At 44.1% G+C, this 68,855-nt stretch overlaps 2 protein-coding genes across 2 annotated transcripts; one reads left to right on the forward strand and one right to left on the reverse strand.

Moving 5' to 3' along the window:
- Window positions 1-14,208: 14,208 nt before the first annotated feature.
- On the forward strand, window positions 14,209-48,865 carry LOC129838578 (hepatocyte growth factor-like). The gene is made up of 18 exons (XM_055905656.1): window positions 14,209-14,490; window positions 18,481-18,634; window positions 18,900-19,012; window positions 19,617-19,731; window positions 23,365-23,507; window positions 24,151-24,271; window positions 24,819-24,937; window positions 29,119-29,284; window positions 29,447-29,580; window positions 32,712-32,805; window positions 34,037-34,158; window positions 35,830-35,865; window positions 36,302-36,416; window positions 41,191-41,265; window positions 43,488-43,625; window positions 43,798-43,904; window positions 45,239-45,381; window positions 45,541-48,865. Exons 1-18 carry the CDS (start codon window positions 14,427-14,429, stop codon window positions 45,766-45,768), a joined length of 2,187 nt encoding a protein of 728 aa, XP_055761631.1. The 5' UTR covers window positions 14,209-14,426; the 3' UTR covers window positions 45,769-48,865.
- A 2,287-nt stretch (window positions 48,866-51,152) lies between these two features.
- Window positions 51,153-54,359, reverse strand: LOC129838758 (paired box protein Pax-4-like). Its single transcript, XM_055905917.1, has 7 exons — window positions 54,275-54,359; window positions 54,017-54,163; window positions 53,684-53,766; window positions 53,512-53,584; window positions 52,197-52,276; window positions 51,896-51,992; window positions 51,153-51,596 (listed from the first exon to the last, which is right to left on the reverse strand). Exons 1-7 carry the CDS (start codon window positions 54,315-54,317, stop codon window positions 51,256-51,258), a joined length of 864 nt encoding a protein of 287 aa, XP_055761892.1. The 5' UTR covers window positions 54,318-54,359; the 3' UTR covers window positions 51,153-51,255.
- Window positions 54,360-68,855: the final 14,496 nt, after the last annotated feature.

A 68,855-nucleotide genomic window follows, 5' to 3' on the forward strand; every position in this document is an offset into this window, starting at 1 on the left:
GCAGTTGTCATTTTCAACATGCCCCTGACTGACTCTGTAATACCAACATTTTTCAAGCAGACCACCATAGTCCCTGCGCCCAAGAACATTAAGGCAACCTGCCCAAATGACTATGACCCGTAGCACTCATGTCCGTAGTCATGAAGTGCTTTGAAAGGTTGGTAATAGCCCACATCAACACCATTATCCCAGAAACCCTAGACCCACTCCAATTTGCATACCGCCCAAACAGATCCAAGGATATGCAATCTCTATGGCTCCCCACACTGCCCTTTCCCACCTGGACTAAAGGAACACCTACGTGTGAATGCTATTCATTGACTACAGCTCAGCGTTCAACACCATAGTGTCCTCTTAGCTCATCACTAAGCTAAGGATCCTGGGACTAAATACCTCCCTCTGCAACTGGATCCTTGACTTCCTGATGGGCCACCCCCAGATGGTGAGGGTAGGTAGCAACACATCTGCCACGCTGATCCTCAACACTGGAACCCCTCAGGGGTGCATGCTCAGTCCCCTTCTGTACTTTCTGTTCACCCACGACTGCGTGGCCAGACACGACTCCAACACCATCATTAAGTTTGCAGATGACACAACAGTGGTAGGCCTGATCACCGACAACGACGAGACAGCCTATAGGGAGGAGGTCAGAGACCTGGCCTGGTGGTGTCAGAATAACAACCTCTCCCTCAACGTAACCAAGACTAGGGAGATGATTGTGGACTACAGGAAAAGGAGGACCGAGCACGTCCCCATTCTCATCAACGGGGCTGTATTTGAGCAGGTTGAGAGCTTCAAGTTCCTTGGTGTTCACATCACCAACAAACTAGAATGGTCCAAACACACCAAGACAGTCATGAAGAGGGCACAACAAAGCCTATTCCCCCTCGGGAAACTAAAAATATTTGGCATGGGTCCTCACATCCTCAAAAGGTTCTACAGCTGCAATATTGAGAGCATCCTGACTGGTTGCCTCACTGCCTGGTACGGCAACTGCTCGGCCTCCGACCGCAAGGCACTACAGAGGGTAGTGCGTACGGCCCAGTACATCACTGGGGCTAAGCTGCCTGCCATCCAGGACCTCTACACCAGGTGGTGTCAGAGGAAGGCCCTAAAAATGGTCAAAGACCCCAAGCCATAAGACTCCTGAACAGGCAATCAAATGGCTCTTTTACGCCAACCCCTCTTTTACACTACTGCTACTCTCTGTTTATCATATATGCATAGTCACTTTAACCATACCTACATGTACATACTACTTCAATCAGCCCGACTAACCGGTGCCTGTATATAGCCTCGCTACTGTTATTTTTCACTGTCTTTTTACTGTTGTTTTTTTATTTTTTACTTATCTGTTTTTCACCTAATACCTATTTTTTACTTAAAAATTGCACTGTTGGTTAAGTAAGCATTTCACTGTAAGATCTACACTTGCTGTATTCGGCACACATGACAAAAAAACTTGCAAGCTGGGCATCATTCACAAGTGATAATATATCATTCACTAGTGATAGGCTAATATTATCACCCATCAGACTATTCTTGATTTAATCTTGTCTTTCCATATACTAAATAATATGTGTGCAATTTTTTTTTATTTAGAATGGACCATTATCATGCACCTGTCTCAAAACAGGGGCAGGGCGAAAAACACTTAAATAGCGAATGGAGGATCCTTTTCCCGTGGTTCATTTTCATGCCAGCCAGGTAGGCTATACTCCTTTTGTAAAGAGAAGCAATGTGCTTAATATTAGGAAAGTTAATACATATAGTAGGTCTAGCCTATAGAAAGCTGATGGGATCCTCCTCTTTTTAATAGAGTCCCTCACACTGTTTTCTCACTAAAATGTATAGCCTATAGACATGTTGTGCAACGTGAGCTCATGGGCTCCCATGAAGTGTTTGATTAGATTTTCTATTAAATTTGCATTGATGTCAGCGTGATTAGAGGGACAATAGAGTGCTGGGTACCAGGCCGTTAGTAAGTTTGGTAGGCTACTAATGACCATCAGCGGCTATAGAACTGGGAGAAGCCTAATTACAGTGACGACGCGGTCACGTGGAATTTGACTGCCATCATGACTCGTGACCGCCGGTGTGGTGGTAATACGGTCACGTAACAGCCCTCGTACCTGCCACCACTGACAGGCAGAAATATTGACGACATCATATCCATGCCAGAATACTTTTGTTTGTGGAAGTGGGCCTCTTCGAGTTAGCCACAGAATACATTACCAGTTACATTTACCTATAATGATTACAAGTCATGTTTCAAGCTATAGGGCACAGATGCTTTGTAGCAGCCCCTTATTTTTGGGCCACCTGCCACAGTAGGTAACCTGCCAAGGGCCATGTGCTTTAGTTAGTATTTAGAAGTTCTGTTGCGTGCGGTGTGTGTTTGGTGGTAACCACAAGCCCCCCGTCCCCCTTGGTGCTGGGGGGACTGCCCCACCTTCCCTCCAATATGACTTCCATTCCAAACTCCCCTCCACCTGTGCAACCACTCCCCAATCTCTGCACTGAAGTAGCTCTACCTTCAGCTGTCACTAACTCTCGCTGGGTGACTCGTCTGCTGGTTGTTTCAGCACACTCTTGGCTGTAAATTGCTGCAGTCTGGTAGCGCTCCCTTTTCATGTTCCTTTCATGTTCTGGTCGTCGTGAAAGTGAATCGCCCTCCCTAATGTATCGTACCCCCAGGCAGATGTGGTCCAGCCTGGCCCAGTCCCGCCTCATTGAGCAGCATGACCAGCGCTGATAGTTTGATGTGGTTCTCATTACACTGACAAAAATCACCGGCGTGACCGGCGCTCGCACGTCAACTCTCTTAGCTGGAATAATGACTGGAGGCCAGCCGGTCATAGAGACGAGGAAAGAAGAAGTGGTTTGTGTACAGACGTAAAGAAAAAGGGAAATACCCATTGTGTTGTGAAAAAGTATGGTATGTGTGATAAACTGCTGAACCACTGATAAACAGCAAGACACAATCATATATCTTTACTATGTGGATGGGTAAACAGAGAGAGATGGGTGGGTGGCACAGGAGGTTGGTGGAACCTTAATTGGGGAGAACAGGCTGTTGGTAATGACTGGAGCGGGATCAATGGAATGGTATCAAATACATCAAACACATGATTTCCATTTGTTTGATGCCGTTCCATTTGCTCTGTTCCGGCCATTATTATGAGACGTTCTCCCCTCAACAGCTTCCACTGGTGGGTGGGTGAATTTAGGGATTGAAGGATGGATGGACAATCATACAGGCAGAAGACAAACAAGACCAATAACACCCGGCATTATACCTAAAGCGGACACGGCCATTGGCTGCACAGAGTCGCACTAAGAGAAATTACATGCAGCCTTGTTTACGAGTTCAACCACTGGAATGTGAGATGTAATTACAGCTCCATTAGGCTGATAGAAATCATTTTTTGTTTAATGATTTTCAATATGAGTGTCATTATTTCTATTGAGCCCACACTTTCTCGTTCTGAACTTCTAACGCGAGTGGGACAGGTGTGGCTTCTTGACAATAATCACAAGAGCAGCTTCTCACCGATGTGACCGTTCTAAAGCAGTTACAGCTGGTACACCGCCAAAACACCAGCTATGCGGGTGTCTGCTATCGCAGGTTAACGCTTGATCTGCATGAATCTAGGACTTAGACACTGACATGACACAGGCAGACAAAGAACAGACATCCAGACATCTTTGTGATCAAGCAGAGTGAGTTATTTCCTCAGCTGTGAGGGCCAGGTGTGTGTGACTGTGATTTGGGCTGAGAGGCAGCAGTTCTGGGGCGTAGAACGTAATAACGTGCCTGTGATTAAGAGGCAGAGACTGGGGCATACAGGGAGCTGCCTGCTCATTCAGATAAACATCTTCTGACACGATAGCCCTGTATACCATGTTTGTGTGTGTGACTCCCAGAGAGGGCCCACAGCTGCTTGTTTTGGAGAGAAGATGCTACACACACACACTGTCTCCCCTGCCTTAAGTCACTTAGTGCGCTGACTCATACACACAGTCCCAATGCCAGACCCCCCCCCCCCCCCCCCCCCGCCTGGACCACTCACACAACCATAAACCCCACAGACTCACACACACAGACTCACTCACAAAGACTTACAGACACAGACTCACACACACATGGGGGGGAAACAAACACACGCAAGTCTGCCTCCCTCACAGCAGCTCTCAAAAGGTTGGCTAGTTTTGAAACGTGACTGTTTGCACATCAGGTGTTAATGTGTTTGTTTTTTCAGCAGGAGGTGTACAGACGTGCGTGTGAAGAGAGTTGCATTTTTTTAGTGTATGTCTTTTGAGGGTGGGTGGCTGAGGGTGGGTGGCTGTGGGTGGGTGTGTGGGTGTGTGAGTCTGTGTCTAAGTCCTAGATTCATGCAGATCAAGCGTTAACCTGCGATAGCCGAGGGGTGTGTGTATTCACATCTGTCCGGGTGTGTGTGTCATTCCAGGAGTGTGTGTCTGGGCCAGGAGTGTTGCAGGGAGGTCAAACCCCGGTCCAGGTAATTTGCCACAGATGAAACCCTATGCCATTCCAGGGGACCCACACAAACAAACGTTTCAAAGCTGCAGGAAATCTATTAGCACCTGGTGGGACTCTCTCCTCCCTGTCCCCCTCCCCAATCTCACCTCTCCACGCCCCAACCCAGTTAATAAAGCCACACAAGACCACAGCAGTCCCGCTGTGCCAATAAAAGGGCCTTGCGCCAAGGGCAGGCGTGGGTGGGGGTCTATGGTGGCAGGGGTTGAAGGGGAGGCTAATTTATTTAGGCTTGTCCTCCAACACACGTGGAGCCCGTTAGCAGTGAATGAGGTGCCAGACAACCTTGCAGCTGCGGCCACACCAACTAAGAGCTTTTATAGTGATGGTCAGTGATGGTCTCCCAGCTTAGCCTTGCATTGTTGGTAGAAGTTGCCCATAACTACTGGTCCAGAGTCAGATGTTTGTGTTCAGTATAGGTGTTAGGGTTTGGGTGATCTGATCCTAGATCTGTGATTAGAGGTAAAGTATTGGATCTTCACCCAGACTTTCTGCTGCCCCCAGAGAAAAGGATGCTCACCCTCGTTTAGTCAGCCAGCATGTGTTCAACACCCTGGGTTTTACAACTCAGGTGACCACCAGCTATGTGTCTGTCTCATGCTTTGACAACTTCCAGATAAAACAGTGTGAATAACCACGGCAGTTTACTTTAGCTTACCTCAGCTTCAGCGTGCTAAATCAATTAGCCTTTAGCCTTGACGTAGGCACAACGCAGACTGTCTATATCTCTCCATCCTCTGTTGTTCGTCCTTCTAACTACATTACCTAAGTCAACTGGATTTGGAGCGGGCGGTCGCCTGCCTGCGTCCGGTTTTCAAGTTAATTGGATTTATGTACAGGAATGTTTTCCGAAGCAGCACTTGTGAAATACCTCCACATCTGCTCTCCATTAGCTAGTGGATGAAACACACCACCATATGGAGAGGAGAGCCCCTAACACCTTGATTCACTGGGTTAAGATTCTGTGATTGTGATTTTATTATGGGGACGTTAGGGGAAAGACTTGGTTTCTGCTCAGTGAGCAAAGCTTTATCGCTTTCTGTCTGTAAGCTCTCCTCCTGTCTGTCTAGTGCTCTCTTGCTGTGCCATATGAACAGTGGTCCCTCCTTCTAAAACTCTCCATCTCCCTGTCACTCTTCATCTGTGTGTCCCATTGGTTTCAACTCAGTGAGCACAAAGCTTTATCGCTCTCTTTTTCTCTCTCTCTCTTTCTATCTCTCTCTCTCTCTCTCTCCTTTTGTCTATCTCCTTCTCAATTCAATTCAATTCAAGGCATGGGAAACATATGTTAACGTCATAAACAAAAGTGAAATAAACAATAACAATTAACAGTAAACATTACACTCACAGAAGTTCCAAAAGAATAAAGACATTTCAAATGTCATATTATGTCTATTTACAGTGTGGTAACGATGTGCAAATAGTTCAAGTACAAAAGTGGAAATAAATAAACATAAATATGGGTTGCATTTACAATGGTGTTTGTTCTTCACTGGTTGCCACAACAGGTCACATATATTGCTGCTGTGGATGGCACACTGTGATATTTCACCCAGTAGATATGGGAGTTTATCAAAATTGGGTTTGTTTTCAAATTATTTGTGGATATGTGTAATCTGAGGGAAATAGGTGGCTCTAATATGATCATACATTTGGCAGGAGGTTAGGGAGTGCTGCTCAGTTTCCACCTCATTTTGTGGGCAGTGTGCACATAGCCTGTCTTCTCTTGAGAGCCAGGTCTGCCTTCTCAATAGCAAGGCTATGCTCACTGAGTCTGTACATAGTCAAGGTTTTCCTTAAATTTGGGTCAGTCACAGTGGTCAGGTATTTTTCCATTGTGTACTCTCTGTTTAGGGCCAAATATAATTATTTTTTGTAATTCTTTCCAATGTGTCTTTTTGTTTTCTCATGATTTGGTTGGGTCTATTTGTGTTGCTGTCCTAGGGCTCTGTTGGGTCTGTTTGTGTTTGTGAACGGTGCCCCAGGACCAGCTTGCTTAGGGGACTCTAATTCTGCTCTGCATGCATTATTTGGTGTTTTACGTTGTACAATGGGACATTTTTGCAGAATTATGCATGCAGAGTCTCAATTTGTTGTTTGTCCCATTTTGTGAATTAGTGGTTGGTGAACGGACCCCAGACCTCACAACCATAAAGGGCAATGGGTTCTTGTATGTCAAATTTTATGTTTCTTTTGATTGCATAGAAGGCCCTTCTTGCCTTGTCTCTCAGCTCGTTCACAACTTTGTATACTTTTTTGTGTGCTCTAGGGCAAAAGTGTCTAGATGGAATCTGTATTTGTGGTCCTGGCAACTGGACCTTTTATGGAACACCATTATTTATGTTTTACTGAGATTTACTGTCAAGGCCCAGGTCTGACAGAATCTGTGCAGAAGATCTAGGTGCTGCTGTAAGCCCTCCTTGGTTGGTGACAGAAGCACCAGATCATCAGCAAACAGTAGACATTTGACTTCAGATTCTTGTAGGGTGCTGAAGACTGTTCTAGTGCCCTCGCCAATTTGTTGATATATCTGTTAAAGAGGGTGGGGCATAAGCTGCATCCTCTCTCTCTCTCCCTCTTTTCCTCACTGTTCTCCCTTTTTTGCTCTCTAACACATTCTCATCATTCCTTTTGCCCATTTGGTGTTTCCCTACATTTCCGTACCTCTCTCTCTGGAATGTAATTCTTTCTCTCCTCCCCTTCCTGCTTCTCCACCTGTCACTATTTTCCTCAAAGTCAACACTACTTTCTATGTTAAGTCAACACTACTTTCTATGTTAAGTCAACACTACTTTCTATGTTAAGTCAACACTACTTTATATGTTAAGTCAATACTACTTTCTATGTTAAGTCAACACTACTTTCTATGTTAAGTCAACACTACTTTCTATGTTAAGTCAACACTACTTTCTATGTTAAGTCAACACTACTTTCTATGTTAAGTCAACACTACTTTCTATGTTAAGTCAACACTACTTTCTATGTTAAGTCAACACTACTTTCTATGTTAAGTCAACACTACTTTCTATGTTAAGTCAACACTACTTTCTATGTTAAGTCAACACTACTTTCTATGTTAAGTCAACACTACTTTCTATGTTAAGTCAAAGCCAACACTACTTTCTGTTTAACCTTTGATATCCTCACCGCTAAAGCTGTTTATGTTGTCCAGTTACTATCCATGCTTCACCGGACCCAGAGAGGGAAAACTAACATGTGGGTCCTCCAACCTCCGTGACCTCTCATCTGTAACTGGAGAGGGGAAACAGGACCCACCTAATTGGGGCGAAGCGTTGGGGGTGGATGGAGCTGTTAGGGGTGGAGGAGGATTGTTATTCTAGCATCAGGGGGTCAGAGGTGAAAAAAAGGAGATCACACAGACCAATTAGCCCCCCTCTGGGGTGTGAGTGGAGGAATGGGGTGAGGGTGGTGAGATGAGGTGAGGGAAGTGGGATTAGGTGAGGGGAGTGGGATAGGGTGAGTGTAAATAAGGTGTAAAGGGGTGGGACGGGTATCGCTATATTACCCAGGTGGCCTAGAGGCGGGGTGTGTGTGTGTGTGTGTGTGTGTGTGTGTGTGTGTGTGTGTGTGTGTGTGTGTGTGTGTGTGTGTGTGTGTGTGTGTGTGTGTGTGTGTGTGTGTGTGTGTATACTGTACATGCTGGTACTGTACATGCTTAAATGCATAAGCATGTACAGTACCAGTCAAAAGTTTGGGCACACCTACTCATTCCAGGGTTTTTATTTATTTTTACTATTTTATACATTGTAGAAAAGTAGTGAAGACATCAAAACCGTGAAATAACACATCTGGAATCAGGTAGTAACCAAAAAGTGTTAAACAAATCAAAATATATTTTATATTTGAGATTCTTCAAATAGCCACCCATTGCCTTGATGACAGCTTTGCACACTTGGCATTCTCTCAACCAGCTTCATGAGGTAGTCACCTGGAAAACATTTCAATTATCAGGTGTGCCTTCTTAAAAGTTAATTTGTGGAATTTCTTCCCTTCTTAATGCATTTGAGCCAATCAGTTGTGTTGTGACAAGGTAGGGGTGGTATACAGAAGATAGCCCTATTTGGTAAAAGACCAAGTCCATATTATGGCAAGAACAGCTCAAATAAGCAAAGAGAAATGACAGTCCTTCATTACTCAAACTATCAAGCTCTATGATGGAACTGGGTCTCATGAGGACCGCCACAGGACCGGAAGACCCAGAGTTACTTCTACTGCAGAGGATAAGTTCATTCGAGTTAACTGCACCTCAGATTGCAGCCCAAATAAATGCTTCACAGAGTTCAAGTAACAGACACATCTCAACATCAACTGTTCAGAGGAGACTGCGTGGATCAGGCCTTCATAGTCGAATTGCTACAAAGAAACCACTACTAAAGGACACCAATAAGAAGAATAGACTTGATTGGGCCAATAAACATGAGCAATGGACATTAGACCGGTGGAAATCTGTCCTTTGGTCTAATGAGTCCAAATATGAGATGTTTGGTTACAACCGCCGTGTCTTTGTGAGACGCAGAGTAGGTGAACGGATGATCTCTGCATGTGCTGATCGCACCGTGAAGCATGGAGGGTATTTGATGGTGTGGGGTTGCTTTGCTGGTGACACTCAGTGATTTATTTAGAATTCAAGGCACACTTAACCATCATGGAGATACGCCATCCCATCTGGTTTGCGCTTAGTGGGACAATCATTTGTTTTTCAAGAGGACAATGACCTAAAACACACCTCCAGGCTGTGTAAGGGCTATTTGACCAAGAAGGAGAATGATGGTACTGCATCAGATAACCTGGCCTCCACAATCACCTGACCTCAACCCAATTGAGATGGTTTGGGATGAGTTGGACTGCAGGGTGAAGGAAAAAAAGCCAACAAGAGCTCAGCATATGGGGAAACTCCTTCAAGACTGTTGTAAAAGTATTCCTCATGAAGCTGGTTGAGAGAATGCCAAGCTGTCATAAAGACAAAGGGTGGCTACTTTGAAGAATCTAAAATCTAAAATATATTTGTATTTGTTTAACATGTTTTTGGTTACTACATGATTCCAGAAGTGTTATTTCATAGTTTTTATGTCTTCACTATTATTCTACAATGTATAAAATAGTAAAAATAAAGAAAAACCCTGGAATGAGTAGGTGTGTCCAAACTTTTGACTGTATATGTTCATTTCAGGGGAGAATGACTGCTCCCTCGTATTGAAGCCACAGATGTTCAAGACAGAAAACAGGATCCCCATTATAATGACTGGGAAAATGGCAATCTTTTTACCAATAATTTATTCTACTACACCAGATATATGTCCTTGAAGCGACTATTAAAAAATCAGACAAACACTTGCTAATGGCAGCCTGCATTACCCCGGCCGGCATTACCCCGGCCGGCCTTCAACTTGAGTTACATAATGAGAAGGGGCAGCACTGAGCTAGCATGCAACATCACTTCCTGGAGTTGCTCAAATTGATCATGTTGTCTCTATGAGACGCCCTCTTAACCAACTCCATTTGGCTTCAATGCTCTATTGAGTCCTCACATGGGAATGAATGGGGTCACGTGATCGAAGGCTTTGTCTGGCTGGTGCTGACAAGGTCTGTCCTTGTGGAGTCCAAGGTCCACCCTCCTTTTATCCTCCTGGTGAGGAACACCACCCATCCCTCTGGCTCTCTCCCTTCCTCCTCTCCTCACCTCTCCTGTCCACACCTCTCTGCTTAGCTCAGCACTCCTGTCCACTGGGCACTGTGGGTGTTGGTGAAAGGGAGTGAAAGAGAGAGCAGTAGGAAGGATATAGACAGTGTCGCCAGAAAGAGAAAGGAAGGTGGAAAGGGAAGATGGAGGGCGAGAAAAAGAGAGAGAGAGAGAAAGGGGAAAGATGTGGAGAGAATCGGAGCAAGAGGTGAGCAGATGTGGGTAGAATGAGAGAAATATTGACGGAAGTTGTTTTCCGGCCAGACAACCCACTGGGCACAGACGTCAGTTCAACGTCTAGGTGAAAACATTGTTAGAATTATTTTCGGAACTCAGTCATGGTCTCAACTTAGTATTGAGAGTAAGAATAGTAGAGTAGACTAGATGCAACTTGCATCCACAGCGTTTCTCCTATGTCAGTCACCGACAGTCACTCAATTAGCCATGTCAGCTAACCATTTTTGGATTGGTAGTTAGCTGGCTAGACTATCTATACTTGTAGTAATCATGGCTGAATACCAATTGGGCATGCAGGGCATGTGCCCAGGGGCCCTGACCTCCAGGGGGCCCCGTTGATTTTGTTAGTCTTTCTCACTCAGATATCATCATTTCATGGCATACATTACTACAAAATGTGTAGAAGGGCATGAAATTATCTGTAAAACTGCAACAACAAAAAATATCTCTGCCCCATAAAAATGCAGTTTTCTCTCCGCCCTATGGCAAAATGTGTAGAATTGCAGAAAACTTGCTTTAAAGGTTCAATTTTTTATTTTTTTATTTTACCGTTATTTTACCAGGTAAGTTGACTGAGAACACGTTCTCATTTGCAGCAACGACCTGGGGAATAGTTACAGGGGAGAGGAGGGGGGATGAATGAGCCAATTGGAAGCTGGGGATTATTAAGTGACCATGATGGTTTGAGGGCCAGATTGGGAATTTAGCCAGGACACTGGGGTTAACACTCCTACTCTTACAATAAGTGCCATGGGATCTTTAATGACCTCAGAGAGTCAGGACACCCGCTTAACGTCCCATCCGAAAGACGGCACCCTACACAGGGCAGTGTCCCCAATCACTGCTCTGGGGCATTGGGATATTTTTTAGACCAGAGGAAAGAGTGCCTCCTACTGGCCCTCCAACACCACTTCCAGCAGCATCTGGTCTCCCATCCAGGGACTGACCAGGACCAACCCTGCTTCGCTTCAGAAGCAAGCCAGCAGTGGTATGCAGGGTGGTATGCTGCTGGCGAATGAAGCTGTTTTTTTCTTATTATCTTAATATCAAATAATTTCTGGGTAACAGAATGTTTTCAATTCAAATGGTCAAAAATAAACAAAAATTGCCCCATGGCAAAATTTGTAGAATTGCAGAAAATTCACTTTAAAATGTACATTTTTCTCTCCACCATCAAGAGGGGGCAACTAAAATGTTTTTCTGCGAGGTGGGGGGGGGCTCAAACAATCTCTCTTAGGGCCCCCAAAAGGCTACAGTCTGCCCTGTCTCCATTTCTCATTTGACAGGTCCACTCATTATGTTGTATTGCATTATAATGTTTTGAGCTTTTAGCCTCCCTCTCCGGGCCTAGAACACACAGAGACTGTCACTGACTATGTCCTGACAAGGAGAGAGTGAGGCTAGGCAGTGGTAGGTGGGCCTATAGCAGGGAGAGCTTTGGCTCTGGAGCTGAGAGAATTAGCTATGGGAGGGGAGTGAAGGACTGACTGATGGGGTTTTAATGGGGTGGTATATAACAGAACCCGATCTCGCGAGCTGGAAGGAGATCACACACATGGTCCCGGTCCAGCTCTTCCCGCCAAATGAACCGTAGTGTATCATAGCCAGGAGGCCGCTTCTAACCGTGAGGTCATCCCAATTTAGGGAAATGGAGTGGGGAATGATGCTTTGTTTTCAGTTGTTGATGTGATTCCAAAACCCGGCCCTATTCCAATTTCTCTGGAGTAGATAGCCTACAGAAGTGGATACTGGACATACTACTTTTTTACACCTTTATTTAACTAGGCAAGTCAGTTAAGAACACATTCTTATTTTCGATGACGGCCTAGGAACGGTGGGTTAACTGCCTTGTTCAGGGACAGAACGACAGATTTTTACCTTGTCAGCTCGGGGATTCGTTTTTGCAACCTTCCGGTTACTAGTCCAACGCTGTCACGTTCTGACCTTTATTTCCTTTGTTTTTGTCTTTAGTTAGTTGGTCAGGGCGTGAGTTGGGGTGGGCAGCCTATGTTCTGTGTTTCTATGTTTAGGTTTGTCATTTGGCCTGATATGGTTCTCAATCAGAGGCAGGTGTTTTTCATTGTCTCTGATTGGGAACCATATTTAGGTAGCCTTTTTCACTACCTTAGTTTGTGGGATCTTGTTTTTGTACAATTACTGTGTAGCCTGCAGACCGTTACGTTCGTTTATCTTTATTATTTTTTGTGGTGTTCATCAAAATAAAGAAAGACGTACGCTTACCACGCTGCACCTTGGTCTCATTCCAACAACGGATGTAACAATTCAGCTGGTACCTAAAAATGGGAAGGTTTCCAGCTGTGTTTGTCCCCCTCCCACTCGCTCGCCACACCAAGCGCAAAACGCCATACTGTAGGACTGTAGATCCTGTCACTGTCACCCAAAAGTGCCCCCGATGGGATGCCGCCATGAAACCCGAAAGGCAGCCTGAAGCTACTGTCTATCAGCTCTTTATACGTCGTTATGATGTGGGTCTGGGACTGAAATAACTGGCATGGCATTTTATTACTGACCCAGAAATCTGATGGCAAGCCATTGCTTTGGGGCAGCGTTCCAAGATAAAGGCGGCCTGCCTCCAACATTCCTGCGTTCTCAACTTCTCAGTCCTTACTATGTTCAGTTTTTTCGTATTTTGGGGAATTTCTGATGATTATCTTAGTACATGCTGCGATTTAGAATGTAAGCAAATAACTCAATGATTATTTTCCCCCACTCATATTTTGTCTAAAATATTGCTTTCGCTTGGACATATATATATAAAATATATATTAAAAAAAAAATGTGATGGGGAAAAATAATAATTTAGTTAATTTGCTTACATTCTAAATGTAGAATACTAGAGAATATTGCAGCAAATGCCACAGATGCCACGAGACAAATACATATGTGGCATTTGCTGCAATATTCTCCAGTAGGCCTATATTTTGTTTCTCTCGTTTTGGAATTATCACTCATCTATACCATTCATGAGCCTACCCTATGAGCACAGACTTTTAAAAAAGTTTGGAAATAGGTTACGTCGTTAAAAATACTTTGAAAATACATATTTCAACTAATTTTGCTCACGGGGTACATTCATTTCACATAAACTATAGATAGCCAACTACTTTATGGAACTTGCATTCCACAAATTCTAAATTTCATTTTAGGGAAGATAATTTGTGTTCAGGATTTTTTTTTAAAGCACCGTCTTTGTTATGGATCACAGGAGTTACCTAGACTAACCCCCATGCGTTTAGGTGCAAGGCGTTTTTTTGCGCATTTTGCCAGCACTTAGGTCATTGGGGGCATTAGTCAATGCGCTGATTAAAGTTTCTACATGCATGTGCAAATCGTCCCAGTTTATTCTGCAACTTCAGCCAAAAATTGGAAAAGTGTGTAGGGGGGGGGGGTCAAGCCTACTTCTCAAACATGGTTTCATATCTTATCATCAACCCAGTCCCGCTGAAGCATTGGACCCGTACGCGTTCTGTCCAACTGTATTCAAATGTGCCACATGAAACCAAAATGCATAAAATTCTACGTATTAGCTCTCAGTTACAAGGGAAAATACATGTATCCGGTTTGCCCCCCCCCCCCCCCCCCCCCCAGCTGCTTAAAATAAACATATTGACAAACGCACTTTGCGTGAGGCTGTTAGAAACTCTCCTGAAGAAGGGACGAGAGTGCGGTTAAAGTGCTGGTTAATTGCCGTGCAGCTGGGGGAGGGGAACCGGTTTGATAAAGCGGACTGGGGGGTTGAACCAAGGACGGCTTCTTTCCAGTAAAGGGGGGCATCGCTGGCTGCACTGTGGGCTCTTCCTGTTAATCCCAGATCGGACCATATAAACAGGTATAACGCGGAGAGGACGTTTAATCAATCCACGCCGCAAACCTTGGATTAGGATAATACACTCTACTCCATCAAAAATGAAGGCAGATATCATCTGGATTTACAAACTTTTCTTGTGTGTTGTGCTCGCTGTGAATTCAGGTAAATCTTACTAGGCAATATGACCTAACGGTAAACTATGTATAGCCTACATAGCCCGTCATTGATATTCGGTTTAGTCGCTGTGCGTATAGGCTATATCATTTTCATAGGCATGAAAGGGAACGAGTTCTCTAAATATATCACACAGATCAGAAGACTTGTAAGTGAAATGGATTGAAGTGTAGCACTTCCATAGACCATTCATTTATAACCTACGTTTAACTGGCCTGCAGACTTACTTTTGCGCAGAAATATTGCATATGTCATGAAGACTAAAAGGTTTATTTGTATTGGTAGCCTAAACGTAAAACATTATTACATTAGTGGTTGATACATTGATACGCTGCAACATCTATCAAAATCCACAGTGGTGATCAATGGTCTGAATTATTTCGAGGAATTTGATACTGGTTGATATTGTAATTGGAATGTGGCGAGGTGGCCATGTCTTTAGTTTGTCCCTATGTGTGCATTAGCAGGCTGGTGCGGCAGGGAATGCGCCTTGCGCTTTACATTTACATTTACATTTAAGTCATTTAGCAGACGCTCTTATCCAGAGCGACTTACAAATTGGTGCATTCACCTTATGACATCCTTTGGCATGTAGGCTAAGGTAACACGATGATGCTGCTTAGTAGAGAGGATAATTTGTGCAACACTGATTTTTGGTCAAAACTTAACAGATATTCTCAGTTTCAGAGATGTTCTTTAAAAAAGAGGCATATGTTGAATTGAACAGATATTCTCGATTTCAAATATTTTCTTTAAAAAAGAGGCCTATATTGATCGTTGCCCATATCAGTGTTAGGCTATATTTATTAAATGGGCCGAGTGGTTCAATTGACTCGTAATAAAATGTGCACGTCAGTGAGAAATTACTTTATGTTTTCACTGTCATAAATACCTAATGTATGTCGGCCTGATGCATGCGTTATGCGCGGCCATCTGCGTAAAGGTAACTATAGTACACGTCAAAGAGTTAGACCCTCTGCGCTGCAGTCATGTTTTTGAAGTGCGTCTGCTGGCGATATAACTGCTTTGTCATTAACATTTTCTATAGGTCATGGTCATTTATGTAATAGGCCCTTTACTGTCCCTGGAACGATAAATGCAGCTACTGAAATAATTTCGTGCAGCTATCCACGCAGCTGATATGTTGATCTAATCAAGCTAGACTGAAAACACCTAAATAGACTTATAACTAACTGCTCAGGGAAAATTACTAATTAACTTTATTTTAATTCCTGAGCTCAGTCAAGGTAAATTGAATTGCTCTGGTTAAACCCAGTGGATGTTGTGCGCATGCCCGAATGGTCAGATTGGGAATCCCACGTGTGCGCGCAGAGGTGAGCTGCGCTATAGCCACATCTGGACGCAGAGCCGAGTTCCATTAACACCCTCGCAAATTTTCACTTACACAGATTTAATGCGTATGCAAATTCGATACCGAGACGCACCTTTAACCGGTTCCGTTGCTGTTTAAAGAGGATATGCGTTTTATTGGATACAGGTCCTCTCCACGTTGGAAAAAGGAACGGAACCCCTCATCCCACATTGACATGTTTAACGTTATTGCCAAGATAGTGGATTAAAACCTAATCCGCTAATACCAAACCGAAGTTTGTCTTTTGGCACCACTCCCAAAAAAAACTCGGACTATATCTGACCAAGGTTGGTCAATTTAAAAAATGAATACGCCTAAATCTAATATTGCGTTAGTGAGAAACGGAATGTTTCTTTCTCTCTATCTGAGGAAGCGGAAGAGTCTAAGTGAAGTGTAATTGCGCGGCGTGAGGAGGGATGCATGTTAGAACAACAGCGTGATGAGTCCCAGATCTAGTATTAATGCCGCCCAGGCATTGTGTTCTCCCAGAAACCATTCCGACCACGGCGAGTCCCACAGACAACACAGTGAGCTGCAGAGTACAGACACAACGAATTGTCTCTGATGTGGGCGCATTAACATGTTTCTTAAATTCAAAACTCCTAAGCACTTTTCAATTGAGAATTTTTCACTCTGGCCACAAATGATGAACGAAAGACTGCACCACTAAAGTATATGCTCTTTAACTACTTTATTTATGGTTTTCAATAATGAGAACTCTGAGAGACCATGTGATAACAAGTTTATTATCTTCAGTCCTATAAACCCCTTCACACCAAAAGTATGTCTACTTGTAACTTCTCATATGTTCAAATGAGGTCCCTGTAGCTTTCTTATATGTAACTTAATATCTGCCAGGAGACATTAACAACCCTTAAAAGTCTAAGCCGTTGGGGAGGTCTACTAAGCTAACATATGGAATTGTTTTAAGATGGTCATACCATGGATCATTTAGCTATTTGATTTACAATTTTAGGACCCCTGTAGGTATCAACAACATATATTCAAATATTTAATTTGGCCTCTACTACTATAGCCCATAGAAACACATTGAATAACACATTCATAAATGGCAAAACCAACAGTCCAAAAATAAATCATAAGGAATAAGGTTTTGAAGTGTTATATCTAAGAGATATAAGAAAGCTCAGGGTGTGTGTGTGTGTGTGTGTGTGTGTGTGTGTGTGTGTGTGTGTGTGTGTGTGTGTGTGTGTGTGTGTGTGTGTGTGTGTGTGTGTGTGTGTGTGTGTGTGTGTGTGTGTGTGTGTGTGTGTGTGTGTGTGTGTGTGTGTGTGTGTGTGTGTGTGTGTGTGTGTGTGTGAGAGAAATTGAGGAGATATTGAGAAGGTCAATGATCCCAAAAAACCTAGTGGACTCAGCAGTGCAGTCAAATACATTTGAGGGATGATGATTCATTGGTTCTTGCCTATAAACTGCTGACTTCACTTTTTTAATGATGGGGCAGCTCTGGGCTTCATACAAATTGATTGAGGGAAGCTGAGTTAGTGTGAGTGTGTGTGATTGATAGCCAAGATTCTGTGTGTGCATGTCTGTCTACTCTCTTTCATGGTCTGTTCACCGTCTCTGTCCTGTCTCAGAGTGCAGGAAGCAGTCGTTACAGAAGTACCATCTCTGTCCTGTCTCAGAGTGCAGGAAGCAGTCGTTACAGAAGTACCGTCTCTGTCCTGTCTCAGAGTGCAGGAAGCAGTCGTTACAGAAGTACCATCTCTGTCCTGTCTCAGAGTGCAGGAAGCAGTCGTTACAGAAGTACCATCTCTGTCCTGTCTCAGAGTGCAGGAAGCAGTCGTTGCAGAAGTACCATCTCTGTCCTGTCTCAGAGTGCAGGAAGCAGTCATTACAGAAGTACCATCTCTGTCCTGTCTCAGAGTGCAGGAAGCAGTCGTTACAGAAGTACCGTCTCTGTCCTGTCTCAGAGTGCAGGAAGCAGTCATTACAGAAGTACCATCTCTGTCCTGTCTCAGAGTGCAGGAAGCAGTCGTTACAGAAGTACCATCTCTGTCCTGTCTCAGAGTGCAGGAAGCAGTCGTTACAGAAGTACCGTCTCTGTCCTGTCTCAGAGTGCAGGAAGCAGTCATTACAGAAGTACCATCTCTGTCCTGTCTCAGAGTGCAGGAAGCAGTCGTTACAGAAGTACCATCTCTGTCCTGTCTCAGAGTGCAGGAAGCAGTCGTTACAGAAGTACCGTCTCTGTCCTGTCTCAGAGTGCAGGAAGCAGTCGTTACAGAAGTACCGTCTCTGTCCTGTCTCAGAGTGCAGGAAGCAGTTGTTACAGAAGTACCGTCTCTGTCCTGTCTCAGAGTGCAGGAAGCAGTCGTTACAGAAGTACCGTCTCTGTCCTGTCTCAGAGTGCAGGAAGCAGTCGTTACAGAAGTACCGTCTCTGTCCTGTCTCAGAGTGCAGGAAGCAGTCGTAACAGAAGTACCATCTCTGTCCTGTCTCAGAGTGCAGGAAGCAGTCATTACAGAAGTACCATCTCTGTCCTGTCTCAGAGTGCAGGAGGCAGTCGTTACAGCAGTACCGTCTCTGTCCTGTCTCAGAGTGCAGGAAGCAGTCGTTACAGAAGTACCGTCTCTGTCCTGTCTCAGAGTGCAGGAAGCAGTCGTTACAGCAGTACCAGAAGAGTGAGGACACCAGGCTGCTGTGTCCAGACTGCCCCCAGCCCTCCATGGTCAAGAACAGCCGCTCGCTGGAGCACTGTGCTCGCAAGTGCAGCAAGAACAAGAAAACCTTCACCTGCAGGTGCATCTCACACAAACAAAGAAAATGGTCATAGAGACAGATGCATGCAAAACAAAATGCACAACTGTTTCACACACGTCTCACTCACTCACTCACTCACTCACTCACTCACTCACTCACTCACTCACTTACTCACTGTTTCTCCATCTTTCTCTCTCTCCAGTGATCTACATTTTCCCTCTGTCCCCCTCCTTCCTTCATACAGCCTTCATATTTCTTATCACCCAGTGCTCATCTCTCAACTACTTCCTGTCTGTTCTTACAGGGCATTCTACTTCGACCATCAAAACAGGAAATGCCACTTGCTTCCCTTTGACCGCTTCATGGACGGTGCTCACAGGGAACACAGGGTGAACTTTGACCTTTATGAGAAAAAAGGTAAATATAACTGTTGACTTTAGCTCAAACATTACATTTTAGCCTTACGTTGTCGCTTTTCCCCCTCCAAAGCTTCATAAAATGTTGTCTTGGGAAAAACGCTGTATAACCGTTAATGTTGACTTAGCGAGATCTGCCTCAAACGTGGCATTATACACTCTCTATTTTCTCCGAAACGTTCTGAAATGTCAGTGGAAAGTTTATAGAAGTTTATAGCAATGCAGATATGTTTGTTTAGAGTGATAGTTCTTGTGGTGTGACGGATCCTCCGAGCTTGACTTTCTAAGGTTTAAGAGCTCTCGATGTCTGTTGACACAACAACTGCCTTCCCGCTCTAGTTATGTAACTCCAGTGGCCAGAGATGTCCACACAAACATGCGGTGAACCAACCAGAGCATAAACAACATGGCCGCTGTTTACAGTTTGGACCCAAGGGATTGTTTAAGCTGTGGAGTCTCGCGCTTGAGAATTGACAAAACGCCCCAAAGTGACATTTAATTAACTTTAGGGAGCTATATCTTCCATGTGAATAATGACAGTGTTTTGCTAACTTTGACGTGAATGTTTGTGTCTCTCTCTTTCTCTCTCGTCTTGGCATTTTTAGATTATGTGAGGGAGTGTATCATCGGTTCCGGGGTGAACTACAAAGGCAGGAGGGCGGTAACCAAGGACAAGATTCCCTGTCAGTCATGGACTGAATCCTTCCCTCACGAACACACGTAATTTTCTCTATGTTACTTAATTTTTAAATGTTATTTTTCTGTGGGGTATGCACATTTGTCAGTCTGTGGTTTTTCTATGGCTTTGTTAGAGCGTTGGGCATTGTAGGCTAAAGTGGGATTATTGGGTGATATACTCTGATGGTTAATGAGTTAAGCTACTTCAGTGTAAAACTCTTTGAGACAGAATGTCTCCCCCTCGTCTCACATCAGTGAATGGATGAGCCAAACACTTATACATCACTTAAACACTGTATCGTTATGACACACACACATACACACCTAACACACACCCACCCACCCACATCCTACCCCCCTGGACCTATCCTGTCTTACATCGCTCTAGTTAAACAATGACCAAATTGTCAGAGAGGGAGGGAGAGCTGGCAGAGAGGAAAGGTCATCAAGTACAGTAGGTACAGCAGGAAAAGCTCTCAGGTTAAGCTAAGCGAGACCAGTGAATATCTAATGATGGTTTGGAGCCAGGTTCTTGTTAGCAATGCTCGTTAGCCACAAGACATTTTACCAGCAATGTTTGGGGTCGGAGAGGAAGGAGAGAGAGAGGGGGGAGAGAGGAGATAACGGAGATGAAATTAAAGAAGAGTGGAGAGAGAAAGAGGGAGTGAACGAAAGAGAGAAAGCAGGCAGGAAAAGAGGGGGAGAGAAACAGATGGAGAGAGATGGAGAGAGAAAAAGAAAGAAACTTAAGGAAGGAGAGAGAGAGTGTAGAGAGAGTGTAGAGAGAGTGAAGAGAGTGTAGAGAGAGTGTAGAGAGAGTGTAGAGAGAGTGAAGAGAGAGTGAAGAGAGAGTGTAGAGAGAGTGTAGAGAGAGTGAAGAGAGAGTGTAGAGAGAGTGAAGAGAGAGTGTAGAGAGAGTGAAGAGAGAGTGAAGAGAGAGTGAAGAGAGAGTGTAGAGAGAGTGTAGAGAGAGTGAAGAGAGAGTGAAGAGAGAGTGAAAAGAGAGTGAAGAGAGAGTGTAGAGAGAGTGTAGAGAGAGTGTAGAGAGAGTGTAGAGAGAGTGTAAAGAGAGAGGGAGTAGAGTAGAGAGAGAGAGTAGAGAGAGTAGAGAGAGTAGAGAGAGTAGAGAGAGTGAAGAGAGAGTGTGTAGAGTAGAGAGAGAGAAAGAGAGTAGAGATGTATAGACTGAGGTCATGTTCTATGTGCTCTCCAGCTGAGCTCACTAAGCCACAGACATGAGAAAAATGCAAGCCTCCAACCCAGATGAAAATACAGGGCCCACTCTCACCTCCCCCAGGACACCTTGACTCTCCCCCTCCATATGTGAATGTATCACATATACACAGACAGACAGATATGCACACAGACCCCAGCACAAATGGACAGATGTACAGACACATCTCTCTCTCTCTCTCACACACACACACACACACACACACACACACACACACACACACACACACACACACACACACACACACACACACACACACACACACACACACACACACACACACACACACACACACACACACACACACACACACACACACACACACAGGGATGGAGTGAGAGACACAGAGAGCGACAAAGAGAGAGAGACACAGCGAGACACAGGCTGAGAGACGTAGCGGGACAGTGATGGATGTGGAGAGAAATAGGGAGAGGTCCAAAGAGAGAGCCAGACCTATGTGCATAGTGTCTGCCTGCAACACCATAGGGACCCCTCCTTGACAAGGAGATGAATAGTTGGCTAACATCTGTTAGCCCAACATCATTACTTTCTTTCCTCCTCTATACTGTACAGGCAGACAGGCAGACAGGCAGACAGGCAGACAGGCAGTAAATATTATTACTGGCTCCTCTCTCTCCTCATGTGGAGCTGGGGGTGCAGCTCACCAGATAAAGCCTTTAAAAAGCCTTAAAGTGAAATCCTGTCTCTTTTTAAATGACATTCTGATAGACTTTTATGACATTAAAGGAACGTGTCGATATGTTAATGAGTAGGACTCAACTCATGGTGTATTTGGCTGTTGGCAGGCAGTCGGTCAGGTCCAAGTTGAAGTCTGGCCCTGTCCAAAATAAGCTCCTAGCTCCTTGGTACTACATGTGGATGCAACTTAATGGTATAGGTGCAAGTAATATGGTCATATCTACAATAGTGTCTAGGGGGCTTCTGGTCTTGTGGTTGTCTCTGGACTGGGCATTGGACTACCACGTGGATGGAAGGGTTTTGGTTCATAGCAGACTGGACTCCCACTATTTCGCTGAAGACTCTCTCGGTCTAAGTTAGATCTCTGCGTTTCCTCTGGCAATGAGATGAGTGATGTTGTGCATTAGTGGAGTTCTATGGAGGCCGGAGGGCACAGGGGGGAGTTCCGAGCCGGCTCTCCCCCAAGAAAGGGCCCTGCCGTTGGGGTTGAGGGCTAAGCCGAGCTGCTGATAGAAAGGCCCCTCTGGTTTTCATTCTCTTCCTTTTTCTCTCTTTCCTTGTCTCCAGCATCTCTTCTGTTGCTCTCCTTCCATGTCTCAGCATCTCTTCTGTTGCTTTCTTTCCATGTCTCAGCATCTCTTCTGTTGCTCACTTTCCATGTCTCAGCATCTCTTCTGTTGCTCACTTTCCATGTCTCAGCATCTCTTCTGTTGCTCACTTTCCATGTCTCAGCATCTCTTCTCTTGCTCACTTTCCATGTCTCAGCATCTCTTCTCTTGCTCACTTTCCATGTCTCCAGCATCTCTTCTGTTGCTCACTTTCCATGTCTCAGCATCTCTTCTGTTGCTCACTTTCCATGTCTCAGCATCTCTTCTGTTGCTCACTTTCCATGTCTCAGCATCTCTTCTGTTGCTCACTTTCCATGTCTCAGCATCTCTTCTGTTGCTCACTTTCCTTGTCTCAGCATCTCTTTTTTTGTAATTTTATTTCTCCATCTGTTTCACTCTCTTTCTCTCCCTCCATTATCCCTCTGTTTCGCTCTCGCTCTCTCTCTGGGAAGACAGTGGCTGTGGTAGGGCTGAATACGGAGGTGTTTAAAGCCAGCTTTTCATCCTCCACGCTTTTCAGAATATATATATTACAGTGTCCATTTATCTGGCATGGCCCCATTGTTACAGGCTATATACTTCACATGGTGCTTTTACTCCCAAAATGTATGTGTGTCTCCCCTGACCCTTCTGCTGAACTGATGTACAAAGCAGAAGAAATAGATTACATTTCAATTTGTGAAGTTGGCAAAAACAAGAAATGCTTGAGCTGCTGTTTCTGATTCGTAGTTGTGTGGTGAAATACCTGTTGTGAGACTCTGTGTAGCAGTAACTGGCTGACTTACAGGTCAGACTGGAAGCATTTACTGGTAGATTGGCCTGAGGTCATGGTATGAATGTGAAGGGATGATGTACTAGGAGATAATATTTTCCTTACATTTTATTACACTTTGTCTATATTACCATGGTCCAAGATAATGTAGCTAAGTTAGCATGTTGCGGCTCTACCAACTGTCTTTGTTTTTGGCTCAGTTTTTAGCGTGCTAGCCTTCGGAGCTAAGGGCCCCCAATTCACGTCAATATCGTTCGACAACTTTATGAGTCCTAAAACAGCAACTCCTTTCGTGCCTGTCACGCACATTTAGTCATTCCCACTTTATGCTTAGTAGTGTTTTTCTCCCCACTTTCCCTCAGCTTCCAGCCAGCGAGACTGGGCAAGAAGGACCTGAATGGGAACTTCTGCCGTAACCCCAAGAACGAGAGCAGTGGGCCCTGGTGTTTCACTACAGACCCAGAGGTCAGGCACCAAGAGTGTGGCCTGCCTCAGTGCTCCCAAGGTAACACCTCAACCAGCAGAGTCCAATTACACGTTGGGGCCAGTTTCCCAGACACAGATTAAGCCTAGTGCTGGATTTAAGAGCACTTTCAATGGAGATTATTTTTAGTCTAGGACTAGAATTAATCTGTGCTCGGAAAGCTGTCCCTTTGGTTTGCCCAACATAGACATCTTTGGAATGTATGAGGTGGCCCACGGTGATATGTCATTTACCGGAGTGAAGCTGGTTTGTTGGTGAAAAGTAGCCCTGTTTTTGGAAGTTTTTTTCAACTGTACTCTGCTTGCTAATAGTGTACCACTACAGTCTGATAACAACCCTCTGTTATCCTGATAACAACCTAGAAAAACATATCTTGTGCTCTTGTAGCCGAACAACAATGTTGTTTTTGACGCCCCAGGGAATCCCAATTCACTACCGTATCAAGAAATGTTTAGTATGCTAGTATCTTAGTTCTCATTGAATATTGTACAAAGATTGAGAGATAAGCATGTTGCTAACATTATTAAAGTGATCAACTTTACAATAAGATAAAAGTCAGACTGTTTAGTCATCTTTAATCGTGCTTCCCTCTTTAATATAGTGTCGAAAACATGTTCTATGCCATTGTGGGAAGGTTGTGCTAACGTTGTTTTTGCGTTTGCAGTGGAGTGTATGAGGTGTAACGGGGAAGACTACAAAGGGCCGATGGATCACACAGATAGCGGGAAGGAGTGTCAGAGATGGGATTCATCCAAGCCCCACAGACACCCCTACCAACCTAAAAAGTGAGTAAGAAAACCCATAGCCTTATGTATTTATAGCACAGTAAGTTATGGCTAACGTTACTTACTTTTAAATTAAGTATTCCTTTTCATTACTTCAATGTCAATTGTTTGTGATCTTTGGATTAGCCCACTGCTGTTAGTTAGTCAACCTTATTGTATGCAGTGAATGTGGTGAAGGTCTGTGGATGAAAGCCTGAGTGACTCTCCCCCATTGACGTGTATATGTATAGTCAGACCAACCGCACTGCAGTCCCTCATCAAGTTCTACACACACACACACACACACACACACACACACACACACACACACACACACACACACACACACACACACACACACACACACACACACACACACACACACACACACACACACACACACACACACACACACACACACACACACACACACACACACACACACACACACACACAACCTACACAGCTGCACAAGCACTCCCTCTATCCTAATACACAGGAGATGAACCCATGTAGCATAACTCTCTCTCTCTGTCTTTTTCCTATTTTTCCCTGTCTTTCTTCACAGGTACCCTGATAAAGGGCTGAATGACAACTACTGTCGGAATCCGGACAACCGTCTGCGTCCGTGGTGTTACACCCTGGACCCACAAACACCCTGGGAGTACTGCAACATCAGTGTGTGTGGTGAGTGTGTACACTTTCCTACGGTCTTCCTCTTTATCCCAAACAGTGAAAACTGTCTAATGCTACTGGGATGGCATACCAACGCTGAGAGTGTGGAAGGACAGACATGTTAGATCATCAGTCTGCTTTTGTGTTCTCAGTGTTCTGTTGGGTTGTGCTGTGTTGTGTTGGGTCGAGGTGGAGAAGGAAGCACTCACATAGTAAAGAAGAATAATGGATGGTACACATTTTCCTACACACACCTCATCCGGATCCTCATTAATGCGATGTCACAGCTCCCTCTATGAGAGAGGGGCCCCCTGTCCCTCCCAATACTTTACCATTCTCTCACATACATTCCCTATTCCCTTTCAATAAACGATATATTCCCACACAACTTCACTAAACAAACCATCATCTCCCCATTAGTCCTTCATAGCAGCGGAATACAATACTAGACTCCCACAGAATTCAATAGAACTCTTCAAAATTTTGATGTATGTATCTGTATGGGGATTCTACTGTGATCAGAGGGGAAGAGAGTGGACCACACTGAGTCTGTAGCAGGGCTTTCTAATTTTATTTAACCAGGAAAGAGCCTGGAGGTTAGAAACCTCTTTTGCGAGGGCAACCACTGTGATTGATGTGGTGCTTTTAGGGAGGACCGAGTTGTGGTTCTGGGAGTGCCAAAGTTTTTTTTGGTAGAGGGGCCACAATGGTGGTTTTGGGGGATAACGAGATAAGTATAGGAGCCTTCCAAAGGAGACAGGGAGAGGCTTTGTTTGGGATATTTAGTGTTTCATGTTGCTCTAAGCTGAAAGCTTTTTACCTCAGAGTGAGGACAAGTAGGCTGTGTTTGTCAACTGTAGGGGAGGGAGAGTTTGACGGTTTAAAACGCTTAATTCAGACCACTCAAACACAACAAAGCACTATGAAACTTTTATTATTGGTCAAATCCTAACTTCCACTTCAAATTTGTACTAAGGCTGGGTTTACACAGGCAGCTTAATTCTAATTGGGCAAAAGATCACAATTGGGTTGCTTGTGTAAACTCATCTGTAGTCATGCATTGATGTCAATGGAAGACTAACTAGAAATGTCCCTTTTAAGTGGACATTAGGATTCAGCCTTATGACATATATTAACTGTAGGGGAGTAGCCAAAATGGCTCAATAGCTACTGACACAGATAGTTCCAATAGATTGGGAGGCATTGGGAGTAAGGTTCATCATCGTTATCAACAGAACACACAGGCGCCATAGTTGTAACACCATGGATGTTGAAACCATAACAGATTGTCAGAAGTGTTGTAGAAAGCAAGACCCACTGAAACCCTGGCACAACAACTGAGGACTTGACAAGATGGGAGGATGAGAGGGCGTGCTAGTGTGTTGGGGGGTTCGCTGTGTGTGTGTGTGTGTGTGTGTGTGTGTGTGTGTGTGTGTGTGTGTGTGTGTGTGTGTGTGTGTGTGTGTGTGTGTGTGTGTGTGTGTGTGTGATGAAAAAGAGGATAGAAACCACTTTTAGACAGTTTGATATTCTTCATCCAAAGGGATGTTCAACACTGACCTTGAGCCCACGGCCCAGCCCGGCTGAGGACCGTGATTTACAACCGGGGAGTAAAAAATAATTTGTCCAGATGGATTCTGCACTGCCTAACCTGTAGATAACAAAGGTGACCCGACGTTAGATGCCGGCATGCATTACATCAAGCCAAAAGAACATCCTCCTTCTGTCCTCCTCTCCAAACATTCCCTTCCTTTTTTTTCTGACCGCGGCTCATTTATCAAACAGTATAGAAACACAAATCCCTCAAATCCGGAGGGCTTGCAGAAATTCCAACAAATCCGTCCCTGTACACTGTAACATAAAAAAGCGGAGTTCTGAGATTTTTCGGGATCGTTTTTTGGAGACCAGAGGGCCAGGAAGCCTTGTTAAGCAGGCTGAATGCAGGGTTGTTTTTGGAGACCAGAGGGCCATGAAGCCTTGTTAAGTGGGCTGAATGCAGGGTTGTTTTTGGAGACCAGAGGGCCAGGAAGCCTTGTTAAGCGGGCTGAATGCAGGGTTGTTTTTTGGAGACCAGAGGGCCAGGAAGCCTTGTTAAGCGGGCTGAATGCAGGGTTGTTTTTTGGAGACCAGAGGGCCAGGAAGCCTTGTTAAGCAGGCTGAATGCAGGGTTGTTTTTGGAGACCAGAGGGCCAGGAAGCCTTGTTAAGCGGGCTGAATGCAGGGTTGTTTTTTGGAGACCAGAGGGCCAGGAAGCCTTGTTAAGCGGGCTGAATGCAGGGTTGTTTTTTGGAGACCAGAGGGCCAGGAAGCCTTGTTAAGCAGGCTGAATGCAGGGTTGTTTTTTGGAGACCAGAGGGCCAGGAAGCCTTGTTAAGCAGGCTGAATGCAGGGTTGTTTGGCTTGGCGGTGAGTACCACATCCATCAGGCCTTCGTTATAGTAACCCACCCTTACAGTCACACATGTAAGAGGCCAAGCTACCCAAGCAATAGGGATCTAGCTAGGCTCAACCCACACATGCACGTTCTTCCTGCCAAAACCTGGTATGGTACACTGTACACCATGAATGAGGCCAGTACAGTATAGGATAGAGGGGATTCGCAGATGCTAGATAGTAGAGATTCTCTTTTTGTAGCCCTTTGTAGAGCTTTGAGAGCTATGTTTGAAAAGTACTTAAGTATTTTAGTACTTAACGGATAAAGATATTAGATACCCAAACTAAACCTGTCTAAACTCCCCCAAAAATCTGTTGGATATCAGAAACTCAGATTTTCAGATACTCTTCATCTGTTTTTATACCCACTTTGTCCTGACACTCAGATATGTGATACCCAATACCCTATAACCTACCCTGGCTGTCCAGTCTGTTTGTGCAATTAGCCTACTACTCTCTGTGTTCGTTTATTGAATGGCATGACAGATATAGAAGGGTTGGCTACAGCCCATTCCCATTAGTCTGATAATGCAAGTCTGTGGTCTGTTGTAGTGTTGGTTTCGGTATGTCTCATGGTGGGGCACCACTGTTTTGGATAAATAGACAGATTATAGACCATACAGTACTACAGATATAGGATGTTAATTTTATCACTCTTATTTTGCTGAGAATTTTCCTGCACCGTGGAAAATGCATAGGTTTGTGATTTACATAAGTTCAATGAAAACTCGCACACACTGTATATTAACAGTATTGCACTTTTCATTTAGCTAATAGCCTAACCACCGATCAAGCAACATTATGGACTGAACAGGATGATTTTGCTTCGATAATGCTGGTCAAATTAAGATCCTACATCTGGACTGACTGTTTAGGATCATTTGTCTCTAGGCTAAACATTCTCTGTGAGATTCATCTTTCTTTTCCCTCTCTCCCTCTTTTCTTTCTCCCTTCTTCCTGCCTCTCTCTCTCCCTCCTGTCTTCTCTGTCCGGTTTCTCTCTATCTCTCCCTCCTGTCTTCTCTGTCCGGTTTCTCTCTATCTCTCCCTCCTGTCTTCTCTGTCTGGTTTCTCTCTCCCTCCTGTCTTCTCTGTCTGGTTTCTCTCCCCCTCCTGTCTTCTCTGTCTGGATTCTCTCCCCCTCCTGTCTTCTCTGTCTGGTTCCGCCTTCTCTGTCTGGTTTCTCCCTCTCTCTCCCTCCTGTATTCTCTGTCTGGTTTCTCTCTCCCTCCTGTATTCTCTGTCTGGTTTCTCTCTCCCTCCTGTCTTCTCTGTCTGGTTTCTCTCTCCCTCCTGTCTTCTCTGCCTGGTTTCTCTCTCCCTCCTGTCTTCTCTGTCTGGTTTCTCTCTCCCTCCTGTCTTCTCTGTCTGGTTTCTCTCTCCCTCCTGTCTTCTCTGTCTGGTTTCTCTCTCCCTCCTGTCTTCTCTGTCTGGTTTCTCTCTCCCTCCTGTCTTCTCTGTCTGGTTTCTCCCTCTCTCTCCCTCCTGTCTTCTCTGTCTGGTTTCTCCCTCTCTCTCCCTCCTGTCTTCTCTGTCTGGTTTCTCCCTCTCTCTCCCTCCTGCCTTCTCTGTCTGGTTTCTCTCTCCCTCCTGCCTTCTCTGTCTGGTTTCTCCCCTGTCGACGTCTTTACATTCTTCTTTCTGTCTATCATCTCCCCTCATCTTATCTATTGCTCATCTCTCATCCTAAATCCTCTTTCTCTCTCTCTCTGTTTTCATACCTCTCTCTCAACTTCCTTCTTCTCCCCCTCTCTGTCTCAGACCCAGGTAATGACTCTGATGTGGATGCTACATCGTCGTGTTTCAGGGAGCAGGGACAGAGTTACCACGGTACTGTGAGCGTCACCCCGTCGGGCGTCACATGTCAACGCTGGGACTCCCAGTTCCCCCATAACCACACCTACAGCCCGCAGAATTACAAGTGCAAGTGAGTGATGATGTCATTCAATACCCACATGGGTTTTCTTTTGTTTCTGTCACTGGTACGAGAAATATAGGGAAACGGACACATACAGTCATATTATTACGTATGTCCACGTGGGAAGCAGCTATTTAACCAGTGTGTACGTATCTCTCTCTTACATCACAGAGACCTGAGAGAGAACTACTGTCGGAACCCAGATGGTGCAGAGATCCCATGGTGCTTCACTACAGATCCTAACCAGAGACTAGCCTTCTGCACCAATATACCCCGGTGTGAGACAGAGAACATCGACACAGAAGGTGAGACACAGTTGACATGATCCTCCAACCCGGCACCCAAAGACTTTGATGGAAGGACTATTGTGTTGCGCATGCCAATTATTGATTCTACTGAGACACAACACCACACAGCACACTGGCCCCATACAATACATCAGAATCACCACCACCTTTATTCACTTAGTACACCCAGAATTACATGTTGCATTCTGGTTCTCCCACAGTAAACAGACTGAATAGGCAGCTTCATTTACATGAATAATAATATTGAATTTACAAAAATCCACATGCTGTATGTACACATTAATCAGCAAAAAATGTATATACATTTGAGGTCGGAAAGTTTACATGTACCTTAGCAAAATACATTTAAACTCAGTATTTCCCAATTCCTGACAATTAATCCCTGTTTTAGGTCAGTTAGGATCACCACTTTATTTTAAGAATGTGAAACGTCAGAATAATAGTAAATAATTATTTATTTCAGCTTTTATTTCTTTCATCACATTCCCAGTGGGTCAGAAGTTTACATACTGAATTAGTTTTTGGTAGCATTGCCTTTAAATTGTTTAACTTGGGTCAAACTTTTTAGGTAGCCTTCCACAACCTTCCCACAAAAAGTTGGGTGAATTTTGGCCCATTTCTCCTGACAGAGCTGGTGTAACTGAGTCAGGTTTGTAGGCCTCCTTGCTCGCACATGCTTTTTCAGTTATGCCCACAAATGTTTTATGGGATTGAGGTCAGGGCTTTGTGATGGCCACTCCAATACCTTGACTTTGTTGTCCTGTAGCCAATTTGCCACAACTTTGGAAGTGTGCTTGGGGTCATTGTTCATTTGGAAGAGCCATTTGCAACCAAGCTTTAACTTCCTGACTGATGTCTTGAGATGTTGCTTCAATATATCCACATACTTTTCCTACCTTATGATGCCCTCTATTTTGTGAAGTGCACCAGTCCCTCCTGCAGCAAAGCACACCCACAGCAATGATGCTGCCACCCCCGTGCTTCATGGTTGGGATGGTGTTCTTCGGCTTGCAAGCATCCCCCTTTTTCCTCCAAACATAACTGTGGTCATTATGTCAAACAGTTGTATTTTTGTTTCGTCAGACCAGAGGACTTTTCTCCAAAAAGTACGATGTTTGTCCCCATGTGCAGTTGCAAACCGTAATCTGGCTTTTTCATGGTGGTTTTGGAGCAGTGGCTTCTTCCTTGCTGAGCGGCCTTTCAGGTTATGTCGATAGGTACAAAAGTATCTATATCCACAGTAAAACGAGTCCTATGTTTCCTCCAGCATCTTCACAAGGTCCTTTGCTGTTGTTCTGGGATTGATTTGCACTTTTCGCACCAAAGAACGTTCATCTCTGGGAGACTGAACGCGTCTCCTTCCTGAGCGGTATGACGGCTGCTTGGTCCCATGGTGTTTATACTTGCGTACTGTTGTTTGTACAGATGAACATGGTACCTTCAGGCGTTTGTAAATTGCTCCCAAGGATGAACCAGACTTGTGGAGGTCTGAAAAAAAAAATCTGAGGTCTTGGCTGATTTCTTTTGATTTTCCATGATGTCAAGCAAAGAGGCACTGAGTTTGAAGGTAGGCCTTGAAATACATCTACAGGTACACCTCCAATTGACTCAAATGATGTAAATTAGCCTATCAGAAGCTTCTAAAGCCATGACATAATTTTCTGGAATTTTTCAAGCTGTTTAAAGAAACAGTCAACTTAGTGTATGTAAACTTCTGACCCACTAGAATTGTGATAGAGGGAAATAATCTGTATGTAAACAATTTTTGGAAAAATGACAAAGTAGATGTCCTAACCGACTTGCCAAAACTCTAGTTTGTTAACAAGAAATGTGTGGAGTGGTTGAAAAACGAGTTGTAATGATTCCAACCTAAGTGTATGTAAACTTCCGACTTCAACTGTATGTGCAGGTTACGGATGTTTAAACAATATACTGTATGCTATTTGAATGACTACATATGTGGTGTAATCGGGTGTATGGCTTGCTATGTACTGTATTTGCAATTGACCTCTAAACTTCAGCTGCAATATATTGAGAATGAGCTGTGGTCGCTTACTGAAACAGACTACTAGCAGTCTTTTGGGCATGGTTGGTTTTGGTTTGGTTGCCCTACAAATTCATTTTCCTCAAATTACAAAAAGAAACAACAAATGGTCAGACAGCAATTCAACGTTTGCTGGAATTTTCTCTCTCATACATGTCTATGCTTTGCATTTCAAAAGAGCTTTCTGGGGGAAGAGAGAGTGCTTTGGTCACTACAGGTACCTCTGGTTCTGCTTAGCAACAGTCGATATGGGGGAGAAATCTTCCTGTCTCTTTTATTCCATTTGGGAACCACCAATTCTAGATTGGCCCAACATGTTCAATTGATCCAAACCACAAATCGAGCCCAGTTTCAACGTGCCTTTTTTACGACGGCATCAATATCAGAATGTTATCTCTCAGTGGACCTACACACACAAAAACATGTTGATTCAATGTACAATTGTAAGGCAACCAGCTGCAATGGGATTGTGAGTTTTGCTCAACAACATTTCTGTTGAACAAACTAACAATCCTATTGCAGCCGGTAGCCTAACAATTTTACGTTGAATCAACATCTTTTGTTCTACACTGTGGGTATAGTTGTGTTCTACACTGTGGCTATAGCTGTGTTCTACACTGTGGGTATAGCTGTGTTCTACACTGTGGGTATAGCTGGGTTCTACACTGTGGGTATAGCTGTGTTCTACACTGTGGGTATAGCTGTGTTCTACACTGTGGGTATAGCTGTGTTCTACAGTGTGGCTATAGCTGTGTTCTACACTGTGGGTATAGTTGTGTTCTACACTGTGGGTATAGCTGTGTTCTACACTGTGGGTATAGCTGTGTTCTACAGTGTGGCTATAGCTGTGTTCTACACTGTGGGTATAGCTTGTGTTCTACACTGTGGGTATAGCTGTGTTCTACACTTTAGGTATAACTGTGTTCTACACTGTGGGTATAGCTGTGTGTGTGTGCGTGCGTTCGTGTCTGTGAGAGAGAGCGAGAGAGACTGTAGATGGTAATCTCAATAAGACACATATAGGGTCGGTTTAAGACTACTCTGTGTTTTATTTTCTCCTTCTCTCTATCTCTGTCTGTCCCAGATTGTTATGAGGACAATGGAGGGAATTACACAGGCAATTTATCCAAGACCAGATCAGGAATTCCCTGTGGACTGTGGGAAAATCATAGCAACAGGTAAGGTAAACCTCTTACATTACACACACTTACCAGCCATACACAACTGGAACTTACCTCTCAATCCATATTCACATGACAAAAAGTAGAACTATGGGTTCAAGAAATGTATGTGAAGGTTTCTTTGACATTTACAAATTCTCTGTCTTTTTTGAATAACTGTTTATTGACGAGGTATTTCCCGTCGCTTAGAGAAAATCCCCTTGTAAATGAATAAAGCCACGCCGTGAAAACAAACAACGACAGGAAATCAGGGGGCCCACCCGGGTCAGTCCTGGGCCTGCTATTATTTGTCTAGCTGACAGAGAGGAAGCCTTACGGTGCTTTCAGAACTTCCAGAACAAGCCACCGTGGAGGGGCGCATAGTCTGCCCCTCTCTCCACATCCGTGTGCCCCCATGCTAAAGTACCGTAGCTAACGTTGGCCCCGGCTGTTAGAATTACTTCATTTAAAGGAATTTAAAAGCCAAAATGGCAGCGACAGATGGACATGTGCCAGAGCTGACCCGTGACCCCAGGAAGTGCTTTCTCGGCCCGGCAGATCAAAGCCAATCAGCTTCCCTCATGTGGCCCGCAGCCAGTGAGTCTGCCCCTCGCACAAGGTCAAGGGGTCGGCGCAGAAAAACGGCGGAAAGGTTACGGCTTGTTTAACATTGGCGGGGGAAGTGAAATGATCTTCACACTGGCTGACAAATCGGTTTCCCCCTCTCCTCACATTGTGTTTTTCTGAATCCTGATCCAAGCCCTCCAACAAATTGATCATATCTAAAGATATTCCAATTATTTTGAATGTATGAAGGATTGGAATTGCTGTTTAAACAAGACTTCCGAAGGCATCTGTTTAGGCTCGGTTTAGTCTATGTGCAGTGAAGTATACGACCAGATCTTGAGTCCACGTTTACAGTGTTTGGACTGTATCTTTGAGTTGAGTCTGTAGCTTCTTCCTTGTCTGAACCGTGGTGATTGCTGGGATTGCATATTTTCATATTCCCCAGAGCACTCTTCACAAAACTCCTTGTAAGGCCTCTGCATAGCTGGAACTCTGAGGATTCACTGCCCCGATAATAACAGCTGAGTCAAAGTTTCCAACCTCAATGCAGTTATGGTGTCAGACTTTTCCATGTGTATGTATGCATGTGTGTGTGCCTACGTACAGTATATGTGTATCTACAGTATGTGTCTCTGTGTGTATGTGCTTATGCATGTGTCCTCATATATGTTGTGTTTTCCAGTGGAGAATCCAGCGTGGGTTTGGAGAGGAACCTGTGCAGGAATCCAGACCAGGATAAGCACGGTCCCTGGTGTCACACTACGGACCCCTCTATCCCATGGGACTACTGCAAGCTCAAACGCTGTAAGAATACAAAACACTGTCTTCATCCAATCTCTGTCTCATCCCCTATACACTCCTACATCTACCCTTCACATACCCTTCATCGAGCCTACATCTACTCTTCATCTACCCGTCATCCACCCTACATCTTCCTACATCCACCCATCATCCACCCGTCATCTACCCTTCATCTACCCTTCATCTACCTTACATCTACCCGTCATCTACCCGTCATCTACCCGTCATCTACCTTACATCGACCCTACATCGACCCTACATCTTCCTACATCTACCTACATCCACCCGTCATCCACCCGTCATCCACCCGTCATCTACCCGTCATCCACCCTACATTTTCCTACATCTACCCTATACCTACCCTACATCTACCCTACATCTACCCTACATCTACCCTACATCTACCCTTCATCTACCCTTCATCGACCCTACATCTACCCTATACCTACCCTACATCTTCCTACATCTACCCTTCATCGACCCTACATCTACCCTATACCTACCCTACATCTTCCTACATCTACCCTTCATCGACCCTACATCTACCCTATACCTACCCTACATCTTCCTACATCGACCCTACATCAACCCTACATCTACCCTATACCTACCTTACATCTACATCTACACTTCATCGACCCTACATCTTCCTACATCTACCCTTCATCGACCCTACATCTACCCTATACCTACCCTACATCTACCCTACATGCTATGTAATCAATAATGGAGATGGTTGAGTCAGCCATGCTCGTGTGGTGAGTAACCTCGTCTTGTGTTAGCTCCCTGAGCTAGTGCCTAGGCTTTAGCTCAGACGGTTAACATAGTATTGTCGTGCACAGGAGACCTGAGTTCCGACCCAGTAGGTCTCATCAGCGGCCCAATCATCAGATGATGCTTCGTCTTCAATTACATTTCATTTGCTGAATGTCATTGAAGAAAAGTCCAGTGAAAAGTCCAGCTACACTCATAACTTTCATAGTGTTGTTCCATCGATCTTATGTGACATCAACAACACAGCAATGATCTTATTTCCATGAGTAATATAGCTATCGCTTTGTTTGTGACGTTTCCGTTGGCGTGATTATTGCACATTTGTAATACTACAATGAATTACGTAGTCTAACGACTGAAATTTGCCGCAAAGCTTCACTTACATCACTTGTTACAGTTATGTTATGGCTGAGTGCAGTGGTTTCGCTGAGCTAACTGGCACAGAACGGACACACTCTAACTCCAAACAGATGTCCAATCTCATCCAGACCGCGTTTATTATTTGCAAAGCCATTCACTGATTCAGAGTTTAGTGATTTGTTTTTGTTGTACCCTATATCATCTTTGGCGGACTGTAATCGGTTCACATTGATGGGGAGCTTTTTCAAGTGGCCTCGCGGTTATATCTCCGTAATGTAAAACATGTCGATCTGTGAAGTTTTTGGGTGCTTGGCTGGAGGAAACGTATTTGCTGTGGGTTCAATTCAATATAGCCGCCCAACTGCAATGCAGATAGATGCAGAGATCATTTGAGCTAGGACTAAATGGTAGGAATAGTTTTGAAGAGGGGAGTTGAGGTTGCGTGCTTTGTATGTTAATGTTGAGTGGGTTCATGTGAAATATGTCATATCCTGTCTTTGTGAGGTCCGTGTGTTGAATTGTTGAATTGTTTTGTTTCAGGTGATAAGTCTCCGAACATCTCTGCCCACCCAAGAAGTGAGTGTCATATTAATGTGTCTCTTACTTACTATTCACCTTCTCTCTCTCTCTCTCTTTCTGTTTCTCTTTCTGTTTCTCTTTCTGTTTCTCTTTCTGTTTCTCTCTTTCTCTCTCTCGCTCTCTCGCTCTCTCGCGCTCTCTCTTCCTCACGCTCTCTCGCTCTCTCGCGCTCTCTCTTCCTCGCGCTTTCTCTTCCTCTCTCTCTCTTCCCCTCTCTCTCTTTGTATATCTCCCTCTATTCCTAACTTTCTCTTATAGCTGTACAGTTTATTTATTGCCTGAGTTCATGCTTGGCTGGACAACTCATTACTCCCGCTGCCATTCAATGAAGTTGAACCTGGACCAAGCATACTCTCTTCTTTAGTAATAATAGAAAGTAAACATATTTCCCCAGAGTCTAACCCAGATGAGTTGTCTTCTCTCTTACCCCAAGGCATCTCTCTCGTGTCTAAGACATCCTGTTTCATCCACAAGACCACCCGGATTGTTGGAGGAGCCCAGGTCCACAAAGCTAAGGATGGTAGTTGGGTTGTCAGCATCCAGAAAGGGTAAGAGCCCTCCTCACAGGAACACCACTGCTGACGGCACAGGGACACCCCTACTAAATGCACAGGAACACCCCTACTAAATGCACAGGGACACCCCTACTAAATGCACAGGAACACCCCTACTGAATGCACAGGAACACCCCTACTGAATGCACAGGAACACCCCTACTGAATGCACAGGAACACCCCTACTGAATGCACAGGAACACCCCTACTGAATGCACAGGAACACCACTACTGAATGCACAGGAACACCACCACTGAATGCACAGGAACACCACTACTGAATGCACAGGAACACCACCACTGAATGCACAGGAACACCACTACTGAATGCACAGGAACACCACCACTGAATGCACAGGAACACCACTACTGAATGCACAGGAACACCACTACTGAATGCACAGGAACACCACTACTGAATGCACAGGAACACCACTACTGGATGCGTGACTGACCTGGGTTTGAACCCACATCTCTTGCGCAGGACAGTGTTAGCCAATAGAGCTAAAATGCATTAGGTATGGGAGCTAACATAAGTCTTAGGTTAGCCAGCTGAGCTGAAGTCTAGGCATTGAGGTCTCAGGCCAAGTGACTCATCACATAAGCATGGTACACCTAGTTTGATTCTTCTGTTGGTTTGCAAGGCAAACAAGTGCTCCTGCTATATCATTTTACGCTAAACACTTTTCAGCAAAGTGCCATTTTGTTATTGCTCTGAAGAGGAAGTCCTTAAAGGGTATTCGTTTTGGCAGCTCTATGTTTGTGCTAAAACACAGCTGTACATTCTTAGAAAAAATGGTTCCAAAAAGGTTATTCGGCTGTCCCCGTAGGAGCACCCTTTTTGGTCCCAGGTACAACCCCTTTGGGTTCCATGTAGAGCCCTCTGTGGAAAGGGTTCTACCTGGAACCAAAAGGGTTCTACCTGGAACCAAAAAGGGTTCTGCTTCTGAAGAACCCTTTTAGGTTTTGGATTGCACCTTTTTTTTCTAAGAGTGTACTGAACTTTGTTGTATGAAAGACTTGACATGCCCATGTGTTTTATGTGCTGTATCTGCAGCCTTCTGTTCAAAGACAAATAGAGGGAAGACATTAATATAAAAACATTGATGGAAGTTGAAGACTCACGTAACATAGGCAGGTTAAACTTGGACTCACTTGAAAAAAATGAAATAATAACAAAAAATAAACCACAGAGACAAAATGATTGGCTGCTGAGCAAATGCATGTTTCCACGTTCAAACTACCCATTTTACCGGATACTTCAACATCAATCAAAATACTTCTGCTGCTGTTTCATTAGCTTTTTGCTCTGGAACCCTTTTATACCTCTCATTACTTAGAGTCATACTCTATGTCAGTGTTGACCAAACTTTATTGAGCCGAGATCACTTTCTGAGTCAAAATGCAGGCGTAGATCTACCGCTCAGATTCAGTTTTAAACATGACTTTAAAAAAACGAAACCCTATTCAACATGAACCTATTAAAAACAGTCCAAGGAATGCCTTGGAGATCGACCAGTCCAGGAGCGAATTGGCCATCTGGCAATTCTGGCAAATGCCAAATGGCCTTAACCAGTTTTTGGTCGAAATGGACACATTATCAAAAACAAAAACTGAAAAAGTGACATGGCCTGTTAAGATTTTTTTTTAAAGATTTTTGTGCAATTTCTTTTTTATACAGTGGCCACTTTACCAAGATGGGCCGGCCCGGTTTTCTGATAGGCTGTGCTACGGTCACAAAAACTCACATTGAAAGTCAAACGCGGCATCAACAAAGAGACCTGCTCCTCCCCGGGTGAACATTTCGTTTTTTCCCTAGCACTACCAACTCATCATAACGCTGTGATTATTTAAACCAGCTGTGCAAAAACCAAAATGTTCCACAGGACCGAGTTTGGGAAACCATGAGGTAGACAGCCAAGATCATGGATCATAAAAAACAAAAAGGGTGCTTAAAAATGTAGAAAGAACATATTCTACATTGTCACCTCACTCAAAATGTCCTATTTTTTGGGGCGTCTAAAACCATGATTTGGTCAAACAGTAAAGTGCTTTACATTATCCTCATGATTCCTGTAGTGAAAGTATCTGCCATGTGTCTGTTTTGCTGTGATGAGCGAGCCATCAGAGGAACAGTTATAGTGGTGAGTTGTATCTCCAGACAGAGGAACAGTTATAGTGGTGAGTTGTATCTCCAGAGGAACAGTTATAGTGGTGAGTTGTATCTCCAGACAGAGGAACAGTTATAGTGGTGAGTTGTATCTCCAGACAGAGGAACAGTTATAGTGGTGAGTTGTATCTCCAGACAGAGGAACAGTTATAGTGGTGAGTTTTATCTCCAGACAGAGGAACAGTTATAGTGGTGAGTTTTATCTCCAGACAGAGGAACAGTTATAGTGGTTAGTTGTATCTCCAGTGGTATTTTTTACATACAGTTGAAGTCGGAAGTTTACATACACTTATGTTGGAGTCATTAAAACTCGTTTTTCAACCACTCCACACATTTCTTGTTAACAAACTATAGTTTTGGCAAATCTACTTTGTGCATGACACAAGTCATTTTTCCAACAATTGTTTACAGACAGATTATTTCACTTATAATTCACTGTATCACAATTCCAGTGGGTCAGAAGTTTACATACACTAAGTTGACTGTGCCTTTAAACAGCTTGGAAAATTCCAGAAAATTATGTCATGGCTTTAGAAGCTTCTGATAGGCTAATTGACATAATTTGAGTCAGTTGGAGATGTACCTGTGGATATATTTCAAAGCCTACCTTCAAACTCAGTGCCTCTTTGCTTGACATCATGGGAAAATCAAAAGAAATCACCCAAGACCTCAGATAAAATATTGTAGACCTCCACAAGTCTGGTTCATCCTTGGGAGCAGTTTCCAAACGCCTGAAGGTACCACGTTCCTCTGTACAAACAATAGTACGCAGGTATAAACAACATGGGACCATGCAGCCGTCATACCGCTCAGGAAGAGATGCATTCTGTCTCTTAGAGATGAACGTTCTTTGGTGTGAAAAGTGCAAATCAATCCCAGAACAACAGCAAAGGACCTTGTGAAGATGCTGGAGGAAACGGGTACAGAAGTATCTATATCCACATTAAAATTAGTCTTTTATCGACATAACCTGAAAGGCCGCTCAGCAAGGAACAAGCCACTGCTCCAAAACAGGCATAAAAAAGCCAGACTACGGTTTGCAACTGCACATGGGGACAAAGATCGTACTTTTGGGAGAAATGTCCTCTATTAAACAAAAATAGAACTGTTTGGCCATAATGACCATCGCTATGTTTGGAGGAGAAAGGGGGAGGCTTGCAAGCCGAATAACACCATCCCAACTGTGAAGCATGGGGATGGCAGCATCATGTTGTTGGGGTGCTTTACTGCAGGTGAGACTGGTGCACTTCACAAAATAGAAAATTCTGTGGATATATTGAAGCAACATCTCAAGACATCAGTCAGGAAGTTAAAGCTTGGTTGCAAATGGCTCTTCCAAATAGACAATGACCCCAAGCATACTTCCAAAGTTGTGGCAAAATGGCTTAAGGACAACAAAGTCAAGGTATTGGAGTGGCCATCACAAAGCCCTGACCTCAATCCCATAAAACATTTGTGGGCATAACTGAAAAAACATGTGCGAGCAAGGAGGCCTACAAACCTGACTCAGTTACACCTGCTCTGTCAGGAGGAATGGGCCAAAATTCACCCAAATGATTAAGGTAAGCTTGTGGAAGGCTATCTGAAACTTTTGACCGAAGTTAAACAATTTAAAGACATTGCTACCAAATACTAATTGAGTGTATGTAAACTTCTGACCCAGTGGGAATGTGATAAAAGAAATAAAAGCTGAAAAAAGATCATTCTCTCTACTATTATTCTGACGTTTCACATTCTTAAAATAAAGTGACATTTCACATTCAAAGTGGTGATCCTAACTGACCTAAGAGTGCATTTTTACTAGGATTAAATGTCAGGAATTGTGACAAACTGAGTTTAAATGTATTTGGCTAAGGTGTGTGTAAACTTCCGACTTCAACTGTACGTGTCAGTGCTACTGCCTGTGTCTAAGTAGGGTGTGTTGGGTCAGGGTGTAGGGGGTATGGTGTGTTTGTGCATAGCTGGTGGCCCACCGGGGAGGGGCTGAGTCGGTGGCATGCGCTGTGATGTGGGCTGCTGTAGATAAAATACCAGAGACAAATTCTTGTTCCTGTCCGGCCCTGGACCTGTCGATTACGATCAACCTTTTGGTGACCTGTGCTCTGTGTGTATGCCAACTTTTCTATTGGTGCCATGCAGGATAACGATCCATCTACTCCTCACAAGTTTAGTTCCAAACGGCAGCCTATTTGCGCTACTTTTGACCAGAGTCCTATTGGCCCTAATCAAAGGTAGTGCATTAAATAGGGAATGGGGTGCTGTTTGAGACAGATCCATACGCATTATGAAAGAATGTCCAGACGTTGAGGAGGACCGCAAGATTTGACTGTATGACTTGACATGGATGGAAGAGGGTGGCAGGTAGCCTAACCGAAACATCAAGGTGGACAATCTGTTGACGTGTCGTTAAGCAAGGCATCTAACCCTAATTTCTCTAGGTTGCTTTACTACTTTGGCTGACCCTGTAAAACAACACATTTCACTGCACCTGTGTGACCGTAAAACATATGTATTTTTTTCTTAAGAGTTGGATACAGTACAGACTGTCTATAGAGCATGGGACTAAGCTCATCATGATGTCCTGTGTTCCCTACCCAGGAACACTCACTGGTGCGGGGGCTCGCTGATCCGAGAGGAATGGGTGCTGACGGATCAACAGTGCTTCTCCTCCTGGTAATCTCTCCATCCATCTTTTTCTCACTTTCTTTTTTCCCTCATTCAAAGCCGAGGTGAAAGACAGCAGGAGGCATAGGGAGAAGAAGAGAGAGAGGAGAGAGGAGAGCAAGTGTTGAATGGAAGTTGAAACAAAGACTTGGAGTCTGTATAATACGTTCTCTCTGCTTCTCTATCAGTTGCTTATTCTTTCTCTTCCTCCTACTCTGTCTCCATCTTTCCCTCTCCCTACTACTCTCTCCATCCCTCTGTTGGTCTCTCTCTCCCTCTATCTGTCTATCTCTAACTCCATCCCTCCCACCCTCTTCCCATATTTCTCCTTCCCTCTATCCCTCTTCCCTTCCTCTCTTTTCCCCCAATCTAATTGTAAGTGAAGATGCAGCCTGCCCGTATCCTATTTATGATAGAGCTAGTGACAGACCCTCTGCCCCAGCAGAGCTGAGATATGGCCCAGGATGCTCCAGCCTCTACAGATCTGTTTAGCGTCTGGACCCGGACAGTGTCACTGTGTCCAGATCTGCAATAGCAGTTTGAATGAAAAGCTCCTTGATCCATGTAGTGTATTAATGGATGTATGGGCTTTACATTATGTTTTTGCTTTTCACCCATTTTTTCAATAGGTTTTTGTTACTTTTTGCTGTTATTTCAATCATAGTACACCAGAAATATGAGGTTGGGCCAGGAGTTTTTTTTTATACAGGCAGTCAGAATGTTTTTGAACCCGAGTTCTAGGCCATAACAAAGAATTGGCAAGTAATAATACTACTTTTTAAAAACATGTGATTTGTATAGTGCTTTTCAAGAACCTAAAGACACTTTACAAAGGAACAGGGTCTGTGGTTAATAATATTATGGTCAGGAAAACTCCTGTGCCTTATGATGACACACTGTAATACGAGGGTCATTTAGAAGGAGCTTTAATTCAGTGAACTTACAATCACTTCATAGTCGTTTGAGAGACATTTTGGCAACAAATCAAGCCAGGCCTCATCCACAGAAAATGAAAAGGCTTAGTTGCAGGAATCCAACTTTAAGATGAGTCTGTCAATCGGATAAGACCTGGACTGTTTCCTCCCCATCTAGACTGTGTTAAACTCCTAATGCATTCTAATCGTTCATGTTTGGTATTCTAGTAGTGAGTGGTTTAGTTGTACTCCTAGTGAGTGGTTTAGTTGTACTCCTAGTGAGGGGTTTAGTTGTACTCCTAGTGAGTGGTTTAGTTGTACTCCTAGTGAGTGATTTAGTTGTACTCCTAGTGAGTGGTTTAGTTGTACTCCTAGTGAGTGATTTAGTTGTACTCCTAGTGAGTGGTTTAGTTGTACTCTAGTGAGGGGTTTAGTTGTACTCTAGTGAGGGGTTTAGTTGTACTCCTAGTGAGGGGTTTAGTTGTACTCCTAGTGAGTGGTTTAGTAGTACTCCTAGTGAGTCGTTTAGTTGTACTCCTAGTGAGGGGTTTAGTTGTACTCCTAGTGAGTGGTTTAGTTGTACTCCTAGTGAGTGATTTAGTTGTACTCCTAGTGAGTGGTTTAGTTGTACTCCTAGTGAGTGGTTTAGTTGTACTCCTAGTGAGTGGTTTAGTTGTACTCTTAGTGAGTGGTTTAGTTGTACTCTTAGTGAGTGGTTTAGTTGTACTCCTAGTGAGTGGTTTAGTTGTACTCCTAGTAAGTGGTTTAGTTGTACTCTAGTGAGTGGTTTAGTTGTACTCCTAGTGAGTGGTTTAGTTGTACTCTAGTGAGTGGTTTAGTTGTACTCCTAGTGAGTGGTTTAGTTGTACTCCTAGTAAGTCGTTTAGTTGTACTCCTCATGCCGACATTACAGAACCTTGCTTCCATCAAGACTGTGGCCATTGGCATCAGCATTAGTTCAGTAGCTTGTTGCTGACTATGCAATGTACTGTATATAGGTCATTGAACACAGTTAGTTGAGGAGCCAGATTGAGTGAGTTTGTAGAGTGCATGCTGAGGCGTTTTAAAGTCTATTGTCAGTTTAGTTATGCTGGTAGCTGTGGTTAGTATGTGGCCAATGATAAGTGTTCATACAGAGAATAGAGTAGAATACTGCAGTACTGTATTTTACTGTATTGTATTATAGTGTTTATACAAGCTGTGGCCAATCTTTTCTTCAGCTTATACCTCTTATACTATGTTCAGTTTATACTGACTGGTCAATGTGTGGTCAACCCTATTTGGAGTGTGTCTGACAGTAGTCTCTGTGGTCCTCAGTGTTCCAGACCTGAGTGAGTACAGTGTACAGGTGGGCCTCCTTCACCTCAACTCGTCCTTGGACCACCCCAGGCTCCGCATCGCACACGTGGTCTGTGGCCCGGAGGGATCCAACCTGGCCCTGCTCAAACTGGCCAAGTAAGAATAGCATTCATTCATTCAGTGAGACAGTCAGTCAGACATTTTACTTACCTGGTAAAATACATTTAAAAAATATAATCAATCCATCCATTAATTCATTCTCAATCATGCATTGTAGGCACAGCAACCATTTATTTATTCATTCATGTGTTTATGTGTCTACGCCTAGGCCTGCCCCTCTCTCTGAGCATGCCTTCACCATCCAGCTCCCAGTAGCAGGCTGTGGGGTCACAGACGGAACCAACTGTCTCATGTACGGCTGGGGAGAGACCAAAGGTACTGCCCTACATGACTGTTCCTGTGTTGTGTCTTATCCCTGGGTTGTGTCTTATCCCTGTGTTATGTCTTATCCCTGGGTTGTGTCTTATCCCTGGGTTGTGTCTTATCCCTGGGTTGTGTCTTATCCCTGGGTTGTGTCTTATCCCTGTATGGTGTCTTATCCCTGTGTGGTGTCTTATCCCTGTGTGGTGTCTTATCCCTGTGTGGTGTCTTATCCCTGTGTGGTGTCTTATGTATTATTTATATACACTCAGTGGCCAGTTTATTAGGTACACCACCCCATTCACAAAAATGGTTTGCTCCTACAGACAGTGAGTCACGTGGCCGTGGCTTGCTATATAAAGTTATTATTCGACTGAACGTTAGAATGGGCAAAACGAGTGACCAAAGCGACTTTGAGTATAGTATGATTGTTGGTGCCAGGCGTGCCAATTCCAGTATGTCAGAAACGGCTGGCCTCCTGGGCTTTTAACCCACAACAGTGTTTACTGAGAACGGTGCAACAAACAAAAAACATCCAGTCAGCGGCAGTCCTGTGGGCGAAAACAGGTCGTTGATGAGAGATCGAAGGACAATGGCAAGAATTGTGCAATCTAACAGGCGGGCCACAAACAGGCAAATAACGGCACAATGGCGGTGTGCATAACAGCATCTCGGAAGGCACAACTCGTAGGTCCTTGTCACGGAGGGGCTATTTGCAGCAGACGACCACACCAGGTTCCACTCCTATCAGCTAAAACCAAGAAGAAACGGCTCCAGTGAGCACGCGATCACCAACACTGGTGAATAAGGAGTGGAAAAACATCATCTGGTCAGCTGAATCCTGGTTCCTGTTGCGTCATGCTAATGGCAGAGTCAGGTTTTGGCGTAAGCAGCATGAGTCCATGGCCCCATCCTGCCTGGTGTCAACGGTACAGGCTGGTGGTGGTGGTGTAATGGTGTGGAGACCGTTTTCCTGGCACACTTTAGGTCCCTTGATACCAATTGAGCAATGTTTCCAATTCCCCGAAGAATTGATGCAGTTCTGGAGGCAAAGGGGTTCTGACTCGGTACTAGATGGGTGTACCTAGTAAACTGGCCACTGAGTGTATTCTGTATGACCTCTGTTTCATGCTATGGTGTGGTGAAGATCTGGGGGGATATTGGATCGAGAGATCCTTGATATTGTAAGAAAAGAGACCTTAGGATATCATGTATCGAATGTGTGAATAAAGTCCCCCACAATGACACCATATAGACAAACATGTTGTCCAGGATTATAGGTTTGGAATATGGTGTTTGGACAGTAGACTGACTGTTTCCTGCTTTATTTCCGGCTACTTCCTGTCCAGGGACAGGATATGAGGGGGCACTGAAAGCTGTGAGTCTGCCCATGGTCAGTAACGACTGGTGTTCTGAGCTCCACGACAAAACCCTGCCTGTCACCGACAGCAAAGTGTGCGCCGGGGGCAAGACAGACCAGGGAGTGTGTGAGGTGAGCTTCATAAACATTACTCTACATTATCTGAAACATGCATTGACTCGACATTGCGTGACTCAGTTATTACTTCAAACTATTCGTATAACTACCATAATACCTTTTGATTGGCTGCATGAGCACCACGCTAACCTGCTATTGGTTCGTCCCTCACAGAGAGACTACGGTGGCCCGTTGGTGTGCCAGGAACGAGAGAGCAAAGTCATCGTGGGCGTGAGCATCCACGGCCGGGGCTGTGCCCTGGCCCGGCGGCCCGCCATCTTCGTCAATGTGGCCTACTACTCGGGGTGGATCCATAAAGTCTTCATACACTACTCCAGGTTGGAGGAAAAACTACTGGAAGAAGCACAGACTAAACCACTCCATTCAGGACTGTACCACTAGCATGCAAGAGGAGGGATGGAGCATTCAGGACTGTACCACTAGCCTGCAAGAGGAGGGGTGGAGCATTCAGGACTGTACCACTAGCCTGCAAGAGGAGGGGTGGAGCATTCAGGACTGTACTACAGCACTGTAAGAGGAGGGGTGGAATATTTAGGACTGTACCACAAGCCGGTAGGATGGAGAATGTCCAACAGAGGATGCCTTACTAACAAGACGGTTGGGAGATGTAAGAATGAGGAAACTGACTTTATGGGAAGCAGCCATTTTGGGGCTTCGTGGCTGGACGTCGCTTCAGTTTTTGGAGGGAAAAAACACAATGAATGGAAGAGATATTTTGGGATGTTCAGAGGCTGGGAATACAATGACATGTTCAGAGAGGCTGAAAATGATAAGAAGGATTCTTATAATATGCAAATTGATTAATGCAGGACCAGGTTATTACGCCTTGATCACACTGATAGCGTCATTGCGCAAAGTAGTACCTAGCATCATTTGGATTGTGTGCAACAAAAGTTCAACATTCACCTTCTGCTACCATTTCTGTCAAGCTGTCTACGCATACAATGTGATGCATACCTTGATAAATCCAAGGTATGCACCACAAAGAACACACTGCAACTGCCTCTGCAACGCAATACTGCAAGGCAAATGCAGCATTCCATTGGAAATGAATGTATTTCTGCTGTACCAAAATGTATTGACGCTGTCTTTGTGATTGAGGCATTAGCTTTAATAACATTTCTAAACAATAGTTTCTGGCACATGGACAGCTTTTTTTTTGGTGAAATATATGAATACTCTTAAGCCATAAAGAGGGGTGAATTGATTTGTTCTCTCACTCCGCCCACAAGACAATAGGAATGGTATGGATGACTCAGTATTGTCTCCTGGAAAATACTTGAATTTGATCAGAACCAAAACCAGAGCCATGCGAGGAGGGATCCAGACAGGACTTGGTACGATCCGTGGCTACTGGGTCACGTTGAGGGCACGTGATGTAATGGCTAAAAGTTTAGTCATTCAGAAGTTACCACTTGGTGAGTGGTGGGAATTAAAACCTGCCTAGAAACAACCTCTAGCTCATAGCCGTAAGCTCATAGCCCTACTCCCCAGGTACTGGTGTAGAGCACTGTATACCAACTCGAGTCCTCCAGTACCCCCAACAGCACACACTTCTGTTGTAGTCCCGCAAAAGCACACCTGATTCAATTTGTCAGCTAATCATCAAGCCCACCTCGAGTTGAATCAGGTTTGTCCAGAGTTACAACACAAATGTATGCTGTTGTGGATACTGGAGGACTGGAGTTGGTATACACTGCTCTACACCAGTACCTGGGGAGTAGGGCTATGAGCTTGAGGCAATGAGCTAGAGGTTGTTTCTAGACAGGTCCTAACTCTCACCATTCACCAAGTGGTTGTTTTTGGAAAGACTATTCAGTAACTGTTCCCTAACTAATGCTAATGCTAACAGTTACTTAGCCAAACGTTAACAGTTAGCCTACATTGCTAACATGTCTCCAGTTTTGGAGGGAACTCTACACTAGCCCCTGGTGGGCTGCGTGTGCGTTATGTGGTCAGAGTACACATTTAGAAGTTTCTTATTGAGTGTATTTCTGTCACTCTGTGTTATTTAATAGGTCTTATAGATCTGGGCCTTTCCTTGGCTCACTCACACCAGACGTCAGTGGAGTTGCTTCCTCTCTACTCTCTGTGTTTTATATTTAAACGGATTAGAACGTAGTGCAGTCTTATTTATTTTTATACTTCTGGCCCTCGAGAGGGCGCCAGCGATTGATGTCGACAAAGCGACACGTCTTGCTAATAGAAGAGGTGAAGATTATGACGTCTTTTTATTTGATACATGTTCTAAACTCAGTGTGTCAATCATTATTATTGGAGGTACACTGAATGGCAGTACGGATTACATGAAAAGTGTGGGTTGTGTTCCAAAACATACCACTTTGTCAGTCATTTGTCTTTGAACAATACTGACATGCAGTAAGTGTAATGACATAGGAGAATGTAATAATAGTTTTCTTTCAGTGCTGAAAACCAGTCATGACATCAGTTTTATCATCACAGAAAGCAGATGTGTATGTATGACTAATGATCTCTTCAAACTGGGCCCCTAAGAAGACTTATAATTTCACCCAATTTCTATATCCTAAAATATTGCGTGTGATAGTTTAACACTATGTCACAGTATTTGACCTGTTCAGTGCCTTTTTGTTAGGTGGACAGGAATCAATAGTGTACAATAGAATTGGCGCAGAGAGCGGTGAGTGTATTTTACTGTTATGTAAATAAGTGTGTGTAAAACTATTTTCCACTTCCAATGTCTTATTTACATAGTTTTTTTTACTTTATATGGTCAATCTGTTTATAAACTTGTATACTGTAAACTCTATATCAGCTGCTATTTTTAAAGGGTCGGGTTGGGTCTTAATATTATATACTATATGATTTTGTTATATTCACGTTTTAATATTACATTTACAGTGTACATTACAGCTTGTTTCACTCTTTTCATACGTCTGTCTGTCTGGCACTCTCTCCTTAAGTTAACCTTCAGACAAAGATTCTTGCAGCAATACAGTTTTCTGCAACACATACTCTCTCAACACAATTCAAGATACTCTGGGTCAAGTTCTTACTCTGGGTATTATTTTCCCACTTCCCATGTCAATTATATCAATAAGACCTCAGTCTATGGGTTTTGCATGGCCATTGTCCACCATGACCCAGTTCCTGACCAGAGGATGAGCGGAAACGTTCAGTTAACGTTTGGGCAGCGCTAGAGATGTTCAGATGACGCTTAGACAGCAATTGGGCAACACTAGACACCGTGGCATGCTTCCTCCGTCATGTGGGGTTCTCATTTGATACATGACTCCTCAGTGCTGAGGAGAAAATGGCCGACCTGTCAGCGCTGACCTCAGCCTCATCCACGGGGGCTTGTCACGAACCAACCCCAATGCTTTGTGCCTCATCGTAAACGGGGCATGAAATAGCTTTCTTCCCCGCTTTTGCCGGAATAACAGCCCAACAGTCAATAGTTCACGTCTGGTGCTTCTGGGAAATAAATCCATTTAAAAGATTTGTCTGTTGGGAAATTCACAGTGGAGTAAAGTATTTAAATTACTACTTAAGTATATTTTTGACTACTTTTACTTTTACTTCACTACATTCCGAAAGAAAATAATGTACTTTTTACGCCATAGATTTTCAGATTACGGTATGAATGACACCCAAAAGTACTTGTTACATTTTGAATGCTTAGCAGGACAGGAAAATTGTCTAATTCATGTCCTTTTCTAGAGAACATCCCTGGTCATCCCTGCTGCCTCTGATCTGGAGGACTCACTAAACACACATGCTTCATTCGTAAATGATGTCTGAGTGTTGGAGTGTGCCCCTGGCTATCCGTAAATAAATAAAAATACAAGAAAATGGTTTGCTTAATATAAACAATTTAGACTTTTAATTTTACTTCTTATACTTAAGTATATTTGAGCAATTACGTTTACTTTTGATACTTAAGCATATTTAAAACCAAATACTTTTACTCAAGTAGCATTTTACTGGGTGTCTTTCACTTTTACTTGGGTCATTTTCTATTAAGGTATCTTTACTTTGACAATTGGGTACTTTTTCCACTACTGGGAAAAAAAACTACGGAAAAATCTTAATGAGAAATTATTCGGAAAAGGAATTTGTGAACCTTGCGCTGGACTATTCCCAAAGGCAAGAGCAACATTGTAGACACAATGGGATCCTCTTGCAAAAACCTTAATCAAACAATCAATCATGATGATTTATGTCATTTAAAAGCTTGTTGCAGTGACCTCAGAAATATGTAAGTGGTGCTATGGAGTTTATGCTCAGACCCTGTGTTGTGTTTATGTGTTGATCCTGCTCAGTCACCGTGCTGAAGTATGCATGCTCCCTTCCAAAGCCTACAAGAGAAGGCCATCTTAAAAACTGAACTTGGATCGCTCTCTGAGCTAATGGTTCTATCTCAACTCGTCTTTCTGCCAATCCTCAGGTATCTCCTCGCCTGCTCAACCTCAATACATTTTCGGAGAGGGTGTGGGTAATCGAGGAAAGATTCATTCTTAAAGAGACACTGGAAAACCTCACAGAACTACAACAGTCTCTTGGCTTTGAGTGTTTTTGGGCAACTCTTTTGATTCACGGTTCCAGTGGAGGGGATGCAGTACAGCAGAGGTGCCCAATCTTCCTCCTGTAGAACTACCCTCCTTCAGACTCTCGCTCCAACGATCATTTAACCCACCTGACTCTACCAATTAGCTGCTCACTAGGACCTTGATTAGCAGAATCACTGTTGTAACATCTTAGTCGGAGCAACAGACATTCATACCGTAATCTGGGCCCCCAGGGATACCGTAGTCTAGGCCCCCAGGGATATCGTAGTCTGGGCCCCCAGGGATTCCTTAGTCTGGGCCCCCAGGGATACCGTAGTCTAGGCCCACAGAGATATCGTAGTCTGGGCCCCCAGGGATACCGTAGTCTGGGCCCCCAGGGATACCATAGTCTGGGCCCCCAGGGATACCGTAGTCTGGGCCCCCAGGGATACCATAGTCTAGGCCCCCAGGGATATCGTAGTCTGGGCCCCCAGGGATTCCTTAGTCTGGGCCCCCAGGGATACCGTAGTCTAGGCCCACAGAGATATCGTAGTCTGGGCCCCCAGGGATACCGTAGTCTGGGCCCCCAGGGATACCATAGTCTGGGCCGCCAGGGATACCTTAGTCTGGGCCCCCAGGGATACCGTAGTCTGGGCCCCCAGGGATACCGTAGTCTGGGCCCCCAGGGATACCGTAGTCTGGGCCCCCAGGGATACCTTAGTCTGGGTCTCAGGGTATGACTATTTCTGGTGGAGATACTGAGCACTGACAGAAAATAGATACCCCACTGCACTGTCAGCATTCTTCTTTCTGTCAGAGAGATTGTGTGTTTGAGATGGATTGCATTGCAGAATCACTGATCTACCAAGCACCTTGCATCCAATAACTTTGCATTATGTGATCAAGATTAGCAATTCTGTGTCCGCTCAAACTGATCCCCCTCAAACAAGCTGATTAATTTATCTGGCAGCGAGAGAAAGAATGTATCCATAGGACTCTGTCGCCCTCTCCTGCCTAAAGATGGTAGTCTCAACTCTTCAGAGATGATGATATGGTACAATTCAGTGGGTATATCAAGAAAGAACTAATAACAACTAATACAAACTCGCTTTTTATTACTGAAAATACTTTTCAAAACAGAACAACTCATCAATTTCACCGAGATATGTTGCAATAGCCTGTAGAAATGTCATTTTAAACACAGGTCATGATTGGAATGTCTCTGTACTGACTCTGTTGCATTCCCTGCCCAGTAGTAATCAGCAGAGCCATAGAGGTGTGTGTGTGTATGAATGTTTGGCTCTGACATTCACTGATGCGAGAAAAGGGGAGACACATTCTGTCAAATAAGCGATGGACCACCAGTCCTCTCCCTGTGATGAGCCAATAGAAACCTTTCATCTGTTTGGTGATGAGCCAATGGGAAATCTGACCCATCATCCCAATGATAGTTCAGTGAATGTCCCATCCTCTCAGTCTGATGAGCCAATGGGAAGACTGTCCTCACGTCTGTGTAATGATGAGCCAATGGGAAAATGAACCTCTCTGCATGGTGAGTCGATGGAGTCCTCTCGTCCTGGAGATGGACCAATGGGAACGTGGTGCTGCCTGAGTATTGAGATGCTGAGGATGGAAGTGGAATGGAGATGCCTCTATAGCCCAACACTTCTGTTCCTCCTATACCTGTAGGTGAGGTAGTACATTCATTCACTCTTCACATTGTGTTTTATAGGTACATCTCTGAAATGATTACTGCAGGGTTGGCCAATTATCCTAGGGCTCTGGTGAATGTGCAGGATTTTGCTTCGGCCCTCCCCTAACACACCAGATTTTGCTAGGTTCTCTTTGAGAAACGGAGCAGTTGATTTGTGGAGTTGGCTGAGTTAGGGCAGGGCTGGAGCATAAACCTGCATGGTAAGTGGCTCTCCAGAAGAAGGGCTTTGCCCCCCTCTTATAAAAAAACATAATAAACGCTTAATCACCTCTCTCTGTTGTAGTAGCTGGACCATATCTCTGGGAGATTTCTGAGCATGAAGTGTCAAACTGTACTCCCAAACTCTCCCTCTGACTCCAGTGAGTCTAAACACAGTTGAAATGACACCACAAACAAGATTAACATAACATTTAGTTAGTCAGCTGGTAACTTGCTACAAGGGTATTAACACTTAACTACACATGAATTGTTTTCAATTGTAGCGGTGTATATACTCAATTTGCATAACAGTATGGTGTTAAAACTCCTGAAATGCAGTATGTTTCAGGGGGCTTAGCTTGTTTATGTACCTGTTGAGTCATTGAGTTGGTTGTTGTCATCGAATTCACTGAAGGGAAATCTTTGTTCTTTTGGTTCATCAGAAATGGAGCTTTTAAAAGAAAAGTGAACTGTTATTCTCTCCCTCTCAAGCTGCTATAGACCACCAAGTGCTAACAGTCAGTATCTGGATAACGTGTGAAATGCTTGATAATGTATGTGATATCAACAGAGGTATATTTTCTGGGTGATTTAAATACTGACTGGCATTCATCACGCTGCCCACTCAAGAAAAAGCTTCAAACTGCAATCAGTGCCTGCAACCTGGTGCAGGTTATCAGTTAACCTTCCATGGTAGTTACAAACAGCACAGGAATGAAATCATCAACATGTATTGATCACATCTTTACTAATGCTGCAGAGATTTGCTTTAAAGCAGTATCCAAATCCATCGTATGTAATGATCACAATATAGTAGCCATATCTAGGAAAACCAAAGTTCCAAAGGCTGGGCCTAATATACTTTATAAGAGGTCATACAAGAAGTGTTGTAGTGATTCCTATGTTGTTGATGTGAAGAATATTTGTTGGTCTATGGTGTGTAATTATTTTACCTTTGTTTAACTAGACAAGTCAGCCATTATTGTCAATGACGGCTTAGGAACAGTGGGTTAACTGCCTTGTACAGCAGCAGAACAACAAACCTTTACCTTGTCAGCTCAGGGATTACTAGTTACTAGTCCAACGCTCTAACCACTAGGCTACCTGCCGCCCCAGTGTAATGTCAGTGTATTGAGGAGCAACCAGATGCTGCACTTGACACATTTTATGAACTAGATTTTTACAGTTACTAATAAGCATGGACCCATTAAGAAAGTGACTGTAAAAACGGTTAAATCCCTGTGGATTGATGAATTGAAACATGTTATGGTTGAGAGGGATGAGGCAAAAGGAATGGCAAATACGTCTGGATGCACAACCATTTGACAAACGTGGAATTCGATTCCACATCAGGTAACGTATGCAAGCAGAATAATCTTCTTCTTTTTTAAACAGATAAAAATACACCTTATGGACTGTGAATAGACACACACAGACACACACACACATGATAAGACACGCACTCTACACACACACACACATGGATTTTGTACTGTAGAGATGTGATCGTAGAGTAATGGCTTGAGGGAACACACTTAATGTCTTGTGAAAAGTGTTATTAAATATAATGTCATATATTTTAAATAGTATACAACTGCCTTAATATTGCTGGACCCCAGGAAGAGTAGCTGTTTCCTTGGCAGCAGCAAATGGGGATCCATAATAAACAAAAATACACACACTCACTATGTGCTCCGTGGACACTGCTCTTATACTTGGCTTCCCTCCTCCATTTTGCTCTTCTGTTTGAGAACCACACCTTCAAAGGGGAATGGCAATTACAACAGATGTAGCTCAGTGTTACAGGTCATTTTACAGGAAATGACATAGGTTGCATGCATAGTTTGTGTCATGTAACCTTGATGGTGTCCTCTGGAAGTTGGATCTCAGATGCCAGTTTTTCCCTGGTGAACATGTCTGCGTAGTGGCTCCGTGTGAATTCTGCTCAGTTTGGGAGGAAAAAATAGAATGAGAGAGCACTCAAAGGTCAGCTTGAAAGGATAACAATTTTTCCAACTGTTCTAAAACAAGCCTTGTTGAAATAGGAATAAGTCCAATCAAACTAAGTCGTTTAAGACTAATCATTAATGTATCCACTCCACATAAACACACAGCCTACATGTACATAAACAGTTGTCGTAGTAAAAGTTGGACATTGTTCTGCCTAAAGTCCACTACTGTACAGGCCTACCTTGCTCTAACACTCTGCTCTGTTCCAAGGTGAAGGTGGTGCGGTTGCGATGCTGGGGCCCAGGAGGCTGGAGCTCGTTCACCTCAACTGTCTCCATCTCCTCCCTCTCCTTCACTACTGACTGCGTTGGGGTCTCCACTAGAAGACCTGGAACGCATACAAGTAGACTATATGGCTTTGTTTTTCAAATTGCGCACAGTGTATGTGGCATAAATGTGTGTATTTCTGCCAGATCAAGATGTACGATGTGTAGCCTACCTGGGTATCTGGGGCGGTGCCCAGAAATCTCCACACTCAACATCGCAGAGTCGAGTTGAATTTTCCTGAGAATTCGGTTTACAGAGGACACCTTTTGACAAGGAGAAATTAATACTTAAATGAATCGAAAAAATATAGTTATTTCCCTCACAGTTGTACACACTTTGTATCATTCTGGTGTAGCTTGTGATCTCACTTACACTGGGAACTTTGGCCGATTTACAGATTCTTTCGGCCGCGAGCTTTTTTCTGATTTCCCAGGCGAATATTGTTGGGTTTTTCGTCTTGCATTCAATTATTTTCGAGATGACTTCGGGGGTGAGGAGTCGAGGTCTACTACCTCCGGTCGCCTTCGGGTCCAGGAGGCCGGTTTTGTGGTACCTGCTCAAAATCTTGCTGACGCAGCCATTTGACACCTGCCAGCGTGGAGTGCACATTTGGGTTTTCATGAATTGACGCACGATTCATATCCACCATCAGAGCACAATAACAGAAGTACTACTAGATCATTGAAAGCACACCATTTAACAACTATTTAATTTATTAAATTAAATTAATAATAAAACAAATTATGCTTTTCATGTATCGAATAATATCGAATAGGGCGCAAACACGAGCTCCTATAAGCCTGTTGATACGCACCTGCAGAATTCTGGAGATCTCGCATGGGCGCACACCTTCCGATGCCAGTTCGATCATCTTCCTCCTTTTATATGCTGGAAGCGGCCTCCCGTTCAGAAACACCCCACCAAGCTGATTGACACACCCGCTCCCTTAGAATAGAACAGAATAAAATAACTTTTATAAGATTTAAACCTATTTTACCGCTTCATGCATCAACATTTCTTTGAATATTGTTGGAAAAAATGTCTCCACTCAATTCAATGTAAAGTAATCTTCTAACACATTATAGTTAGTCCTTCGTTTGCATATAGACCTACCTTCGTTTGACAGGTCCACATTTGTTCCACACATGTCAATTGGTTCTTCAGAGCCGTATCAAATGAAACAACAAGATCATTCCTGTATACAGTGCTGATGTTCCTTTGATAAACAAGAGAATAAACTGTTATATGAGGAACTTCATCCCCAAAATGCACTGACCTGATTGTAAAGTGCATAAAACACCTTACCTGTAAAATGTGAATATTCGGAGTCTGAGGGGATGCCAATTCACACCTGTCTGTTGCACAGGTCGCCACTGACAGGAATCACGCGCGACTTCACAAATATATACCCTATTAGCCTTTTCTAGATGACGTAGTGGTCTGATAGGAGAAATGTCAATATTGCATGTAGGCCTACTGTACCTGACTCTCAAGTAACCGATTGTCTGGAAGTCAAGCTGCGAAGCACAATATTTAACCCCACACATTATAGGATATAAATATGGATGACCCTTATAAAGTGCCAATGTAAAATTTGTTTTCAACGTTGTGGTCAAAATTATTGCCCCAAGATTTTTGTAAAAAAAAGTTTATTATGGGTTAACTAGACCTATTAAAACAGCTTTTGCAATTGTGAACTTGAAGCAGAAGAATGCAATGCCATGTAATAAACTGTAGGGCCAAAAGGGGACATTTTTATCTCACATGCAGTGTATTTACAGTGGACTACAGTGGCTTACATCTAGACGGGTTTCAAGTATAGTCCGTTAGGCTATTCAATTTCTGATAACTATTTGGTAAGGTACATAATATAAGGGAATAGGAAGCTCGCATCCACTGCTCTCTCTAGACAATTATGCGCATAATACAGTATTGTATCCTGAAGATGGACCATATGCTGTGTCAAGAACAATCTACATGTTTTCTGTTGGGCTAATGAATATAGTCATTTGGCCTTTCAAAATCGAATTTCACACGTGACACCAAAGGTAAGTTAATTCCATTTACTGTATTCCATCTCCAAGCGACACGTCTCGGGTCACGTGACTTGAGCATCCTTTCCCAAGTCAGTGTTTAAGATTAGTCCGATCGAGTCTCCTTTTTTTAAAGCTAACATTTGAAAATCTGTCCGGATGTCGACTGCCATATGGTAAAGTGCTTCTGATAAATCATAGATCCATCATCCAGACTCTTTTATTACATTTTCTTTCAAGCATGAACAAATAGTCGGATAGGGCGAATGTGGGGGGACCAATTGGGACTTTCATTTAGAAAAAAAGGACGAGGAAAACCCTCGCAGATGTCTCTTGACCAGCCAGCAGATAAAATGCGCTGTAAACGTTTCAAAGGAAATATTTGACGAGCAAATATTAGCAAATGTGAAACCACACAAGGCTCGTCTTTTGGTCCTGTTTAATGACTAATTGGGCATCATTAGCTAGGTCCACACAGATCGAAGTGCCACTGAAATAAAGGGTGGATTTTAAAATGCCATATGGTCCAAATTATATATTAACCCACGAGTTAGCGCACGGTTATATTTTCTGTAGAGGACGCATTGTATATAGCTGATAAACAGCTCTGGACACCAGGGTCTCCTTGCCAACAGACAGAGAAGACAAATAACATATTTATTTATTACTGCACAGAGTTCATGCCCCGATTGATTTGGAGTACTTTATTGCATATTTTGTGTGTACAACCCAAGGTTAATAAAACAGTCACGCTGCGGGCACGGAAATGGTTAAACATTCTTGGTGCGTAAATATTCGCTGGGCTCACCAAAGGCGTCGGCTAACCTTTTCGGCCTAAGGAAGAATTCTAAACATAGATCGACCATATCTCAATGACACACAACATTGTATTTGGTTCTATCGACGTGAGTTTGTGCTTTATTGTGTCCCTAGGTGTAGAGAAACATTAACATTTTACCCGCGTAAAAGGGTACCATAAACCTATCCAAAGCGCACAGAGCTCCCTCATGCGTCTCAACGTGGGGTCATATAGCTTCATTCTAGCGCATTTCTACACACTGAAGTATGACAAGAATCAATTTACCCTCACTTGGAAGGACTGTTAAAATTGAATATGCAATTCGATAAATATTAGCACAAAAGCACATTTAATGGTTTCCATGGTAGCCAACATCAGGCAGCGTTGAGCCCCAAATAATGCTTATTTAAGAAGTAGCCTATCATTTGTGTGAGCAAAACTGTGCATCTGAGACCACATCATCTTATAGTTCAAATGCCAGTATGACTGAATCATTTGATCTGATTTGTGTACCCTACATTTGCTATATAACATATTGATCCTATATATTCTATATATTGCTGATGTATTATGAAGTTATTGTAATTCTTTGTTTGTAATATTATACTTGATTTACTGTATGCTTCTCTGTAGCCTATAGACAACCAATTTGGGATGGAGAGGGCAGGCAACATGAGTTTGCTTGTGGATGGTTTTGTGACATGATTAGCAAAATAAAAATAAAACAACTTGTAAATGTGTTCCTTGTCAAAGTCAATAAAAAACTATTTCAAATTCCCGAGTTTAAGGAGCAGACATGGAAATGAGTTTAGAATATTTATTGAGGAAATTGAATGGATGTGAGAATGGACGGGATGAAGCCACAGGCTGCGGTTGAAGGATCCAGGGGATGGTCTCCGTAGAGTTTGGCTTGGAGTCTCAGGTAGACATCATCATCAGGCCGTGGTAGATAGGCTGCTGTGGTGACGCCAATCCCCCCAGGAGATCTTTGGAAGAACGTAAGAGATCCTATAGAGAAGGTGGAGAAGGTGAGGGATGCAACACTTGATAAGGCTAGTAAGGCAATGTGGTGCAACAGACATGCACTGCAGAACAAAGAGGCAGAATGTTAGTTTGGTCAGGTTTAAAGGGAAACTTCGCCATTTTTCAACTTCATATTCATAATTTCTAGCATCACACCAACATCAACATGTGTGAAAATGGTGCGTTTCTATGTTTTGTAGAGGAAGATAAGTGTTTCCAAATACATCATCAATGTGCGTCATGTGATTTTGACCAATTGTGAGTAGATATTGACTACTTATTATCTACTAATCGGTTGATTCTATCATTGGAAACACTTATCTTTATCTTCTTTTTTTTTTTTACAAAACATAGAAACCTGCCATTTTTACATATGCTGGTGTTGCAAACAGGCGTGGAGGCTGATTGGCAACGAGTAGAAGCTGGTGCTTGTTGAGTTGCAAGGGAGCCACGTTCATGGCTAGTTAAAGTAGTTGCGTTCATGTCTGGTCCTCTCTCCTGAATTCTTGTTCATTCTTAACACCATTAAGAGTATGAATGTGGTATGAATCTGGATTGCTACAATGGGACCCAAGTTGTTATAATAGTAGAAGCAGACACTCTTCATGCCACACATAAGCTTGAAAAGACTTTCCACATAATATTCATATCATCATCACTTCAGGCACAAAGGTATTTCATCCATCATATTCAAACAGTCAATTATATCTTACACTAAACTAATGTGTCAGAAAAGGTTTTGAACCAAAATTGCATTGCATTCACATCATCGACAGACGCAAGATGTTAACAATGAAAGAATTACCCCCATTGTAGAACACATTATACAACTGCTGGGCAGTGTATGTCAGCTTTTACCCAATGAGCCAAAAGCCAAATTCTTAATTTATTACAGTACAACAATATCAATAATGACTGAGAAAGAGAAAGTGAGTGAATGAGTACACCGTTTCGTTGTGACAGGAAGCAACCTTGTGAGTCATATCCTGTTTGCTTGACCTGTTTTCCTCATTACAGTTCATAATCATTTGGTTGGTGTCTATTGCTGGGACAGTGAAGATTGAACCCATGTGTCCTGATCCATTAACATCACCCTCAGAGTCATCCAGGTGTTCTGAAACGGCTTGTTCAACCAATGCATTGATGTAACAGAGTTCATATTGGGTATTCAATTCTGTTAACAGGAAAACTAGGCAGGTAGTCTAGTGGTTAAGTGCATTGGGCCAGTAACTGAAAGGTTGTGGGTTTGAATCCCCGAGCTGATTAGGTGAAAAATCTGTTGATGTGCCCTTGAGCAAGGCACTTCACCCTAGTTGCTCTGTATAAGAGTGTCTGCTAAATGACTAAAATGTAAATGTCTTGTCATTATTGTGCTTGATTGCGTAAGTCAAGTGTAGTGTCTACTTTTGAGCAGATCTTTATTAGCCCTAGTGAAAAATGCACAACAAAGGGCCATTTGGGATGGGCATATGGTGTAAAGATCCCAGTGAGAAGGAGAGACAGTTGTTGCTGCTGCAGTTACAGATCACTGGAGAAAATATCTTTAATTAGCTAAACTAAATGAAGATGAGATAAACTTGTATTAGTCCTTATGAGATGGAAGTGCTTTTTTATCCAACCTCTCCGATATACACACACAGACGCACGATCACACATTGGGTTGGAGAGGCACCTGAGATATTGATGCCAGCAACCCTCAGGCTCCCTCCCACATGATTTCCCCCTCTGTCAGCACTGGGATGGAAACCATTCACATTGTCATACATAAATGAAATCAGTCACATTATCATACATAAATGAAATCAGTCACATTGTCATACATAAATGAAATCAGTCACATTATCATACATAAATGAAGAAAAGGATTTCAGTCAAGATTCTTGGATATAGGCTAGGGATACTCTCAACGGTGGAGGCTGGTGAGGGGAGGACAACTCATAACAATGTCCGTAATGGAGTAAATGGAATGGTATTAAACACATGGTTTTTCAGTACAAACTGTTCCACAACATAGCAAACATTCAAGCGAACAGAACGCACCTCAGGGCCTTGGTGATGTTAAGACTAATGACAGTGGCTCCTTTGAATAATTAATGCAAAGCATCATGGGTATATCATTTAAAATGGGTGTTATTTGGCTACAACACAGAGAATGATAGAGGCCTCTTGTGGCCTTATCAGCATGAGCAGCACCATTGAGGGCTTCCAACATTTTAATGCAGTCAACTGGGTGGGACTTCCAACGTCACTGGCTGAACCCTTCTGGTGACCCTGTTGGAGTCATGTCCAACCGGGTCATCTGGAGGGATCAGCACTTGTGAAGAAAACTGACTACTTCAAAATGGAGATAGCCTCATTGGTGCTGCCCATGCTGTCACGGACACTATAATTGCAAAGAAGAGTCCTCTAGCTCTATGTGCTACCATGACTGTAAACACTAGTCATCACTAGTCATGAGTGTTTTATAAAGCTATTATGTGTTGAAATATAAGTTATGCTATGCAAAACATATTGACATTGGACAATTTCTACAAGAACATTTTAATATTACTGCCACGACTCCCACCGAAGGTGATTTCTCTCCTTGTTCGGGCGGTGCTCGGCGGTCGGCGTCGCCGGCCTACTAGCCATCACCGATCCATTTTTCCTTTTCCGTTGGTTTTGTCTTTGGTTCATTCACGCCTGGTTTTCATTTGCTTTAATTTCTGCGTGTTTATTTACCCCTGTACCCGCCGCTTAGGTTTGTGCGGGGTTATTTTCTAGTTGCTCGTGGAGGTTTGTTCCTCAGTTTATTCACATGTGTAACGTGTGTTAAGTATAGTAAGGAGTGTTGTTTTCCTCCTTCTGTGAGTAACTGTGTGTTCTATTTTGTCTTGGGCGTTTATGGACATTGTACCTGTACCGTTTTGGGACTTGCCTAGTAAAGACGCTACATTGACATCTCTGCTCTCCTGCGCCTGACTCCTTACCTACCTTCAGTACGATTATGCAACAGAACCCCGCACCCGAATTATGGAGTCAGCAGGAGCAGATATCTATGGAGGAGCGGGTTCAACAACACACGGCAGTACTGCAACGTCTGGGAACAGCAATGGATCAGGTGATGGCGACGATGGATAGGTGGGAGAGAGATGGCCTTCCTACACCTCCACCAGCCACACTACAACCAGCCCCACAATCCTCTCATTCGTTGCCTGGTTCCAGTGGTAATCGGCTCGGGCTCCCGAGGGAGTACCGGGTGCCAGGGGTTCCTACTCCAGCTAGAGCTCTACCTGGCAACCGTTCACCTGGCTCCTTCGGGACGTGAGAGCATGAACGCCCTCATCTCCTGCCTCTCAGGCAAAGCCCTGGAGTGGGCTAACGTGGTGTGGAATGAGGCCGACTCGGCGAGGGACCACTACCCAGAGTTCACCCGCCGCTTTCGGGCAGTGTTCGATCACCCACCTGAGGGCCGAGTGGCGGGTGAACGTCTGTTCCATCTGAGGCAGGAGACGAGGAGCGCGCAGGACTTCGCACTGGAGTTCCGGACCTTGGCTGCCGGTGCGAGATGGAACGACAGGGCCCAGATCGATCACTATAGGTGCAGTTTGCGCGAGGACATCCGTCGGAGACAGCGATTAGTAACACATCCGGCCCTTATGAGTACCTCGTCATGCCGTACGGATTGAAGAATGCTCCAGCAGTCTTCCAATCCTTTGTAGACGAGATTCTCAGGGACCTGCACGGGCAGGGTGTGGTGGTTTATGTCGATGACATTCTGATATATTCCGCTACACGCGCCGCCCATGTGTCTCTGGTGCGCAGAGTACTTGGGCGACTGTTGGAGCATAACCTGTACGTCAAGGCTGAGAAATGCTTGTTCTTCAAACAGGCCGTCTCCTTCCTAGGATATCGCATTTCAACATCAGGGTTGGTGATGGAGTGTGACCGCATTGCAGCCGAGCGTAATTGGCCGACTCCCACCACGGTAAAGGAAGTGCAGCGGTTTTTATGGTTTGCCAACTACTACCGGAGGTTAATCAGGGATTTTGGGCAGGTGGCTGCTCCCATTACCTCACTGCTGAAGGGGGGGACCGGTGCGTCTGCGGTGGTCGGCTGAGGCGGACAGAGCTTTTGGTCGCCTGAAGGCTCTGTTTACCTCGGATCCCGTGCTGGCGCATCCGGATCTCTCTTTGGCATTCATAGTGGAGGTGGACGCGTACGAGGCTGGGTTTGGAGCCGTGCTCTCACAGTGCTCCGGTATGCCACTGAAGCTCCGCCCCTGTGCTTTCTTTTTGAGGAAGCTCAGCCCGGCGGAGCGAAACTACGACTTGGGGGACCGGGAGTTGTTGGCTGTCGTCAGGGCTCTGAAGGTGTGGAGAGATTGGCTTGATGGGGCTTAACACCCTTTTCTCATCTGGACTGACCACCGTAATCTGGAGTACATCCGGGCGGCGAGGAGACTGAACCCTCGCCAGGCAAGGTGGGCTATGTTTTTCACCCGGTTTAGGTTTACTATGACATATAGACCAGGTTCCCAGAACACTAAGGCAGACGCACTGTCACGACTGTATGATACAGAGGAGCGGTCCTTTCGATCCCACTCCCATATTTCCGGCCTATTGTCTGGTGGCACCGGTGGTATGGGAGATGGACGCGGACATCGAGCAGGCGTCACATTCAGAGCCTACTCCACCACAGTGTCCAGCTGGACCGGTGTACGTTCCGTTCGATGTTCGCGACATATTGATCTGGTGGACTCACACGTCACCCTCCTCTGGTCATCCGGGCATCGGTAGGACAGTGCAAAGTCTTAGTGGGAAGAACTGGTGGTCCACTTTGGCCAAGGACGTGAGGGTTTATGTTTCCTCCTGCTCGGTGTGCGCTCAGTGCAAGGCTCCTAGGCACCTGCCCAGAGGGAAATTACAACCACTTCCCGTTCCACAGCGGCCTTGGTCACACCTGTTGGTGGACTTCCTGACCGATCTTCCGCCGTTACAGGGCAACACCACGATCCTGGTCGTTGTGGATCGTTTTTCTAAGTCCTGTCGTCTCCTCCCATTACCCGGTCTCCCTATGGCCCTACAGACCGCAGAAGCCCTGTTTACACACGTCATCCGGCACTACGGGGTGCCTGAGGACATTTCTGATCGGGTCCCCAGTTCATGTCCAGGGTTTGGAAGGCGATCATGGAGCGTCTGGGAGTCTCGGTCAGCCTTACCTCAGGTTTTCATCCCGAGAGTAATGGGCAGGTGGAGAGAGTAAACCAGGATGTGGGTAGGTTTCTGCGGTTGTATTACCAGGACTGGCCAGGGGAGTGAGCGACGTTCCTTCCATGGGCAGAGATGGCCCAGAACTCACTCCGCCACTCCTCTACTAACCTATCGCCCTTCTAGTGTGTGTTAGGGTATCAGCCGGTTCTGGTATCGTGGCATCAGAGCCAGACCGAGGCTCCTGTGGTGGACGAATGGGTGAGGCACTCGAAGGAGACCTGGGAGGCCGCCCACGGGTACCTGAAACGGGCCGAAGGGCGGCAGAAGGCGAGCGCTGACTGTCACTGCAATGAGGCCCCGGTGTTCACACCGGGGGACCGGGTCTGGCTCTCGACCCGAAACCTGCCCCTCCGTCTTCCCTGCCAGAAGCTGGGTCTGCGGTTTGTGGGTCCATTTAAAGTCCTTAGGAGAATAAACGAGGTGTGTTACAGGTTACAGCTCCCCTGATTATTGTATTAATCCCTCGTTTCATGTGTCTCTCCTCAGGCCGGTGGTGGCTGGTCCACTTCAAGAAGCTGAGGTGCGGGAGGTTCCTCCGCCCCCTCTGGACATCGAGGGGGCTCCGGCGTATGCAGTTCGGTCCGTACTGGACTCGAGGCGTCGGGTGAGGGGCCTTCAGTACCTCGCGGAATGGGAGGGGTACGGCCCTGAGGAGAGATGCTGGGTGCCGGTGGAGGACGTATTAGACCCATCGATGCTGAGGGAGTTTCACCACCTCCATCCGGATCGCCCTGCACCTCGTCCTCCGGGTCGTCCTCGAGGCCGGCGTTAGCACGCTGCGGGAGCCACGCGTCAAGGGGGGGCACTGTCACGACTCCCACCGAAGGTGGTTCCTCTCCTTGTTCGGGCGGTGCTCGTCGGTCGGCTTCGCCGGCCTACTATTCATCACCGATCTATTTTTCCTTTTCCGTTGGTTTTGTCTTTGGTTCATTCACACCTGGTTTTCATTTGCTTTAATTTCTGCGGTGTTTATTTACCCCTGTACCCGCCGCTTAGGTTTGTGCGGGGTTATTTTCTTGTTGCTCGTGGAGGTTTGTTCCTCAGTTTATTCACATGTGTAACGTGTGTTAAGTATAGTAAGGAGCGTTGTTTTCCTCCTTCCGTGAGTAACTGTGTGTTCTATTTTGTCTTGGGTGTTTATGGACATTGTACCTGTACCGTTTTGGTACTTGCTTAGTAAAGACGCTACATTGACATCTCTGCTCTCCTGCGCCTGACTCCTTACCTACCTTCAGTACAATTACGCAACAATTACTAATATAAGGAAATTGTTAGCTGTGATTGTCTGTCATAAATCTGCTATCTAGATTTGAAAATGTGTACATTGTCGTTTGTAGCAATTACTGTACTCCAGCAATGATATCAATTTGAAATTTAAACGTAATTTCCGATTGAGTCGAGATATGCAGCGTTTACCGTGAGTGCACGATCTGCTAACGCAAAAACATTGCCTTTAAATTTTAATCTCGCTATAGCTCTGAACTTCGGCGATACCGATTCAATCGAGTCCAGAGTTTAATAAAACTCCTCGGGTCCATACTCCCGAACATTAGAAAAAGTTTACACATATTGCTGGATTCAATCTGTATCGCAAAAGTATCGCGTGCTATAGTGCAATTTAAAGGCAATGTTCCGCGTTTTTATTTTTTATTTCACCTTCACGATATGAAATAGAAAGGTGAACGCAGAGATCAGGTTGGTTCCACAAGGTGTGTGTGTGTTTGTGTTTGTGTGTGACCAACCAGTACCTTTGAGGGGCCAAGAGCTGGTCTATGCTGCTATGGCCATCATTGGGGCTCTGGCAAAGATCTCACCTCCAGCTTCACCTCTTGCCTGCTAACCAACAGTCGTCGATATGGAGAACAGAATTAGGTAGGTAATACTTCAAACTTCAACATATACTGAGCAAAAATATAAACTCAACATACAACAATTTCAAAGATTCTACTGAGTTACAGTTCATAAAAAGAAATCAGTCAATTGAAATAAATAAATTAGGCCCTAATCTGTGGATTTCACATGATTGGGAATACAGATATGCATCTGTTGGTCACAGATTCCTTAAAAAAGGTGATGGCAATGGAAAAATGGCACGACAATGGGCCTCAAGACAATGTGCCTCAGGCCGTCACAATATCTCTGTGCATTCAAATTGCCAATGATAAAATGCAATTGTGTTCGTTGTCCTTAGCTTGTCTGCCCATACCATAACCATGGGGTTGTGTGGGCGAGCGGTTTGCTGATGTCAACGTTGTGAAAAGAGTGCCCCATTGAGGCAGTGGTGTCACCATGGGGCACTCTGTTCACAACGTTGACATCATCAAACCACTTGCCCACACAACGCAAACTTCTCGAGCATGCCAGTGGCCAGGTGAACATTTGTCTACTGAAGTCAGTTACAACGTCGAACAGCAGTCAGGTCAAGACCCCTGGTGAGGACGACGAGAACGCAGATGAACTTCCCTGAGAAGGTTGCTGACAGTTTGTGCAGCAATTCTTCGGTTTTGCAAACCCACAGATTAATCAGCTGTCCGGGTGGCTGGTCTCAGACGATCAACAACTGCGTAGTTGAAGAAGCCAGATGTGGAGGTCCTGGGCTGGAGTGGTTACACATAGTCTGAGGTTGTGAAGCCGGTTGGACATACAGCCAAATTCTTAAAAATTACTTTGGAGGCAGCTTATGGTAGAGAAATGAAAATGTAATTATCTGGCAACTGCTCTGGTGGACATTCCTGCAGTCAGCAGGCCAATTGAACTCTCCCTCAAAACTTGAGACAGTGTGGCATTGTGTTGTCTGACAAAACTGAACATTTTAGTGGCCTTTTATTGTCCCCAGCACAAGGTGCACCTGTGTAATGATCATGTTGTTTAATCAGCTTCTTGATATACCACACGTGTCAGGTGGATGGATTATCTTGGCAAAGGTAGAAAGGCTCACTAACAGGGGTAAGGTTATAAGGTTTTTGTGCGTATTGAAAATGTCTGGGATTTTTTTATTTCAGCTCATGAAACATGGGACCAACATGTAGTATATGTTTGTGTGCCAGATATCACCTAACTGCCATTGGTAATAGAACAGTGACTGTGTGTATTCGTGAGAGCCGGAATTCTTACTGGTTCGTAGGTGATCAAATACTTATGTCATGCAATAAAATGCTAATTAATTACTTAAAAATCATAAAATGTGATTTTCTGGATTTTTGTTTTAGATTCCGTCTCTCACAGTTGAAGTGTACCTATGATAAAAATGACAGACCTCTCTCTACATGCTTTGTAAGTAGGAAAACCTGCAAAATCGGCAGTGTATCAAATACTTGTTCTCCCCACCGTATGAGAAAATCCCACGTTTTTGCTTATCAATTTTACACACATCAATGCGCATTTACGGAAACGTAGATAATGGAGGTCTATACAACATTTAAGTTTATCATACAGCGTAAAATAAACCTTGTGGTCTTGTCCAATAGCTGTCATGTCCCTCTATTAGTATTGTACTACTCAGTTGGTTGATTAGGAATCCACAGGGTACACTAATCGTGGGTTCGAGTCTCCCTTGTTTCAAGCTTCTTTGTTAAGGAAAAAACTGAAAGAGGTCGGTGTCCCAGGGCCCCAAATGCAGTAGATCCGGCCCTGTGCTTGACGGCAATTTGACAAAAAAAAAGATTATTGCTCTTATCCATAATAATCTCATCATGTAGTAGGCTATACCCACACTGTATCTGCTAGAGCAATGGTTCCCAAACGTTTTATAGTCCCATACCCCTTCAAACATTCAACCTCGAGCTGCATACCCCCTCTAGCACCAGGGTCAGCGAACTCTCAAGTGTTGTTTTTTGCCATCATTGTAAGCCTGCAACACACACACTATATGATGCCTTTATTAAACATGAGTGTGAGTTTTTGTCACAACCCGGCTCGTAGGAAGTGACAAAGAGTTCTTATAGGACCAGGGCACAAGTAATAATATAATCAATAATTTTGCTCTTTATTTAACCATCTTATATTGAGACCGTGTCTGTGCCTCGACCTAGGTTGGGCAAAACTAAACATGGCAGTGTTCGCCTTAGCAATCTCACTAGAATAAAGACCTCCATTCCTGCCATTATTGAACGAGATCGTGATACCTCACATCTCAAAATAGGGCTACTTAATGTTAGATCCCTCACTTCAAAGGCAGTTAAAGTCAATTAACTAATCACTGATCATAATCTTGATGTGATTGGCCTGACTGAAACATGGCTAAAGCCTGATGAATTTACTGTGTTAAATGAGTCCTCACCTCCTGGTTACACTAGTGACCATATCCCCCGTGCATCCCGCAAAGGCGGAGGTGTTGCTAACATTTACGATAGCAAATTTCAATTTACAACAACAACAAAAAACAACGTTTTCGACTTTTGAGCTTCTAGTCATGAAATCTATGCAGCCTACACAATCCCTTTTTATAGGTACTGTTTACAGGCCTCCTGGGCCATATACAGCGTTCCTCACTGAGTTCCCTGAATTCCTATCGGACCGTGTAGTCATAGCAGATAATATTCAAATTTTTGGTGATTTTAATATTCACATGGAAAAGTCCACAGACCCACTCCAAAAGGCTTTCGGAGCCATCATCGACTCAGTGGGTTTTGTCCAACACGTCTCTGGACCTACTCACCGTCACAGTCATACTCTGGACCTAGTTTTGTGCCATAGAATAAATGTGGATCTTAATGTTTTTCCTCATAATCCTGTACTATCGGACCACCATTTTATTACGTTTGCAATCGCAACAAATAATCTGCTCAGACCCCAACCAAGGAGCATCAAAAGTCGTGCTATTAATTCTCAGAAAACCCAAAGATACCTTGATGCCCTTCCAGACTCCCTCTGCCTACCCAAGGACGTCACAGGACAAAAATCAGTTAACCACCAAACTGAGGAACTCAATTTAACCTTGCGCAATACCCTAGATGCAGTTGCACCCCTAAAAACTAAAAACATTTGTCATAAGAAACTAGCTCCCTGGTATAAAGAAGCTCTGAGCTCTGAAGCAAGCTTCCAGAAAATTGGAACGGAAATGGCACCACACCAAACTGGAAGTCTTCCGACTAGCTTGGAAAGACAGTACCGTGCAGTATCGAAGAGCCCTCACTGCTGCTCGATAAACCTATTTTTCCAACTTAATTGAGGAAAGTAAGAACAATCCGAAATTTATTTTTGATACTGTCGAAAAGCTAACTAAAAAGCAGTATTCCCCAAGAGAGGATGGCTTTCACTTCAGCAATAATAAATTCAAGATCATGATCATTAGAAAGCAAATTACGGACTCCTCTTTAAATCTGCGTATTCCTCCAGAGCTCATTTGTCCTGAGTCTGCACAACTCTGCCAGGACCTAGGATCAAGAGAGACACTCAAGTGTTTTAGTACTATATCTCTTGACACAATGATGAAAATAATCATGGCCTCTAAACCTTCAAGCTGCATACTGGACCCTATTCCAACTAAACTACTGAAAGAGCTGCTTCCTGTGCTTGGCCCTCTTATGTTGAACATAATAAACGGCTCTCTATCCACCGGATGTGTACCATACTCACTAAAAGTGGCAGTAATAAAGCCTCTCTTGAAAAAGCCAAACCTTGACCCAGAAGATATAAAAAACTATC

The sequence above is a fragment of the Salvelinus fontinalis genome, chromosome 39, assembly GCF_029448725.1.
Source record: "Salvelinus fontinalis isolate EN_2023a chromosome 39, ASM2944872v1, whole genome shotgun sequence".
Lineage (NCBI taxonomy): Eukaryota > Metazoa > Chordata > Actinopteri > Salmoniformes > Salmonidae > Salvelinus > Salvelinus fontinalis.

Coding starts and splice junctions, on each gene's coding strand:
- LOC129838578 (XM_055905656.1), top strand. CDS start 14,427: ATGAAGGCAGATATCATCTGGATTTACAAACTTTTCTTGTGTGTTGTG. Junction 19,732..23,364: donor TCCTTCCCTCACGAACACAC/GTAATTTTCTCT, acceptor ACTTTCCCTCAG/CTTCCAGCCAGCGAGACTGG. Junction 36,417..41,190: donor GTTGTCAGCATCCAGAAAGG/GTAAGAGCCCTC, acceptor TTCCCTACCCAG/GAACACTCACTGGTGCGGGG.
- LOC129838758 (XM_055905917.1), bottom strand. CDS start 54,317: ATGTTGAGTGTGGAGATTTCTGGGCACCGCCCCAGATACCCAG. Junction 54,164..54,274: donor GCACCGCCCCAGATACCCAG/GTAGGCTACACA, acceptor TATGCGTTCCAG/GTCTTCTAGTGGAGACCCCA. Junction 51,597..51,895: donor AGCTACTACAACAGAGAGAG/GTGATTAAGCGT, acceptor CCTCACCTACAG/GTATAGGAGGAACAGAAGTG.